The sequence below is a fragment of the Abramis brama genome, assembly GCF_963993115.1.
Source record: "Abramis brama genome assembly, chromosome: 22".
NCBI lineage: Eukaryota > Metazoa > Chordata > Actinopteri > Cypriniformes > Leuciscidae > Abramis > Abramis brama.
Window position 1 is genome coordinate 2,274,225 of NC_139984.1, and position 72,089 is coordinate 2,346,313.

Genomic DNA, 72,089 nt, shown 5'->3' on the forward strand with positions numbered 1-72,089 from the left:
GGCACTGCATTGTAGTCTCCCTGAGGAAAAATTCCATTCATTCGTTGCAATAGGAGAGGAAAAATTGTCTAAACTTCTAATCATCTGAACCGACAACGTGTATGTTAGACCCTATACCGACTAAGCTACTGAAATAAATGCTTCCAGAGGTCATAGATCATCTTCTTAATATCATTAATTAATCTTTGTCACTAGGATATGTACTAAAAACTTTCAAGCTGGCTATTATTAAACCTCTTATTAAAAAAACGCTACCTGATCCTAGAGAATATTAGTCAATTACAGGCCGATCTCAAATCTACCCTTTTTGTCAAAGATAATAGAAAAAGCAGTATCCTCACAACTACAGTATGTTCCTTTTTAGAAAGAAATTATATCTGCAAGGATTTTCAGTCAGGATTTAGACCGTATATAGTACCGAGACAGCTCTCATTAGAGTCACAAATGATTTGCTCTTATCAATCCGATCATGGTTGTATCTCTCTATTAGTGTTACTCGATCTCAGTGCTGCATTTGATACCATTGACCACAACATTCTTTAAAATAGACTTGAAAATTATGTTTAAATCATGACCTCAAGGCTAGATTATTGTAATGCTCTACTGGGTGGTTGCCCTGCATGCATAATAAACAAACTACAGCTGGTCCAAAACGCAACAGCTCGAGTTCTTTCAAGAACCAGAAAGTATGACCATATTAGCCCGGTTCTGTCAACACTGCATTGACTCCCTATTAAACATTTTATAGGCTAAATTGTAAAATATTGCTGATTACTTACAAAGCACTAAATGGTTTAGCTCCGCGGTACTTGAGCGAGCTCTTAACGCATTATAGTCCTTCATGTCTATTGCGATCTCAAAACTCTGGCCAGTTGATAATACCTAGAATATCAAAATCGGCTGCTGGCTGTAGATCCTTCTCCTATTTAACACCCAAACTCTGGAACAGTCTTCCTAAAATTGTCCAGGAAGCAGACACACTCTGTCTGTTTAAAAATAGACTAATAACACATCTCTTTAACCTGGCATACACATAGAAAATTATACATTCCTATTATTCAAATCAGTTAAATGATTATTAGGTTGCATAAATTAGGTCAGCCAGAATCTGACTTCTGATCTATAATGCTGCCTGAATATATAAAAAATGAACTAAATTGCTAACTTTTTTTTTTTACAAAAATGAAACATCACTGAACTTACTTAAACTGGACTGTATTATATACATAACATTTTTTTCTGGAAACAAACATTTTTGCATTATTTCCCTGTTATCTCTGTAAAGCAGCTTTGAAACAATCTGTATTGTAAAAAGCGCTATATAAGTAAATGTGACTTGACTTGACTTGTGAATCAGTTCAGCCACTTGGGCCATGGGGTAGCTGTCGAACAAGGAGACGTCATTCAGAAATCATTACGGAAGTGGAATGTGCCATCAGGTTTTGGGACTAATACAATCAGACTGGACCACAGGCTTTTGGAAAGTTCTATGATCCCAGGCTGGAGCATCTTCTGGACCTCTTCCTTAATGGCTTGTTGATGGGCTGCCGGAACTCTATAGGACCGCTGCCGGACAATGACACTGGGTGGGGTCCAGATCTCATGGGAGACAACTGTGGCATGACCTGAAAGATTCAAGAACACATCTCTGAAGCTGTGAACCAGGGACTCAAAGCTCCTTTTGCTGATTGGCCGCAAGCTGGTTTCCAAGCTCCACCACGGGTTCGTCCTTCTCTGCTAACAGGGCCATGTCTGTGGGGGCTGCGACCCACTGCTTCAAGAGGTTAACATGATGTTCCTTTACCAGAAGCAGATGTTCCTTTACCAGAGGCATTACTTTTTTGATTCTCTCCCTCATGTTGTGGACATGCTTAATAACGGTTTGAGTCCAAAGAGCAATTCAAAGGGTGTGAAACCAGTGGAAGCCTGGGGTGCTTCCCTTATTCCAAAGAGCACATAGAGCTGCATCCGCCCGTCTTCAGTGACCACCCTCTTCAGCATCTGCTTTAACATTCTATTAAACCACTCCACTAAACCATCAGTTTTGGGGGAGTTCGCCCATTATTTGGGAGATCAAGTGGGTCCCTTGGTCAGTTAGGAGACTTAAAGGTGTATACTGCCACACACTGACAGCTGACGTAAAATGAAGGATTGGGCTTTGGATAGCCGATACCAATCAGTTAAAAAAAAAAAAAATCATGATGCCAGCACCAGACCTGATGCCTGAGCCCAAGATTGTCCCTGAGCCTGACAAAAGTCTGACTAGCTGTGTAAGCCGGCAACATTGTTAGAATATAAGGCAATGGAGTGGAGGTCCAGCCTCTAGTGCCAAGGCTGACGTGAGTGTACGGACTTTGAACCCCATGAGTGCATAGGCATGGTTCAACACCATGCCTTCATCACCCAGCACTATGCCTATTTCATCGACCAGCATCATGCCTGTTTTATAGCCGAGCATCATGCCTTATGTTCGCCAGCTCCGCCAAACCTCCAAGCCTTCACCTCAGCCCGTCGAGCAGTCGGCTCAGCCTTGGCTGCTTTCTTCCTCAGCTCCACCTGGGGCCGTCATTCTTTCAACTTCTCCAGGACCTTCAGTGTCACCCGTTCTCATCGATTCTATGGCTCCGCTAGGGTCTCCACCGCCATCAGCTCCGCCTCAGTCAGTTGTCCCCCCCTCCAGCACCCTGGCTCTAGTTCCGGTTTCTGTCTATCTCGCTGCTGAGTGGTTCGCATTTGTAGCTCTATATAGTTTTGTTTCAAATCTCAATTTACTATCATTCTTTATTTATATTGCTAAATTGAACTTAATCATCACCATATATCTGATATTATCTAATATCAAGTTGAACTTTAGCTATAGTGTGTGCCCTTTTATTACTATTTAATAATTTTAATATGAGGTGGTGGGTAATAATTAAAAAAAAAAAAAATCACTCAGTATTCCATGATTCCTAATTCACTACTATCTAAATTACAGTTAAGTACAAATTAACTTTATTCAGTTGTGTAGGCACTAAAACAGTCCAATACATTATAGTCAAATTATTTTTTATGATAAAATAATTAAGATTTCTGTGCCACCCCAGACTGGTAGCTGGCCCTTGCCTGGCCACCCCTATGAAAAAATCCTGGCTCCGCCACTGTCAATAGATATCATCATATTTTTTTGTATTAGTAAATACCAAAAACTCTCAAACCTATTTAAGGGTATACATTTTATTGATGTTTAAATAAAAAACAGACATAATACAGATGAACAAATGATAAAAATGAATATTATGGTTTGCTGAATATTAGAAACATGAGCCTCGTCTGATAAGCAAAGAGAGAGGTGTTGCTGTAATTTATAGTAATATTTTTTTTTATTTTCAAGAGGTCAAGTTTCAAGTGTAAGACTGTTTTTTCTGCTAAGACAGAACATGAGATCAAACACCCTGCAATAAAACAATAAAACTCACCAATCAGGGGAGAAGATCTCAAAGAAAGAGCATAGGACACCGCCTTCCTATCTATGCATCCCCCCTCTTCCTACACTCCTTTCACCCTGGCTCAAGTCACTAAAAAGTTCACTTACAAATGTCTATATACCACATAGGATGTATATTATGAATCTATTGTTTTTTCCCTTTCATCTTTGGTATCATTTTAACAAAATTAATGCAGCATCCGTTTTTTCCGTCATCCTTTGACTAACGTTATATGATCACGCTCTTATTCATCCACATGCTTTTAAACCAGTGGTTCTTAATCCTGGTCCTGGGGAACCCGCTCTGCACATTTTGTATGTCTCCTTTATCTGACACACTCAGTTCAGTTCTTGGAGCTCTTGCCTAATGAGCTTAAGATGTGAATCTTAATCTATATTTAATTCATATGCAGTGAAGACTGTGAAGTGTTTGATAACTTTATTTAATTTCTCTATATATCCTACCATTATCCATTAGACCTACCTGAAAATCTTAAAGCACTGTTTACAAGGTTACATGGGTCAAAAACAACGAAAACAAAAATGTTTTGTGTATTTTGACTGGGCATTGTGGGTAAATAAAAATCTGAACTGGTCTGACTGGGCCAATAGATTTTCTTTTAACCCTGATATATTGAAGGGCAGGTAAATATGACATTTATGTGAAGATTGGTTTAAGTTCACTTTTTGTGTTATATTTTTTAAAGCCTAATACATGTTAAAATTGATAGCTTTTAATTGTACTGTAATGCTGAATGGCTATAATGGCTAAAATTAAGAAAATAAATATATTAAAAACTTGAATATTAGGTGTGATTAATCGTAATTACAGAAAAATGTGCACATAAATGTGGCTTATAATTTAATTGTGTAACTGGCACGATACATTTTTACCTAACAAATCAAATGTTATATTTGATTGTTTCTGTATTCTTCTGAAATAATTTATTTCTAGTAGATTCTGTGGAGTCTGGTGTTACCGCAAATTTTGTGTCCAGGTGTTACGTTCCTCCAGATGGTAAATCCAGGGGGAGGAGGAGGAGCAACAATATTTGCAATAAAACCAGGGCAAAAGAGGACAGGAAGTCAGGTTAATGTGCAAACTGAAAGTGTATTTATTGCAATATTGGCAAAAGAAAACCAATAAAAAAACTACTCTCTCAGAAGAAGACAGCAAGCAAGCAAAGTAAGACCAGTCCTCTCTCCACTGAGGAGGTTAAAAGCCAAACACTGTTCTGAAGTCATAACAGATCTAAGTCGGTATTCAACCCACTGGTTGACTGGACTGTCTCTGTTCTGCTGGGCTGACTGGTTGGCAGTGGTCTGCTCACGGATGTTCTGTTACTGCAGTGTGAAAATCAAGCCTTCTTATCCTCCAGGCACTGAGTGTTGATTAGGCACACCTGCGGCCACTCACTCAATCAGTTGATCAGGCACACCTGCGGCCACTCACTCATGCAACTGAGGCTACGTTTACACGTGGATGGCTATTTTCATAAACGGACATTTCTCCCCTCTTCGTTTTCAAAAATAACATCGTGCACACAAACCTGTGTATATGCTGTCAAGAGCATGCCAAACCTGTAGGTGGCAGTGTAACGAGAAGCTCAAGCCCACCTTAGCCAATCAGAATCCCGAAAATGGTCACATTCCGTGACGTCGCTGCCTAAAACTCCGTTTTTCTCTGTTTACATGCAAACGTGCAAACGAAGATTTTCAAAATCTCCACTCTGGCCGGAGTTTTTAGAAAGAATCGGTTTCATTGGCGAATCCTCCGTTTGCGTGTAAACGAAGGGTGCAAACGAAGGGAAATGTCTCCGTTTTTCAAAATAACCATGTACGTGTAAACGGGGCCTGAGACACGGGCTACTACCTGAGAGAGAAAAAGAACAAAAACACACCCCAAACCAAACACATGTCGTAACACCAGGATAGATCAAACTGAATTAATGAAGCACGGCACATCATCTGAGACCATCAACTGTTTGGTTTCCCATATTCTTCAAAACATCTTCTTTTGTGTTCAACAGAAGAAAGAAATTCATACAGGTTTGGAAAAACTTGAAAGGTAACTTGAGTAAACGATTATAGAATTTTCAATTTTGGGTGAACTATCCCGTTAAAGGACTGTTTGGCTTCATAAATTGGGTCAACTGGAACCAGGAACACTTCCTTTAACACCCATTGTACTTGTTACATCTTATTAAGAAGAATGCTAATATTAGTCTCTCTGTTAATCCAGGGGTTACCGTATAGTCAGCCGTATCCGGTCCGTATCCAGATCAGATGGTGGACCTGCAATGTCAGCAGAGATTGTGTCAACTAGACTTTTTTCTACATTTTGACAAAAACTATTGTGAAATGACGGCGTTTCCATTAACTGACGTACGGCAACGGACATTGGTAGGTTTATATACTATATCCCAGCCACTCCACTGGCCATTATTATTAATCGAAGGAGATTTATGTGTGTTTTCCAAGCATTAATGGTAAGGAATGACCCTTATAATACTTGTGAGCGGCTCATATGAGGAGTTTCTGTGTGTTTCTCCCTCAGATCTGCTCTGAGGTCTTGATTGTGGCATTTATTTGAGGTTTAGAATCCAGTATTCCTGTAATTCTTTTGTCTTTTATGAATTTAATAAAGAACTGTCTCATTTTCTGTCCAAACACACCGCGTCATCTACGTCAGGTGACTGTAAATGCGCGAAAACTGTTTCCATTGCAGTTTTGCAAAATATTTATTTTTCGAATTGCCTGAAAAACCTCCTCATGCGAGCGGAAAAACTTTTTTGCGATAAATGGGAGTTTTTGCGAAATTGACGTGTTTCCATTGGGCGTATTTTCAATTCGCAATTTCGATTTGCGCAATTTGAAGGATAATGGAAACGTGGCTGCTGATGGAGTTTGGGTTCCTTGCCATTATCGCACTTGAGAACACTTAATATTCATGTTGTGTATTCCCATAATGTTTAAATATGGGATGATAGCTTAACTGAGCTGGCTGAGTGATGAAATTAACAGTGATGAAAGTGTTCGTTCAAACAAACCTGTGTATATATATGCCGTCAAAAGCCAAACCTGTAGGTGGCAGTGTGACGAGAAGCTCAAGCCCACGTTAGCCAATCAGAATCCCGAAAATAGCAACAACAGCAACGAATCACTTCCTCTTTATGGTCGCACTTTTGACGCAGGTGCAAGTTCTGTCGCATACTGTGACGCCGGCTGCCTAAAAGTTTTCCAAATCTCCACTCTGGCCGGAGTTTTTTAGAGAGAATCATTTTCAGAGGCGAATTCTCCGTTTGCGTGTAAACGAAGGGCACAAACGAAGGGAAATGTCTCCGTTTTTCAGAATAACCATGTACGTGTAAACGGGGCTTCAGTGTATATCTCCAAAATCGCAGGCAACAGGAACAGAACAACTGATAAAATGTGCAGGAACAGACAACTGACAGATATTTTTGTTTTCTTTGTTATTTTTATTTATTTATTATTAAAGGCCAGCTGCTGCATTTAGACCCGATCTTTTTCATTTCAAATAGTTATTTATCAGTTTTTAACTACAAGTGTAATGCTAAAGTCCTATATTGTTGCATGGTTGAAATAATATGTTTGTAATTCATGTCACTTGTATAAATTGTCGATCATTTTTATGTGCCTTTAAATCACACATTATAATTCAAATGTCAATGGACACCCACCAACACCACATTATTCACACTCAACGATTTAGTGTGCAATAAAAAAAATCTACAAGATAACAAAAATAAAGCCAAAAATAAAAAAAATAAAAAAAGTTTTATCCATGTGGTCAAAAGGACTTTCCAGGCATTCTCAAATATTATCTCAGAAAGATCAAACCATTTTTAAAAGGGGAAAATGTCACAGCATACTAGGGGACAAAGGAAAATAACATTTTGTAGACGTCTAAAAGAGTTTAATTAGAATTCAAGTTATTCAAACACAACACATTATGAAGTTGATATATTTCACAAAGCTTCTGGTGAAATTTCATTATTTACATGAACACAAGCACAGTTCTGTGATAGTTCTGCTTCCAGGAGAGGATCTGTTTTCTGGCGGTCTCGGAGTCACACAAAAGAAGGGTTTGTCGACTGATGCGCTGGACTGGAAGAGTCGAGCCCCGGGTGGAGGTGCTCAGACTGGAGGTAATAACGGCTACAGTCTCATTATAGGTCCAGGGCAGCATTATAAATGTGAGCCGGAGCTGCGGCTAGAGTGCATGCGCTGTGAGTGATAATTGCAGAGCACAGCGACTGTGTGGAGAGATAGAAGTGCCTTGAGCTACTCTTCTTCTCTTCCTGTAATCCCTCATTCAAACAGGCTGACGGACCACACACATATACTCACACTCGCACTATATAACCTGGCATTGGCACTGGACTCATTAAGTTACTATCTAAGGTCTATTCCTTAAGGGAGGGAAAAATCTAAATTTCATTGGAGTAAAATGTATCTTTACACTGAAAACAATACCTTTGAAAGAAACTGAATTCAGCTGTGAACAAAAAAAATGCTGGGTTGTTAAATTTAACCCAACGGTTGGGTCTGTCCATGCAGAAGCATCAGACCAGCATTGCTCTGACTTCCATCATTGGGGGGTTAGTGTAAACAAGCAGTCCATTAATTCCTCTTTGAAAGCATTTTATTTTTCTTCTTTGTTTTGTACGGCACACACACAGCTGCACAAATGTTGATACGAACCCCCCAATGGTGGAAGTCAGAGCAATGCTGGTCTGATGCTTCTACATGGACAGACCCAACAGTTGGGTTACATTTAACAACCCAGCATTATTTTTAGAGTGAAGTGTTCACAGCTGAATTCAGTTTTCTTCAAAGGTTTTGTATTGCCATTGAAAACTGGTTCGCTCCCCCAGTGCCTTTTCCTGTTATTATGTAAATATGTCACCACAAGGGGGCGCCTATATTACAATATTACAATTCAAATAGAAATAAGCCAATATATACATTTAATACAAAAGTAAGTAATACAAAAAAGAATACAAATAAATGGATATTATTCATAATTATTTTATAAATGAATCCGTTAATTCAAAGGCAGAAAATAAAGAATTCAAAAATACTAATGAAACATTAAAGTGGCCATAACAGTACATTTATTTGACCCAAACGTGGGATGAATTTGTTAAGTTAGATTTTATGTTTTGAGTAAAGACTACCTATAAGTAATGACACAAAAGAAATTAGGTAAAGTCTACCCAACTTTTCTCAATACATTACAAAACTTAGCACTTTTATGAACATAAAAGAAAACTGGAACAAAATCCCTTTCAAAGGGGTGTATATTGGGGTGACCTATGCAGACTGCGGGATGTGTGTATGCCCCACACCCCAAAACCAGAAGTCGCTTATTTTGAGCATGTTTTTCCATTTTTAAATGTATAATAAATACCAACTGTTTCTAGTCCCTTTCAAAAGAAAAAAAAGTCCTCCAACTCCCTCATCATCTCATCACAGCATAAATGCACTGCAGTAAAAATGGTGTTTTTATTGTCCTTAAGCTTAAGACACAAAATCTCCAATCACTTTATTTTCCCTGGCTATCTGAAACATATATTTATTTTACTAACATAATTTATGTGCATTGGTGGCTATGACTTTATTATTTAAGAAATTTCTTACGATTGCATCAGAAGCAGCTTGTAATGACATAAAGATGCTGAATCAAATTACAATTACAAATTACAAAACAGACACACAAAGTTACAGTCAGTTTGTGGGTTCAGTAACACATATTAAACGCATACAGCTCTAGTGCGAATTATAGCACAATCTCCAACCAATAACATGAAACGTCAAACATTAAACACTAGCAGATCTTTCACTTCACTTAAAACGCATAAAATAACACTTCATTTCAACAATTACTCTCTCAAAAAAAGCCTGCCAGGGACTGTAAATCACAAGCCTGTGTTGGTATTGTAATGTTGATTAATCCCAATGCAAATGGATTTATTAAACTTCTGTTTTAACAAACTTAAATTGTGCACAACAAAATGAAGTTGTTTATTTTAAAAGTAAAATTATAGCAAATTTAGTCATTTTTTGTGAAGTCTTATCTATTTAACTTGGACTTTACACAATGTAATTATATTGTCATTTTAAACATAAATTAAGTTGAGTAAGTGTTTAGCAGCATTTTTCAGAATCAGTACACTGAACACCATTAGTAATGTTCTTCATCAACATGTTGATCATTTCACTCTCTCACACACACACACACACACACACACACACACACACACACATTTCTCCTCTTCTGTATATTATCTTCTTTGGTAAGTCACTTTGGATAGAAACATCCATATTATATATAAAATTTAACAAATTAATAAAAGTAAATGAGTATGTGTGTGTGAGGACATAAAAAGATAGTGTTTTGATGCTGGAGTTTGGGCCATTAAAAAAAACCCTTCCCAAATTATTTATTATTAATTCAAAAACAGAAATATCGAATGCTAAGAGAGGGTAAAACGTGTGTGCATGTGTGTTTTCCTCACTGTCTTAGGTCGTCTCTTTGCTTTCATTTGAGTGCGAGAGGAAATTGCTGTGCTCATCTGAGCTCTGCTACTATATGGTTTCTATGGCAACCTCTCCAAAATGATGTGCTGTGAATGAGATGTGTTGGTGATTACAGTCTAGGAAGGAAGGCTGATGTTTCTGTTAGTCATCGCCTGTAAAGGGAAGTGTGCAGTGCTCTAATAAAAGCATGCTTCCGGTCTTCATACCACGGTTCCCTTTCAGTCAGTCGCATTCGACGTTACGTCGGAATGACTGACGTAATGGGATCTCGCCTGAGAGCCCAATCCCCTTTCGAGTGTAAACTAATCGAGCCAATGCACATTGGTGTGTGAGATTTGCATCTGGGTATAAATACGGAAGCGGATGCCTCACAGCTTCAGCTTTACCCTTCGGAGCCGAGCGGTTTATCTAGTCACCTGAAGGAAGAGTGAAGACTTCGAGTGTCTGCACTGCTGTTGGAGAAGAGGACTTTGGCTTCCAGTGTTGGTGTGTTACTCTGCAGCAGTGGTGGCTGTTATCATACCCTGCACTATAACCCTGCATCTCCCCTGTGCGCTCCAGCAATGTAGAAGAGCTATTTCCCTGAAAGAGCAACGGGTGTGACACTGCGTCTTTTTAAAGATGTCATTAAACCCGTGTGTTTCTGGATGCGGTCGCTACCTGGCCCGGCTGACAGTCACGATCGCTGCCTCACGTGTCTTGGCTTAAAGTCATGTATAGTCATGTTCCCACAGGGGCGTAGCACAAGATCCTGGGCCCTATGCATTGGCAGTCCTGATGGGCCCTAATAACTATTAACTGTAATGCCTTAGAGTACCCTGATAAGTTGTCATGTGTGCATATGTCTACACACATTTCAAACCTCCTTTCCCAACATTCTCTAGCCTACTTTACTGTGGTTACTAAGTTTCAGGTAAATGATATTACAATATTTTTTGTATATATAACACCCAATGTAGGCTATAAAATTGCTAATTTTAGAAATGATAGCCTATTAATTTAAAATGAAACAGGTTTCAATTTAGGCTATTATAATGGTGTGTTGTATGTAAACAGCATTGTTACTGTACAGTTTATTTATTTTAGCCTTTACCTCAGATTATATGCATAACCATATTATCATCTGAAAGTGTATGTTCTGCTCTTTCGACGGGTTGTCTCAGTTCATTTTTAGCACTAACGATCGCGGAGATATTCAAGCAGTTTAGCACTATAGATTTCGTGTTCTAGTTGTCCTCACCTTGAAAAGAAGTCAGTTACCAATTGTTTCCCCTCATTTTGTTTTCTTTCCTTCTCCTGTCTTTCCTTTCTTTTTTGGTGGCCTGATATGGCTTTCTTTGAGAAAGACGTTTCTACAGCAGAAGTTTGCGCTCCTCCAGATGCTCCGCCAACTAACATAAACTAAATGCGTGCAGATGGACTAAACCATTAGGCGCATTAGCAAGGGGTGGGACCACTCAGTCAATCAACCAAGATTGTCAGTTATTCAGCCAATACACTAACTTTACATTTTATCTGACATTCATTTTGAAATTTAATTAGAAAAATGAAAGTATCCAGGTAAAATCAAATATATTCCAGACTTTTCAAGGGCCCTCTCTCCCCTTGGGGCCCTGGTAATCAGCACTGGTTTACCCCCAGTCCGACGCCCCTGTGTACCCACTGCGGGAGGATGCCCATCTCGGTGTTGCGGTCGAGACTTGGGCTGCGTTCAGCCCCGACAAAACGTTGCACAACGTTTTTTAAACAGAAACGGTGATGCGTTGAACACACTGTTCTGATGACGCAAGAGTTGCAACTATGGCAGCTGAGAAGGCCATTCTTTGTGTTCTTTGTGAAGAATTTTCGGAGCCTGATGAAGTCGGTATAAATATGTGTTTAATACTACAAAATATGCCCGATGTTACAGTTACTGCACTTGCGCCCAGAACAAAAGAGAACATCCCAATCGAGTGAAGGGATTGCTGAAACTGAAATGGAAGCACACATCTTACCTAATTCAGACTAAAACACATTTAGCCTCACATACTGACTTTGTAGTTCATACTGTTTTAATACCCTGTATTTTCTTTCTCATTTTTAGGAAAAGCACTTAATTACCATTGTTTATTTTTATACCAAATGTCATACACTTGCAATGAAGCTAAAAATATAAACAACTACATCATTATGTTGATATCCTATATTTTTACAATAAAACTTACGACAAACATGTCTGTTGTTGCGTATACCGAGCTGCATCGAACACATTTGTAAATTACTTTCCTTGAACCCATTGTGCGAGTTCACTTTAATACCACGTGCTTTATATACATGTTGCTGCTGATTGGACTGCAGTTCTGACACACCCACCAAACAAGAGAAAACGTATCTCAAACCCCGTTGCACACCGGTGCACGCCGTTTCCAGGAAACATGACGTTCAACCCGGAAACCGTAGCAAAACGTTGCGCACCGTTTTGAACTTGAACGTGCCCCTGGTTACGTGCAACAGAAGGAAGAAGTGGTGGGCACAGGTGCAGCTAATAAAGCCTGGTAGAGTCCTGATTGGCTTGAACGGGTGGGTGGAGCTAGAGGTTAACAGGGAAATGAACAGGCTATGAGAGGGTTGGCTCTTGCTTTGCACCCTACAGATTAGGGACACAAAAACTTCTCAACAATCACAAATTATGTCCATCCGCCAATGCTGCTCATGACCTAGATGTGCTGTGTTTGACAGAAACCTGGCTAAAACCAGACGATTATATTACTTTAAAAGAGTCCACCCCGCAAGATTACTGTTATAAACACGGGCCTCGTCTAAAAGGGAAAGGGTAATGCTATCATTTATAGTAATATTTCAGTATTACTCAGAGGTCTAGTTTCAAATATAATTCTTTTGAAATGATGGTGCTTTATGTAACGTTTTCTAGTAGTGTAAACGATAAATCACGTTTGAGATGTGTGCTGGCTACTGTATACAGGCCACCAGGGCACCATACAGACTTTATCAAAGAATTTGCTGACTTTCTATCAGAGTTAGTACTGGCTGCAGATAAAGTACTAATTGTTGGTGATTTTAGATGTAGATCATAAAAAAAGTTTTGGGATTGGCATTTAGAGACATTCTCAACTCTATTGGAGTTAGAGAACACGTGTCAGGACCTACTCATCGTCGTAATCATACTCTAGATCTAATATTATCACATGGAATCAATGTTGATGGCATTGAAATTCTGCAGCAGAGCGATGACATCTCAGATCATTATCTAGTCTTGTGTAAACTTCATTTAGCCAAGATTGCAAAACGTAGAGGTATTTCGCATTTTGTGGAAGGAAAGTGATATTGCAGACCTCTTAGAAGAGAACAAACACAATTCCTCAAGGCACAGATCCTCAGCAAATACCACAAGAACCAGACAATGCTTGTACTCGAACTGTGCCGCAATTTTCATGAATGTGAAAGCAACATGGACTCGGGTGGGCACTTGTTCAGGAAGTAAAGTAAACTGTGCATGCGTTTTAGATGATTACGATGTATTTAGTGTTGATGATTTTCCTTGGATACGAGCGAGAGTGAGTGTATCTCACAGTGTATTCGCACATAACCAGTGCAATCAGGGCAGCAAATCAATGCCAATCCAGTGTCTCCTCAAAAGAGTCCTCAGAAGAAAGCTGCCTTCATGCGACACACAGTAAAGCCAAGTGTCATTTACTCAGCTGTGCAAAAATAGCACCAAATTAATCAAAAACAATATATTGACCCACATTCTGTTTTCTATCATGTGCCGTGCATATTTGTGATGATGTAAGATGCATGCAAACAGAATCAAGTTAAGTGTGAAACCAGTCCGACGCTGCTGGGTACAGTCGCACAGCAAACATTCCCAGTGTAAATGTGACTTGACTTGACTAAGAGCAAAAAATGAATTAAAAATGGGGAAAAAAAGACGTTTCACATGTCTCAATAATTAATTATTATTAAAGTAACACACACACACACACACACACACTCTCTCTCTTTCTCTCTCTCTCTCTCTCTCTGAGTCCAGAGCTGCTACTGCTGCAACATGGCCATCTTCTAATAAGAAAATTACTAAAATACAATAGTAATGTGTGAATCCATTTTCTGAAAGATTTTCAATTTTAGACATTAAACTAACAACATTTGTAAATGTAACATTGTTTTACACTGAACTAGTCTTCAACTAGTTTACTAGAATTTCATACAAATTCGCTTTCTTAATTACCTTTCTAGCAGGGATTCTTTTCTATTCTGTAAAATAAAAATATGACAGGCTAGTAAAAAAAACAAAACAATTAACAACATTGTCATTTGTTTGTACATTTAATTTGACCTGATTATTTCGTTTTAGACATGAGTCAGATGTTATGTTCCTCCAGCAGTGTGTTGGCTGGTCATCCCAGCTCTGATGGTTGTGCCATTGCTCTCCTGATGAGGTGAGATATATCAAAGTGTCACCAACATACGAGTGTTAACTCAGAACATAATCTTTCTTTAGGTTTTTTCCCCATGCTAGATAAACAACTTCCTCTTAGCCTGGGAAAATATTGATTTTAGATACCTTTTAAATATACCTTGTAAACACAGTGAAATATAGCACAACATCTCAGTGCATGCCACTTCCTCAGCAGGATCACTCAACCATAAAGTCTAAGGCTGTGCCCGAAATCACTCTTGAATAGGTACTTATTCTGAATAAATAATTACTTCACAACCACTATAAAAGTGCGATCTGTATAAGATGAGTGTGTGTAGTATGAATGTAATTCAGACATACTACATTTGCCATGTTGTCATTATCATGTGACCTACAGCATCAGTTGCGTCACTTCACTGCCATCCTCAAATCCTCTCCCGTGGCCTCATGGGATAGTAAAGTGTCCATGGAATGCACAGAATCCAGTTGTAGGTCATCTAGGTACTTTTTGCCTCCTATTTAATGAGTACTGTGAATTCAGACCTACTTATTTTGTCACATACTGTTTTTCACCTACTATATAGTAGGGAAGTATGCCATTTCGGATCCAGCCTTAATCTCTGGCAGTCTGATTTGTCTCTGTGGTCACATTTAAGGATTGAGGAACAACCCCGCCACCTAGTGGCTCACTCTGGGTTGGCATTTTATCAGAAATGATCTGCTGTGTTCTCTGTTCCTGATTTGACTGGTTCTGTCTCTGATTGGTTTTGCTGTTCAGCTGGATCATCATTTGCTTTCTCACTGAAGACTTTATTCACAAACCTGGGGCCCGTTCTTCGTACGTCGCTAACTCAGTTAGCTGGATTTGATTGTTGAAGATTTGGCATGATCTTGGATTGTTTGGTTCTTCGAAGCTCATCCTGGACTTGCTGTCATAGCAACAGGTGCGCAATCTTAAACCTGCTCGCGAGCAGTTTATTTCATGTTAACAGGATTAGATCCCGGCTTCATAAGCGGAGCTGATACGGGAAGTCCAGCGCAGCGCGATAGTGCACTTTCTGAGAGATATATTTTTTCTCGTCACTCGTGAGATTGTCGTTTACATTATTAATTTGTTGGAAACGCACATTTATTTTCGACTTGTCAGAGTCGGGCTTTAACTACAGCACACACTGTGCCCTAAGATTATTTGCAAGTGGCTCTTTCCTTTACACTATTGGAGATGCGGAGAACTTGATGGAAAGTGCTGTCTGTCGTTTTTAGGTTTACAAAACAGTTTTATGTTTTTTTTGTGGCATTTCCAAGCCACTTAAGACCCAATGTTGTAAAGCAGTTTTTTTAAGCAGTTTTTTTTATTTTATTTTTTTATTATTAGGCTATCATATTTTTTTTATGAAGATCATGCAATCATGACCATGCTGATTACAGTATATGTCACTCAGGTTTATAGACCATAGACTGCCATCAAGGCCTCAATGAAGGGGATTATGTGAACAGAAAGGGGGTTCACAATGTAAATGTGCAGCCCAGTTACTATTGTGATTCTTAATCTTAATATTCCAGATTAATAATATTATATCAAATAAAAAAGGCAGTTGACAAATCTTCCATATCACAAATGTGAAAGTAAAATGGCCAGGATCTCTGCATGACTTAAGAATTTTCAGAAATTCACATTTATGCACATTATTTAAAAGTGGTAAGGAAAGTTCCACAATTAAATATCAAGCTCACTGTATTACATACACTTATGCTGATCCTAACAGAACTGCATTTTTTCATAGGTGATTATGACATGTTCCTGCCTGCAGACAGGTGTTTTATGACCCCATTCCCTGACCCAAACCAGTTACAATGCAGCTCTAGCCAGGACAAGGGCACACAATGAAATGAACTTTGGCTAACTAAAGGGAAGATTTCAGTGTCTGAAAAGTCTGAGGGTTGCACACCTGACAGGGCCTGTGACATTGTTGCATGTGCCATATTACACAACACTGCCAAAAAAACACTTTTCATTAAATGTTTAATAAAAGACAAATATGCTTAGTTCCTTGAGTTTTATTTCAATTGTTCTTTGTAAAGAAAAGCCAGTGGTCAAGTGCCTGCAAAAAGAGATATTAGACACATGCCTCATGCAACAAATAAAAAGGAGAAGTTGTCTATTCACTGCCCACCTGTAGGCCTATGTCTCCTCTGTCTGTGCAGACTCTTCTGTAGGCCTTTCTGTAGATGTGGAATCCTGCAGCTTATATTACAGCCATAAAGCATTCAAGTGTAAATTAAGTAAAGTTATTTATGCACTTGCAGGTAGGCTAGTTCCTCCATATGACAGTTATCTGAGAGGCTTTATTCACTGTCCAGTGCAATGGAAACAAATGGACATTACAAAGTCTTATACTTTCTTTCCTTTGGAAAGTTAGAAAATGTCCACTTACTGCACATATTTCAGCCACCACCTTCTTGGGCACAGATACAAGTGTTGGTGTATTTTGTAAAAGTGCACAAAAGAGGAAAACACAATGTCATTACAATGAACTACACTGGGGAAAAATGTGATCAATAACTCATATTTTTACATTAACATAAGTTTATCAGTTTTCACTTTCACAAGTCAAAGCAATTCATACTCAAGATTTAACAGTTGAAATGACTATACGGCCTTAATTTAATGCAGCAAAAATTATTTTACAGTGTAGGCTACTAAGATATTTTTTCTCAGCCTTTTTCTTGGTTGCTTTTATAAACAGAACACCATTTATTTAACAGTGCCTTTTATAAAAGAGACTATAATATAACTAAAAATTACCATAATGTAGAATATTTTTGTACTTCACTTTTATTTGCTCCCATGTTCTAGTGTGGTGACTCTGACATTACAATGAACAAAGTAATTATGCAATTATTAAAATACAAAAATATAGGTGATATTAAGTAATAAAAACATCTAACATGGCCACTTCTAACGGATTTAAATTGTCTACTACTTTTTGCCAGCCCTCTATCCTGGCCTTTGCAGACTTTGAGGTGTTCCCTGGCGTTTTGATTAAACATTAAAATTCCGAATAAACTTTTAGTTCTTGCTCGGCTGAGGAGAAAAACTGAGCGCGCTCTTTGGCCACGCTGAGCAGCCAATAGCAGCGTTGCTGATCAATGTTTCTACTATCGATACATATCCCCTTTTAAGCCAGCGCATGAACGCGCAATTATCTCAGATAACTCAATCCACCTATACTAATCATAAACAACAGGTGAGTTCGAAGAACCCAATTAGCCGGATCATGATTAGCACGATGATATCATCTTGGATGTGTCATTTGATCTCGGATGTAATAAGCAACGTACGAAGAACGAGCCCCTGGTGTTTCTTTTATATTGTGTTCCACCTGAATCTTCAATGGTCACAGAATTTCCCATGCCATGAAATGACCAGGAGATAAGGGATCATGATGCTGAGAGCAAAGCTTTACGAAAATCACCACGAAAATGTACGAAAATCAACCACCGTAATGTGGACTCATGCATTTTCTGTAAAGCTGCTTTGAAATGATGTGTATTGTGAAAAGCGCTATACAAATAAATCTGAATTGAATTGAACAACAGTAGTATTGTAAAATGATGGTGGGTTTGCTCCACTACCATGACCCTCGCTGTGAGAAATGCTGCAAGCGGAGTGATACAAATGGTCAAATGGTTCCGGTGTTGATACTACCTCTCAGCCAATAAACTCAACGAGGCCGGGAAAATGGACTATAGTAGATGAGTTTTCCTGTTCCCCTTACAGAACGAAAATAAATCTCGAAGTATTTACGGTCAATATATTATATGATGTAAATATACTGAAAAACAAATGAAATAATATACTATGTTAACATTGTTATATATTGAAATATATTGAATAACACAAAAGGAATTGCAGCTTTTCATTTATTGAAAAATGTATTTACACTGTAAAAATGTAATTATTTGAGTGTATTTTTAATATTGTATAATAAACATTGTGCAACTATGAAGAGAGATCTAGCAGTTATGGTAAACAGATAAGCTTTTGAACTATTATTAACTATTATCTCAACAACGGTGACACGCTTCACGCTGCAATGCATTCTGGTCACCACCGTAGTATAAATCTCCATGGTTCACCAAAATGCATCGCAGCATGAAGCATGTCACCACTGTTGAGATTCATCTGCTGATTCTTGATGTCTGTGTAATAAGTGAAGCTGGTAATGCTGTTTGAGTTGATCCTCCTCTGCTGAGATCTTCACAGATTTAATGTCCTCTTTTCTCTTCAGTGGATTTCATCGTAGGCTGTGACTGAAGTCAGTTGTTTACTGTAAAATCTCACAGTAAAATTTACTAAACAAAAAAAAGATTATAAAATTATGTGAATTACTTTATGTGATTTTTACGTGCACTTAATGATATAGTGGAGATCTGTTAGTGTTTAATGTTCTGATGGGACGTAAAGTGTTTCTGTATGGTGTGTTTGTGGGTCATCATTGAGCTGGAGAGTAGAGCCTGAGCTTCAGTCCAGGATGAGCAGAGAAACACTGATGATATGCTGTGTGTTGCTTTATTTAAAATACAATAACTGTGCAGTTGCTGATGCAATGAAGTTCTTCAACTCATTCATGTGCACTGTTGTTATCTAGTTATATCTATTTTTAGTGGACTCAAATGTAATAAGCTCACAGTATAAATATGTAAGGGCAATTGACCGATCAATTATGTTAGGTTTTAATTCAGTGCATTATTACATTTGTTTTTCAACTGCTTCCTCACAAAATCCTCACTTGTCACACAATTTCTGAAACCTGACACTCAAACACCAGAACCACACACCAAATCTGCAAAACCATACACCAATTCATGGCCTTCGACTCAGTTTTCAGTTTCATAAAACACTTTTTGCAAACCACAACACACAATTCTCGATGTAACACACACAAATCTAATAGGAAGTATCTTGATTTCCTTTTTCAAACACAACCTCTCAAAATGCCACAGTAATTCATCAGAGCCTCACACACACTCCTCACACACACACTCACACACACTCCTCACATGTGTAAACACTCATTGCTTTACTTACAGTTTTTTTACGATTGCTATGACAGATTTTTCAATACTTTTAACAATTTTGCAAAACTCTTAACACAGTTAGCACTACATCCGTCTGTGTAAGCTATACTATTAACACATTTCTTGTTGCTTTAACACAAAATGCATACAATTAACACAAATTTAAAATGCTTGAACTTCTTTTACACACAAGCTCAAACAAGAACAAAACAATGGATTTTTACTGCCAAATTTACCAATGCTTTAACCCTGTATGTCAGAACAGATAACACCATGTTCTAAACCTAACCTTACAGTAAAGTCAAGGTAAACAGCTGCTTATATTGTGAACTGAAACACAAATATATCCCCTGTAAATTCTATTCTTACTGAGAAACAGCTGATTGAATTATGCAAATAATTAGAAGATGACTTTAAAAAAAAATATATATATATATATTCTTCTGGTGCTTTTTCTGTTCGTATATTTTGTATTTTCACATTATTCCATTGCTAGTGAGAAACAGCTGACTGAAGTTATGCAAATATGGGACAATGTGGCATTCCACCATTCCCGTCTATAGTCACAGCCTTGATGCCCATCAGAGGATGATGTCCGTTTTCCTTGCCCCTTACTTCCCTTTCCTCAACCCCCATTGAGGAGTTTCCTCCGCCTGGAGATGAAAGGTTTTTGACCATAGTCCACAGGACCAAATGTCCCTCCTGTATGCAAAAGATGCTGCATACCGAGACATCACAGCTGAACACTGCCAGGGGTGGATAAGGCATGTTACTGTAAAAGATTCTTCCCAAGATGCCTTGCCAGGGAAGATATCAGGTGTGATGTGGATGAGAACATGTGGACAAATGCAGAAGACCGCGAAGATTAGAAGATGGCCTTTTCTGTTTGTATATTTTGTATTTTCACATACAGTAATACTGTAAATGGCAGCTATATTGCATATTTTTGTTATCTTGCAGAAATGTCCTGTTGCAAATAAAGCCGTTACTGCAGCAATTCTGTCTCTGTCTTCTTTTTTTCCACAAACCATACATTCTATAAAGCCACTCTAAAAAGGGTCATTTACAGTATTTTGTTGTATTGAATTTCTGCTGCAAAAAAAACAACAACAAAATGCATGCATTTACATTACAAACAAAACAAAAATATAGAGACTTCAAAAAAAAAAAGAAAAAAAAACACAAAACACAATCTATGATCAATACAATATACTGTCTGTTGTATAAGGGCAGACCTGACACATAAAATAATGCAGTTTCTGTAATTTCAGCTGATGATAGTGTTTTTTTTGTCATTGTGTTATGATTGATTAAATGTTCCTGTTGGAAGAGAACATATGTTAGTGTTTTGAATAATTATTTGATTTTGAAACAAGTTTGCAGTGTTTTGTTAGACATTGTGTATTGTGTTAGTGTATTACAGTTTTTCTCAATTGTTTACACACAAATACTGGTACTTGAGACACAATGACCACAACATGTAACTCATTCACCAACCCCCTGAACCAATTCTGCTAAACTACAAGCACAATTCCTGCTTTACACTCAGATTGCACTTCTAAAACACACTTTTTTCAAAACTCTACACACAATTCTCTACTTTTGGCACAATTTTCATGCAGAAAATCTCTTGTTTTCACAAGGAACACACTGCCATTCAGATATGCACACTGACTCATCACATGGGCAAACACCCGTCACACAGTTTACAATTAGCAATCAGAGCTTTAGCATAAAAGGGCAACAGGTCAGCTCTTCAATGGAGCAATGGATGCCAACATTGGATTTTTTTTTAAATTTTTTTTTACTGTAACTGTATACAGTCAATTCTTCTGTTGTTTTGTATGTAGACCACTGTATGTACAACTTTGTGTTGGTTGGGATGTACACTGTGTACATAGTGGGAAAAATAAAATATATTTGTTACCGTGTATTTGTGTGTTCTGAGTATAAAAACAATATTCTCAAATATTTTACAACACACTTATGTATGTAATGTCTGTAGTAAGTGTAACACTGAACAAAAAAATGCCTAAGTCATTATGATGAATGGAGAAGAAGTGTTTTACATTGAGCACATCAGTGTTCAACTGGTTCTTATAAATGTCTATTCATATGATGGTTTGTGTGTGTCATTTGAAAACAAAATACCATTTTGAGAAGAAATAACATTGTTTTGAATGTAAAGTTTCATTTTGCAGGAGAATTGAGGGGTTTTGCCCATTGTGTGTGTGTTTTTTGATTTGTGTTGTGATGATGAGGCATACTTTCAGAAAATGTGTGTAAACAATCGAGAAAAACTGTATTGTATTTTGAAAATTAGTTTTGGAGTTTAGTTTACAATGTGTGATTTTGAGCATGAAATGAACCGTTTTGCCAATTGTGTGTTTTAGGTGTGTTGGTGCGTTAAGAGTTTAGGAAATTTGTTAAAAGTATTGAAAAAATTGTCATAGCGATTGTAAAAAACTGTAACACCAACCAATCATGGCTTTAGAATAGGCCTTTAAACAGGCCAAAGGTCGAGTTATAGGTTTTTATGACTGTGTAATACTGTAATTCACAACCACAAATGCTTACAGTAAAACAATCAATAGTTTGGTTTAAATATTGCTTTGTGTTTACCGTAAATTTTTCAACATCTCTCCCAATTACTTTCAGTCTTGTACAAAAATTTACATTGAGGCTCATGAAAGAAGAGCTTTAGGTTTTGAATAACTGTGTGTATATGATATGTCCAAAATATAATACCATTGCAAAGGTGTTTGCAATGTAAGACAAATGTTTGCTTTTGAGATGTGTTTGTGATATTTTGAATGCTGTGCTTCATTTTGCAAGAGATGTGAGATGTTTTGCATTTTGAGTGTGCAATTCTTGGATTTGTGTGTAAAGTTTTGGAAAAAAGAGGCAAAGTTTTGAAAATGTGTGTAAGCAGTTGAAAAAACCCCCCTGTAATAACAGTAACATACTGTAAAGATTACAGTAAAGAACTGTAAATTCACAGCTGCTCTTGTTTTGCTGCTTTTACAGGTGTGCTGTATAATTTTACAGTATAATTGTAGTTTATGATTTGTTCCCCCTTTGTTTAAATCCCTGGGATCGATGCAGAAACGACCTTGTGTGGAGACCATTGAGGACACACACTCTGTGTTATGACTTCCAGTCCTGTCATGTTTTTCAGCCTCTACTTTATCACGCATTGCCACAGGTATTCGACGAGGGAGCCGGACACCTGGAGTGACGTCTGGGTTGATCTTCATTGGGTATGTCACAGGTAGGATGCCCAGCTCATCATCAAACAGGTCAACATATTCTGTGTTGTGGCAAGCTTACATTTTCATTGAAATCAATTCCATGCACTTCTTTTTTGAGGGGTATCAAGTTTATTTTTAGACAGGCTGGCAGGCCCAGCAATGATTTTACATTTGTATCAAACACATGAATTTGCAACAGGTTCGTTTGCTGTTCAGACGCTGCAGCATCACAGTTCCCTTTGTTTCAATCACTGTGCCTCCATGAGCCACTAATGTTGCTTTTGACTTCTCATGAATTCTCACTTCTCTCCAAACTGCTTGATACAGTTGATACTTGATAATGTTACAAAAGCAACATTAGTGGCTCATGGAGGCACAGTGATTGAAACAAAGGGAACTGTGATGCTGCAGCGTCTGACCAGCAAATGAGCCTGTTGCAAATTCATGTGGTTGATGACATTGCATTTTGCTCCTGTATCAATTCTAGAATCGAGGGGATTGCCATCTTCTGTTAGGCTACAGTGAATTTCCTGCTTGTGGTGACTGACTGCATCAATTTCATTGGCACCAAGATACAGCCCGTCGACGTGACATGATTCTTCACTGCTGTCTTTGTTTGTGTCAGTGATCTGATAGACGGATTTGAAATTGTCTTTTGATGCAGATCTGCACTGGGACTTTTTACAACTTTTACAAACCTTTTACAACAATGACATTAGCCGCGTTTCCATTACCCTTCAAATTGCGCAAATTGAAATTGCAAATTGGAAATACGCCCAATGGAAACACGTCAATTTAGCAAAAACTCCCATTTATCGCAAAAAAGTTTTACGCTTGCATGAGGTGGTTTTTCAGGCAATTCGAAAAAGGAATATTTCACAAAACTGCAATGGAAACAGTTTTTGCACATTTACAGTCACCTGACGTAGATGACGCGGTGTGTTTGGACAGAATACCAGACAGAGCTCTTTATTAAAATCATAAAAGACAAACGAATGACAGAAATACTGGAATCTAAACCTCAAAGAAATGGCACAATCAAGACCGCAAAGCAGAAATGAGGGAGAAAAACCCAGAAACACCTCATATGTGCCGCTCACAGTATAAGAGTCTTTCCTTGCCATTAATGCTTGGATAACACACCTACGTCTCCTTCCATTAATAATAATAATGTCTAGTGCGGTACGTGGCTGTGATACATATAAACCTACCAGCGTCCGTCGCCATGTTTTTTGGAATGACTTCTCGCAAGAGGAAAAATTACATTTAGTCGCATAACATCAGTTAATGGAAACGCCGTCATTTTGCAATAGATTTTTATCGATATTTAGAAAAAAAATAAAAATAAATCGCAAAAGTTTTGTGCAAAAGTTGTCCTACTGTTGTCCAAAAGCGTTGCATAGATCACGCTTTGCTGAATGATTTCCACCACAATTTTTACAGTTAGTGTCGTAAAGAAGAGATAGGATCCAAATGCGAACGATTGACAGAGTTTATTGAGAGAGCAAAATAAATAGTTTCTTCAGACAGGAACACAGGAAGCTTGCAGATTATGCAGTAAAGTCTTTAGAAAGGTAAACAGAACAGACTCAGTAGAAGGTTCCTTTAAACGGGTCAGCAGCTCTCTCTCAACTCTCGCTCGTAGGCTGAAGTGCAGCAGAAAGTCAGGGAGATCGGCCGGTGGACTTCAGACCTCTCGTCTCCATGTACAGAGCGGCAGCAATGCAATGAATACAGCACAGGGCGTTCGTCGACAGCGGGAGGGCTGGACACAGTGTAGAAGAGATGATTAATAGAGAGTGGAATTAATTACCTGACCTGAACTAGACTGTAGACAGGACTTGGACACGACAAGACAAGACGGATACAGCAGGGTTTGAGAAATGCCACTAGCATGATACTCTCACAAAATAATCTGGCAAAGGGAACAGAGAACATTAAATAGCTAGCGGGCTAGAGGAAAGAACAGGTGAAAGGAATAAGCGTGATAACAGCTAATGAGAATCAGCTGAAGAGGGAAGAAGGGAAAACGAGAGAAGGTGACCAGCAGAGGGGGGAAAAGGAAAGGAAAAGCCCGAGAAAAGAACCCGACTCATGACAGTTAGCAATGATCTTTGTCCCGCCGGCTCACAGGCCCACTTCATGTGTTGCTAGGTTATTTTACTGATGCTATTTGTCAGATTTTGAATGCTTTCACAAGAGTTAAATCACTTTCTCTGAGCAACACTCTTCTCACGCTATCATCTTCTATGCCACACACCAGCCTGTCTCTGATTAATTCGTCTGTGTGGCTCCAAAGTTACACGTTTTCTCTTTATTTCTCAGCGTACTCAGGTAAGCCTTGAAGGTTTCTCATGGTTTTTAATTTCTGGTGTTAAACGAATGTCTCTCCATTGTCATGTTTGTCTCCAGGTAGCATCCTTCTCTGAATCTGGTGTAATCACATCTTGCCCATTAGCACCCAGTATCGCTGGAGCATATGTGAATGAACACTCTCTTTCAATCTCCAATGGTCCTGTAAGATTGAAGAGTATGTAGGCTTCAGTTTTATCTGGCTTTTCGCTGTGAAATTTGTTCAAATTGTTCGCCAGTTTTCTGCCATGTTGCCTTTGAAGATCAGCGGGTCTGGCCGGCGAAATCCTTCGGCCATTGTGTCCTCTCCTATTCTCTTCCTTTATTGATTGTTTTAACTTCTGACACCATGTAGTTCCTTAAACACATCTCAAGTAGAAGTGTGTCTAAACTAACTGGATGGCACATCATCAGTTATCTACACTGATAGTTTGCCCTTCCATTCTTGCCTGAACCCCCATCATGACTATATCTGTTTTATCAGGGCTGTGACTGTGATGGGCCATCCCGCACTCAGAGGGGCCGGAGGGAACAGGCTGTCCCGTTCTCCTGCTATAAAGCTCCGTGTCCTGCACTAGCGCCACTTCATCTGCTCATCTGATCTCCTCACAATGAACGATATCTACAAAGCAGCGGTGAGTCTGTGCAGTTTTTCATAGAACTTTCTTGGATTGAGTAAAGCAATGCATTCAATCTAGACGTCCTAGTGTTAATGTTGAAATACTTTAAGCATTCAAAATACTTATACTTTTTAATGAATAGTTGTAACTACAGTTATATAATACATTGTAATACTTGGTTGCACCTCTAAAGAGTGTGGTATTTCATTTGTTGTCTTGACACTTTCAGACATCTGTGCTAGTCATTAAACCCTATAGGCTAATTGAGTGAAATCAACTGAATTGCCATATAATGAATTTACTATTTTACATTAAAATAGTAAATGAATTTTAGTATTTTACATTAATGACACATAACAAGTATATAATCATCCTAAACATGCTAAATTTAAATCTAAATATGTTACAATTTAAAAGTAAAGGCACACTGATGGACGTAAGAGGGACATCTTCCCATCTTACCCTACTGTAACACATGACATTTGGTGTTGATCATGTGTTGTAACGCACTCTACCATCTAAATGTAGACTTAGCTAAATGTTTATTACAGCTGTGGTTAAAAATATTCATGAAAACATACTCATCATAAGGAGTATTATAAGGCTTCATAAACACATTCATAGAAAAAAGTGACTCAGTAATATCTTTGGCTATTACCGTATATGAGGATTTATACAACTACATATTAATGTTCAAAATAAAATACAACATTAATTTTTTTTATTGCAGCAACAATGACTAGGAATCATATTATAATGTGCATGAATTAGGCATTACTCAAGCAGCCAACATACTGTCGTAAGCTAAAAAAGACAGCTCAAAATACCTTGACTCTTGAGCATTATCAGAGTTAGATAGGAGCCACTCGAGAGGCCAGAGACACTATCGTTCATGACTACACATGGAGCACCGCCTCACTCCCACGGCTAATTCTGGCATGCTTTGCTCAGCCGTGCATGTGTGTCTGCGAGCTGGAAGAGCAAGCGCTTAAGATAAAACACTCAGTCAGATTCCAGAACTGTGTGTGTGTGTGAGAGAGAGAGAGAGAGAGAGAGAGAGAGAAAGAGAGAGAGAGTGAGTGAGTGAGTGAGTGAGTGAGTGAGTGAGTGAGTGAGTGAGTGAGTGAGTGAGTGAGTGAGTGTGTGAGTGTGTGTGTGTGTGTGTGTGTGTGTTCCGGTAAACCCTATGTCCCCACAAGGATAGCAATATCTGAAATCCATTTTGGACATTTTTGGTCCCCATGAGGAAAACAGCTTATAAATCATTCTCAGTGATGTCTTTTAAAGATGTCAAAATGTTTTCTGTGATGGGTAGGTTTAGGTGTAGGGTTATGGAATAGAAAATACAGTTTGTACAGTATAAAAAGCATTATGTCTATGGAATGTCCTTATAAAACCTGAAAAACACACTTTGTGTGTGTGGTTGTGTCTGTGAGTGTGTGTGAGAGGGGCTCTAGGTTATCTCCACTGATCTCTGTCTGAGATATACATGAGACTGTGAGTCTGGGAAGAACATCCTGACACAGGTTTATGTGTCTCTTCAGTCCGGTGGGTTGTGTTGGGTCCAGCATGGAACTATAGACAGTAACTCTTACTAAAGCAGCTGTCTCATGAGTTAGCTTTGCTGGATTACCCATCCATTGTTGGGCCACCTCATATCATGTCCTTTATATGCGGTTTGTTATTTTTAACTCTGATATACCTTTATCTGTACACTGTAAAATCCAACAGTTGTTCTAACTAACTTGTACTTAAAGGGATAGTTCACCAAAAAATGAAAGTTCTGTCATCATTTACTCGCCCTCAAGTTGTTCCAAACCTGTATAAATGTCTATGTTCTGCTGGACACAAAGGAAGATATTTGGAAGAATGTTTGTAACCAAGCAGATCTCACAACAACTTGAGGGTAAGTAAATTATGACAGAATTTTCATTTTTGGGTGTACTATCCCTTTAATGTCTTAACTTAATAGTAAAAATCTAGTAATTTATACTATTCACATACTATGCCTTAGTTACTCAGAAAACCTAAGGTAAAAGTAACTGGTTTGAGAGACATTTTATCTGTTCTGATTAATTCGGTTCGGGAGTATAGATAAAAGCCCGCCCGCACTGATAATTGATTTGTTGGGTCCTTACATGCGCTTCGTGAGGCACACACGCACACTAGCACACACACGCAAGGTCTCTCGCTCCCTCTCTCTGCCGTGCTACGCATGCGCGCTCTTGCTCGCTCGCTCTACATTCCGGGAGATTTTAACTAATTTGCGGGCATCAGGGAGCCACTATAAACATGCGGGAGACTCCCGGAACTTCCGGGAGACTTGGGATGTCTGGGCAATAGACTTTTCTCTCATTCAGTTATCTGTCTCTAGTTGCATTCACTCATTTCCCAAAGTCATCTTGAATGTTGAATTGTCAATACAACTGAAACATTTGAGAGAACATCACATATACTGACTTCATACATTAAATGTTGATTTTCCTAAAATGTTTTTGTTTGAACTCGCCATTATGGTGATCAGTGTTCACTTTTGTTGGGCACTTGAAACTTAATTTATATTATTGTAATTCTCTTTCTATTGATGCAATAAGAAATCACAGTTATGTTTTCAAAGAAAGGGAAATAATAAATAGGTTGCTTTTAAAAGGTGGTCTTACTTCTGACTGAATCATTAACTTGTCTTAACGTTTAATTGCGTTGATATAATCCATTTATATTTGTGGCAATATATCACAATTAACCATGTTTGAGTCACTCAGAGACTTCAACATTCAGCATGCAAAACACAACAATGGTAACAATTAAATGTTATTTATTATATATTAATTGTAACAATTACAATTTGATTTGATGTTTCTTGTTGTGCTACTGCTGACACAAGACAGCAACTAAAATTCCCAAATAAAACAAACAAACAAACAAAAAAATAGTACAACAAACAATTGCATAATTTATTCATGCCGCAATGCACTCTGGGAGTCAGTAATTCTGAGTAGCTATGCTACGTTAAGAGTAAATCTAAAGTAAATTATTAAGTAATCTCTACAGTTCTTTCTTAGTTACTAGAACTCTCCTGTTAATGAACTATACTAACTAAGCATTTGTCAGTACAACATACTATTCCTATTTCATGTTACTTAGTTTGTTTAAGGTAATAGATTTGCATGCTTTTTTTAAGTTAGACTAACTAATTCGATTTTTTCAGTGTAGTGTGTAATCAAAATAACTCGGATCAAACCTAAGTCTTTGAATTTTAATAAAATATGAGTTTGGACTAAAGGAAACCTGTTTTTAATGGGAACACAACTTTGAAATATGTTTTGGCAATTTACACGAACAGGGTTCACATTTAACCCATACATTTTGCTGGTTGAAACATTGAAGTGTGAAGCATTTGAGCAGAGTCCTACTTATTAATTTCATCGATTCATTTATTTATTTTATTTTTTTTTGGTAGATTACTTATTGCCCAGACATGCAAAGTTGATTACAGCATTAATTAATAATTGACATAATTCCTTGTTTGCATAGGAAATACAGGTATAAAGTATTTTATATTATTTAAGCATCTGGAACCTTTTGATGATAACTGAGTTGAGTTCAACCAACCTGAAAAACTGGTTTTATTGAAGTGAAACAAATGAAAAACTACTTATGTTTGATATAATCTTTTTCATCTAACAGAGTTGTTCATTATTACACACAATGTATATATTGAACTACTAAAAACAAAGAGACAATTATCAAACATTGAGTGCCCACAGCCTGAGCACAAGCGCTACTCTTCAGCACAATGGTAACCACAACATTCAGTAACAGAAACTCCTCTAAATATCTAACATAACTGAACATTTAACATTAACATAAACTACAACATCTTTCCCTTTACTGAAAAACACATAAAATAACACTTAATCCATAAATTTACTCCACTAATGCAGTCCCTTGCAAAGCATGCTGGGAACTACAGATCCACTGCCCAGGGCTGCGTTTCCCAAATGCATCGTAAGCCTAAGTTGATCATAAAACAATTGCCACCAATGGTCTCTACGATCAACTTAGCTCACAATGCTTTTGAGAAATGTGGACCGTCTGGACGCAGTGCGTTTTGAAACGATGCACTTTTATGGACTTCAAAACAGAAACATCCATTCACTGCCATTATAAATCTTGGAAGAGCCAGGACATTTTTTAATATAACTTCGATTTGGTGCCACTATGCTTTCGAAATAATTAGTATTTAAAAAATAATATCTTTAACACACATATAAAATATAAAAATATTCCAGGCTACAACACAAGCATAAATGCATTAACACCAGATATGAGGTCAAGGCAAACAGCTTTCAAACAGCAACAACGTTTGTGCATGAGTTTGCTTTAAGAAGTTTACTTTAAATAGTTTCATCATTAACAATTCTTTCTGAGGAGAATCATCAGGGCTGGATTGGGCTTAAAATTCAGCCAATGTTTCCCCATTAATATTTTGCTGGGGTAAGGGCCTTTAATTTAGATAGATAGATAGATAGATAGATAAATAAATAAAATACTGAATACATAAAGGACAGAAAGAAATAATAATAAGATATTTTTGAACAAACTGAATAATTAGCAGTTACAGTTTATTAGAAATGATGATATCGACACAGAAGAAAAAAGCTCCGTCCTGAAAATTGACCAATGTTTTTGCATAGAGTTTAACAGTAAGATCATGACACAGGCAAAAAAAACAAGCTCCTCATTACCATGTTTTTTTTTTTTTTTAGGTTTCTATAACAAGAAAAACATCAATAATACTATTACTTATAATAAACTATGGTATTTGTCTTGAACACTATAAAACAACCTCTAAAAGTGACTTGTTTGACCTTATACTGCCCAATATTTAATGTAGCCTAAAGCTAATAATAGTAACATTACAATAAATACCACAATGTCATATTTCTACAGCTTTAGTAACTGCATGGTAATTTTTATAGTGGTGGTTTATAGTATACATAATTACTGTTGTCTGCAGTTTACCTCGGTAATTCAGTTTACATGGAGCTATTTGATCTAGTTTCAGCTAGGTTCCCAACAGAGCCTTTAATGATCACATAATGTTGTGCTTGTATCTAATTCAAATGAGAACAGCGACTTGCGCTGGTTATTATAGGCCATAAGGTGAACTAGGAAAAAGTGTCTAGAAAGTGATTTTCGTTCCCACACCTGGGCACTACTTTTTAAAATCATTTTTGCATTAACAACACCTTTTTGGACTTTACGTTAAAAGTTCTCCGCAAAATATTCTGCAATTTTTTGTCACAATCCATAAATGTATACAATTGTGAATAAAAAAAAACGAAAATTGTATGCTGTTGTTTTTGCTTGTAACTTTATTTATTATAATTTTATCAACACAAAATATGTCTCAAACTGACATTTATACATGTACCTAAACATTTAAGACAGGTATCGGTGCATTAGTATACTAAAGTGTGAATGTAGACCATGAAATATAACACATTTGAAGAAAGTGCACTTGTACTTCAAAATTTGCACCAATCAAAATTAAACATACACACTGTAAATTTTGCAAAACTGTGATGTTTTATACATCACATTTTTCAATAGGTCTTGTGTAATCACAGAAAGATAAAAACAAAGTAAACTTTGGCCCAAGTTGGCTAAAATTACTCAAAATGATACCCCTTAATTTTGAATAATGTAAAAAAAAAAAAAATCTATTTTACAATAGTTTCATTACAGCTCAAAATCAGCCTAAAATATGACACAGTGCCCTCATATTTGACACAGTGCCCACAGTGTCCTCCGGCCCTTAGATGCGAGATACACAATGTCTCTTGACAAATAGATATGACTTTTAAGTTCATATCATCTGGAATCTCAACATAATGGGCCAGTGTTGGTTCCTCAGTTGCACCGATAATCCAGGAAATCAAATTGTACAGTTCGAGTGGTACAACAGATTTTGCTTCGCTCACATTTAAATCGTCTGACGTGGGTGGCCACGGGCATTTCATACCGGGAGAGTCACATAGAAGCATCTTTAATATCAATGCCGCACTATAAATTGTCCTTGTGTCCTCTGTAGTATTGATAGAGGCCATTGAACTTGGTCTTTGCGGACCAGCTGTTGTACTTGCCGTGTTTTCACCATCACTTTGGCTAGTTACCTCAGTTGACTCGGTTGTTTCTGTACCTGATGGATGAGGTAGCCTGTCTATCAGCTTATCAGCAGACAGTGTCTCAACAAAGACCAGCTCACTGATGTTGCGCTTGTTGGGGCAGTGAAACACCAGCTGGGGGAAATCACGGGTCAACCTCCTCTTCAATTTATCCTGCCTGAAACAAAGATACAGTGAAAGATAATCACAACAGTATATAAAAAAAAGATATATTCACACTGAAAACTATTTAGTTGTGTATCAGCTTCTACACATTATAAAATATAATTAAGATTTCATTATAATGAATTCCATTTTTGTGAGAAAAAATAAAAATGTTGCACAAATGTTTTTTACAATGCTGCAAAAGAAACTCATTGTATTTAAATTACCTGTAGTTTGAAGCATCAAGATCTTCATGTTTTTTCACAAGATTTAAAAAGTTTCTTCTGAGCTGCGTCATTGTCAGCACCTCTTGGTTAACAATTATTCTATGGCGGATTATCCGCTCACAGAAGATCTTGTAACTGGCATCGAAGGTTGGCTCATTTCTGAAAAGAAAACACATTAAAAAAAGCAAAGTAAATATTTTATGTGCCATAACTATTTCACAATTGCTTCCATTTTAAATATAGTATAAATAGTAGCATAATTGAAAGCAATTGATCAACCGATTTGAGACGGGTTTTTTTTTTTTTTTCAGAAAGAAAATACACGTGTATATATTTAAATTATATATAATATATAATTTCCTTCACAAACCACTACACATTTTATCATATTGAATTACTGTGCAGAGATTATGCAGTCAAAACTGTGTTTACAGACAAAATGGCAATATACAGTCTAAGGTGGTCAATGCTTTACTTTAGAAATATGCAATAGTGTGAGGGAATTATTCATTATTATTTGATAATACAATATAATAACTTACTGTTCTTCTGAGGTCCCAGTAACTGTTGCAGTAGACTTTGTCAGGAATCTTGTGTACTGTCTGTAACAGGACTTGTGGTATCGCACCTCCAGAGACACACAGTCTTTGTCTCGAATATGCAAAAGAATGCTAGTGTCTTCCTTCATCTCAGCAGCTTTCAGTAACTGGCCTGTAAATAAAGCAAACTATAATTAAATTATTTGTAAATTAAAACATTAGGTAAAAACTGTGTTATAACAGTTAAACAATATTGAGTGTTCCGACTGTAGCTGTATGCAAAAAAATGCAAATCTATGTAATTGAAAGTTAATCATGGTACCCAGCATACGACACAAAACTTCAAACGTGTGTGTGTACTTTTTACCTACCTGCTGACAACGTTTCTGCCTGTGAAAGATGGTGCTTCTGTCGTTTGCCTGCAACCGTAATGTACTTGTCCGTTTTCTTACAAATTATGCACAAGGCAGGAAGCACAAGGACCTGCACAAGCTACTGGCAGGCCCGTCCTGGATCAAAGTTTCTTTGTCGGACATTCAATTGTTGAGGTACTACTACCCGATGGCACAGACTGAGCATCTGTAGCTTCAGGATGCTGTGTGACCCGTTTCTCGGCCGCATCCAAGCGCTTTTTGTCAATGAAACGCCTGTAGCAAGTGGGGTGAAACCCAGCGTCTTCGGGAACATTTTCATACTCAATATCTAGACAATGTTTGTAAGTTTCTGCTATTCTTTGACTCTCACCCTGCAAGCCAAGCCACTGTTTGGCGCTGTTTTTAAATGTATCCCACCGTGTGCGTGAAAAATCCTTTGTTTCTTCTTTATGTATGGACGTGAGATGCATATAGCATTGTTTAGAATACTTTTTGCGGAGTTTTGAAGGAGGTCTGGCCGTAATTTCTTCGTCTTCGCTACTCGATATTGACGACAAAGGCGCAGACATCTTGGATTCATGTTTACATGTCGTTCCAAAAAGCAGCCACCTTATTGGTCTAGCGGGAAGCACGTGATGATTGCCTCATCACTCCTGATAAAAATATGATTACGCGAGGAAAGAACTATTGCCGACTTTAAACGCTAATAAAAAATAAACTGCAGGATAACTCATGGAGAACTTTTATTTTCGTGCTCAATACAAATAGGTGTTTTTTTTTGGGACGAAAATAATTTAGTGCCCTATATATGGGAACGGGAAAACGGCTTCACCTTATGGCCTATTACTTCAATAGAGCAGCGAAAGGGTCAAGAGAGTTCATCAGCATGCATTTGTTCTTGAGGGGAAATAATTGAGGCTGAATCATAAAACGCTGTCAAAGGTTGTACATTTACAATTGTATTTCTGATGCTTTTGATGTTTCAATTTCTCATTGAAGAAATCCATAAAGGCATTACTAAACTCCTCTATGACATCGCAAGCTGTGGAGCTTCCGAATGCTGGTGCTGGTCCTTCTCATGGAGGACTCAGTATCTCATTCAGGGCTCCTCCGGAGATGGGCATGGCACCATGGCACGCTCCGAGTGACCATAACTCCGACCTGCCACCAAGCTTTCAGCCCGTGGTCAGGCCTTGCATTTCTAAGGGCCAGATTTCCCCTAGAACAAGTGTCCAGGCATGTTGTTGTCTCAACAGATGCCTCCACCACTGGCTGGGGTGCCGTCTGCAATGAGCATGCTGCCTCGGGCTCCTGAACAGGACCTTGACTGCAGTGGCATATCAATTGTCTCAAGTTGCTAGCAGTATTCCTTGCTCTTCGCTGGTTTCTGCCGTTGCTGCAAGACAAAAATATACTGGTCCGGAAAGACAACACATCGACCATTGCGTACATCAACTGTCAAGGTGGTCTACTCTCCAATCGCATGTCGCAACTCACCCGCCATCGCCTCCTCTGGAGTCAGGTCACTTCGTGCCATTCATATTCCAGGCGAGCTCAATCATGCAGCCGACGAGCTCTCACAACAGCTCACACTCCTGGGAGGCGCTCAACCTTTTTGCTGCTCCGGACACGTACCACTGCCAGTTTTTCTATTTCCTGCAGGAGACCCTCAGCACGGATGCACTGGCAAACAGCTGGCCCCGGGGCCTATGCAAGTATGCGTTTCTCCCAGTGAGCCTACTCGCACAGACCCTGTGCAGGGTCTGGGAGGTGACCTACCCTCAGTGATAGTAGACACTATGACTTCAGCCAAGCCACCTCTACGAGGCGTGCTTATGCTTGGAAGTGGAACTTGTTCATTGAATGGTGCTCTTCACACCAAGAAGACCCCCGTAATGCCTGATCAGAGTCATCCTTTCCTTTCTACAAAGATGGGTTGGAGTGAAGGCTGTCTCCCTCCACCCTAAAAGTATATGTTGTTGCTATCGCCACACATCACGACGCAATAGAAGGTTAGTCAGTAGGAAAGCACGATCTGGTCATCAGGTTCCTGAGAGGTGCGAGGAGGTTGAACCCTCCCTGACCTCACTTCAGGATGTCAACCTCCCTCTTGGGATCTCTCTCTGGTCTTAACGGCCCTGCAGAGAGCTCCCTTTAAGCCCCGCACTCAATTTTCTAAAGAGAAGCAGTTTTTTGGGTCACAAGCATTTTGGGTCAACGAAACGTGCCTGGAATTCGGGCCAGCCTGCTCTCACATCATCCTGAGACCCCGGCCTGGATATGTGCCCAAAGTTCCCACCACTCCTTTCCATAGACAGTATATAAACTGGACACAGCGACCCCATAGGTTTCAAAGGAGAAAAGTGAAGCAAATTAGAAGCACTCACTTCCTGATGGCTGAGCGACTGCACAGACTCAAACGGAGCTTGACGACGTGGATGTGACGTGAGCAGCCTGTCTGACAGTTGTAAGTCTTCTAGTAGCTGTGCCAAGCGAAATCTGAATCATTCCCTTCCGAATCTTGCAGAGACGGAGAGTGTGAGTAGGAGCTGTCCATGAGCTAGGAGCAGGAGAAACTTTATGACTCTCTATGGGCTTCTCCCTTAACTTTATCAGACTTTATGCCTCTACGTCCCCCCGATTGACTTCGAGCTTCTCCTCCTGTCTATACGGTAATTTCCAGAGAGTCGCGTGGTTATGATGCAATCGTTAGCCTATTTTTACAAAAACTGCTTCTACGGGGCCATAACGTAAGATACAAGGTAATGGAGCCTTTTATACATTGTCGTGTTTCTTTAGAAATAAATAATGGACAAATGGAGTCTTTAAACGCCTCAGATGTAAAGTTATTCGCTGTCAAAGTGACGCCAAAATAAATGGGAGTCAATGGAATGCTAACAGCAGGTGATGGCTTGTTAGCCAATGGCAGCCCCCGGGGGTGGTATGGAATTCGAGAGCTCGATTACCCCCCTGCTCCTTTCAGGGACCAAGTGGTGAACTTGCAAGCACCCAGCCCTAGCGTCTCTGTGCCCTGTGCACGCTATATGTCAAGTCAAGTCACTTTCATTTATATAGCACTTTTAACAATATAGATTGTTTCAAAGCAGCTTAACAGTGATAATCGGAGATTACAGTAGCAGAGGTTGTTTTGGCTTTACAGCAGCTCTAGAATAAAGCTATTATCCAGATAAAGTTAGTTAGATTGACTGATTCACTTCCGTTGCAAAGATCGTTAGTTATTAACTTAGGGGCTGCTAACACGACACCATTCTAACAGAAAACCCTTAATGCGCTCCGGCCGCTCATCCGCACAAAACAGTGCCTGGTGGCTCGAGAACGCAAACCCTGAAATAAATTCCCAAGGTGCAAGCCTTGAAAATTTTTGCAAAAAAGGTCATCTCTGCGCAAACCTCAAAAACGCAAACCGATGAAAACACAGACGCCGTGCATATGCACATCACGTGTTTAGTCTATAGGTATGGCCATTTGAATATATGTGCGCAGGCGTGTAGTCCTTCTTTACAAACCAACCCTCAACAAACTACTTGTCTGGCCTTAAAAATTTATAATAAAAAAATATTTATCGCTTCCGCATAGCAACGTGAACCAGAATTATCCCGACAACATTTTATCTGTACAGAGGTAAAGGGAAGGGAAGGAGGCCTTCACAGGGGAGAGACTAGATGACACTTCAGGACTGCGTTGTCGTCGTGTCCAGGCACAGGTCCTTCATCAGATCTGGATACGGCCTGGATCCGGCGGACTGCGGTAAACCTCGGGATAAACAGAGAGACTAATATTAGCGTAGATGCCATCCTTCTTATGATGTAACAAGTACATCAGGATTTATGGGAAGTTTTCCCTGTTCCGGCTGACCTAATCTATGCAGCCTAACATTGAATTATAGAAGTCTATAATGTGTTATGTGTATGCTAGGTCAAAGAGATGTGTTTTTAGTTTAGATTTGAACTGACAGAGTGTGTCTGCTTCCCGGATAATGTTTGGAAGACTCTTCTATATGTAGACCGCACACAGAGCTTCAGGACCTCAGATCAGCTCTTTGTATGTTATGGAGGCCAGCAGAGGTCTCTAAGCAGAGGTTGAGCCACAGGATTGTGAATGGCATTGTCTTGGCGTATCATTCCCAAGGCGAGCTGTGCCCCCTTAGGGTGAGAAAATGTGGTCTCTATAGCGCCCCTTTCAGCTTGGATTAGGCTCGCATTCTCAGTGTTATCCAATATTCTTACTGTGTGGGAACAAGTAGGAACAGCAGTGATTGAATTCTCTGTGTAAGCTCTGTCCTTCTCTAGACACTGTACTAAAAAACAAAACATTGTTTTGGTTATTTTCTATGAGTTTGCAGAGATGGTCCGTTGTTCTTTGTGAAGCATAAATTGTAAAATAAAAATAAAAAATATTTTCAGAGGACACAGCCTTATATTAGAAGAGGGCAGGAAGCTATGTCTGTTGTTGTGGTATCTTTTTTTTTATTTGATTAGAAACCTTTTAATTAATATTTTTAATATTTACTGTTTGTTACAAAAACACCAAAATCACACAAATCCACTTACCAAAGTCCACTGACCGAAACGTAATATCTGTGTGAATGCATGTTTGTGTTTATTTGTGTAGTGTACATTATGTTTTGACTTTGTCATAATTATTGATCCATTGATGTCTTCAACAGGTAGAGCAGCTCACTGATGAGCAGAAAAATGGTATGGCATAGTAATACTATACGGGTGTGAATGTAAAATGTTATGTTATATGTTTTAAAATGCCTCTAGATTATATATATTTTTTACTACCTACAGTGCTGTAAAAAAAAGTACAATAGTGTAAAATAACAATGAAAATAGAAACTTAAAGTCCGCTTAAAGTCCCCCCACACTATTTAAATTGGATTTGAGATTTGGACATTAATTTGGCCCCCCAAGTCATTCCTTTGTAGTTTTGATTGTTTTGGGTCAATATGTCAAAAGGCCCACTTACGCTTGAGATTTAATTTTAACAAATGGCCTCATGGTGTCCTCAAGCACTCTTTGGTATCTACATTATTTTTAACATAAGAACGGACCATTTGTAACTTGAATGTGCGAGGCTTCCGGTGTTTTCCTCTTTCACTTATTTTACCTGTACACAAACACTGTTATGCTGCATGATATTGCAAACTGATAATTGTTATCAAATTGTTTTAATTATCATTTTTAATAAAAACACTGGTTTGTAGCACAAATAGTTTTGCTCTATACTGCATTTCTGTCAGGACCACTACCGTCAAATATGATTGACAATTAGCATACAGTTTGGATTGGCGGTATGGTTCTGTTCTGGGCGAGAACTCCCTGCGCTCCCATGCAGCCTAGCATGGATAAGAGCAGGGAGAACAGCAATAATCCCCCTTGGGGTAAACAGAACAGAACCAACATGAAAATTTGCAAATATATTTAATTCAAGATTTTAAAGTACAACATTATTCGATAATTATTCTGATTCAAGGGGAATCAGAATGTCAAATCCTGACTGGGCGAGAGGTGGAGCTGGGGATGGAGGAGGGTAATTAGCTCCTGAGAAACGCGATAGCTGCTGATAATACTGATGGAGCTTATATATGTATATGGTGATAGGCGTCATATTCCTATAGGTAGATGTGGATCAGCTGAGGGTCAGCTGATGCGAGCTTGACTCACGTGACCTGCCAGAACTAACGCTACGCTTGATTTTGTTATTCTTCTAGTTATTTACCTATAGCGGCTTATGAATTGGAAGTTGCCCACATTCACAGAAAATAGCTTACTTCCACATTGTAAAATTAGATGAATAATGTGGAATTCATAGTTTACATTATGATAGCAAGTTTGCCTGGCCCTATGACAGCAAAATACCCACAAATAATTATAATATACTGGGGGTGATTCAAAGTTGGTATGAGGTTCTTGAAATGCATGTCACCAGATTCAAATGGTCTGATCGAAGACATTTTCAGGCATTGCATGAAGTATGGCAAAGTGACGCAACCGGGTTACATACGTAACCTCAGACATTCCCTTTCAAATGGAACTCAACGCTGCATCACGATGTTGATGCTATGGGAACGTTAATACCCACGTCGCCATACTGAAGGCATGCCTGACCAATCAGGTTGTGAAGTATGCAAAAGCACAAACCCTATGGTCCAAGAATGATTACCCAAAAGAGACGAACCTGGGGAAAACCAACTCCATAATAAATATAAGTGAACGTGTATGGAAAGGGCTAGCCTGCCACAGCACAAACATATAAAAATATAATAATTCTCCAAGAAGGTAGAAGTGAAGCATACTGCACGCCTCAAAGGAATGAGAACTGATACAGCAAAATTAACCCAAAAGGACATGAGTTCCTGGGGTTGAATCCATATTCAGACTGTAAAACCTTATAAACGTGTGCAGAGAGGACCAGCTGCCACAGCACACTTTAGCTAGTTCCTTAGAACAGGGGTGCCCAATCCTGCTCCTGCCGATCGGCTGTCCTGCACAGTTCATCTCCAACCCTAATCAAACACACCTGCCTTTAATTTTCAAGTGATCCTGAAGACCTTAATTGGTTGCTTCAGGTGTGTTTGATTAGGAGATGAAGATGGAGATGAACTGTGCAGGACAGTCGATCGGCAGGAGCAGGATTGGGCAAGAGTGAGCCCTGATACCTCAAATCAGCTGGACCGCCTGGGGGTGGAGTCTCCACTCTCCCGGGAGTGTGAGCTGTCGTGAGAGCGTTAGCTGCACAATTGAGATCACCCGGAATATGAATGGCACAAAGCAACTGGAGTCATTTCTGACTCCAGAAGAAGAGATGGCGGGCAAGTTGCGACATGCATCGGGAACGTGGACCACCTTGGCAGTTGATTTACGCAATGGTCGATTTGTTGTCCGTCCAGACCGGTATATGCTTGTCACACAGCAATGGCAGAAACTGAACCGCAACTGCACGCTTCACCTGAGAGATGTCCACGTACCCTTTGGCCGCCCTGCCATCGAGGGTAGTGAGAGTGGAGGAGGCTCCAGAGTGGCTTTGGGCAGAAAAAGGTGCCTTCCACGACTTTGTTACCTTCTCGTGCACTTCTGGGAAGAAGGGCACCAGAGAGGGGCGCTGTTGCTCTGTGGACCCCACCCCTGGGTACCAATCATCCAGCCTTGAGGGTGGAGCAGCAAAGTTTCTCAGGAAGATGATCACCGCTGACGCACCGTCACACCAACACAGGAACACTTCCGGGTTCTGAAGTCCACACGATGAAAGCAGAGCTGAATCAACGAAGAAACGTTTGGCTCCGAAGCAAATTTTTGCTTTATGTTCAACCTCATCTCGATGCCGAATCACCAGGTCCTTTGACTTGGTGAGTATGAGCCAATCGTCGATATAACTGAGAACATGGTCGCTGAGGAGCCAGAGCTGCATCCATGCACTTTGTGAATGCGCGAGGTGATAAAGCTAGGATGATACTGGTACACATTAGGGATGTAACGATTCACTCAACTCACGATGCAATGCGATTCACAATACTGGTTTTGCAATGCGATTTTCTCACTTTATTTTTACAAATTAAGATTTAAGACAAAAAGTGTCCTTTTATTTCTCAGACAAAATGCTGCACATTTCTTTATAAAATGTTTTATATATTTTATGTAATAATAACACTAAATTGACATTTTAAAACAATTCCCAAAAAAGTCTAGGGAATTGCAGAAATAAAAAGACTATAAAATTTAAGTACAACAGTGACAGGGGTTTCACATTGTTATAAAGGCAAGATTTTAATATTATTTTATTAATTATTTTAATTTGCATCATTACACTTGCAAGAGTTAGAAAAACAGAACACATTTAGAAAAATATGCCATAATAATCAACCAATTATTGAACAAATCCATGTAGACATTTAGAGAAAGAGATACAACACCTGGTTCTGCAACAGCACAGCTTTCTCTGTGGAATACATCCTTGTGCTGGTCTTTATCTTGGTGAACACTGGAGCTTCTCAGTCTCACTGTTCACTGTGGTGATTATTAGTCTTCAGAAAGTCAAAATGCCGCCACACCTCCGATTTGAATGAGTCAATGTCAACATCTACGTGCTTGCCGTCGCCATGTTTGCTTCTGTTTGAAGGTGCGTGCACACTGACGCAGAGCAGAGAGAGCATTTCAATTAATTCCTATGGAAGTTGAGCTTCCAGCCAGTGGCGGATTTAGCAAATTGGGGGCCCAAGGCGAAGGTATGTTTTTCAATTCAATTCTTGTGATTTGATTCAATATTGACTCATTTGGATAAATATTAGGTACTCAAGACAAGCGTTAATTTTTCTCAAGAAAAAAACAAAAACAAAAACTCACATAATCCTGTAAACATACAAACAGCCCTATCAGCTGGTAGTATTATTTAAGGTTAAAAATAACTCAAATTAAACATAATGCGTTTTTATTATAATAACAACAACTTTATTTAATGATATAAGTAAAAATATACTAAATATGTAATATAGTACACATATTTAGCAAAATACTCTCTATAGCTCTTTTTTTCTAGCCAACAAACATGCTATAGTACGGTGGCCGAGAGAGCTCAACACGCTGCAACTGAAGAAAACACATGCAAATAGAAAAACACCTGCAAATTAAGAAAACATCTTCATCAGTTTCACAACACATGTGTGCTCCAAATACTCACAACACAACCAAATACAGAAACGCGCTGCAAAAGTTCACAACACAAACAAATACAGAAACATGCTGCAAATAGGACAGAACACAACGGAAATGTTTCCGGGGAACCCAATAAGTGACGGACCCGGCTGGGCTTTTTTAATAACAAAATATACAGAGATGACACGTTTATGACATACAACTTTGTATACAATATTATTCAATGTCATAAGAATACTAAAAAGAACAATGAGCTGAAGACTAAAATAAATAAATAAATAAAGATAGAGAAAAAGAACATGAGGGAAAGACATTAATCTATACATCAGTTACATTGTACACATTTTGTCATGTTATGTTAAAATAAGTTTCATAAGAAATGTTAGAATGCAGCTAGGGTCCAAATATGAGACGGCAAGTTTTAAAGTTGAGACACTCACACACAGATATAACGCATATTTTAAAAACTTTGTTGTATAAAATGTATATTTATTTGCAACAGTTATGTTAACAGCAATAATACTATATTTCTGGTAAGAACAGCTATTCAGCTGATGGACACGCGCTGCGTTGTCATGGGAACATCCCAGGTGAAAATAATGAGGAAATTACGTTGTCTTTCGTTGCTCCCTTCATCAACATAATGGCACACAAGTGCCCCGCTCCCTCCAAAGTGCCCACATCAAGGGCTCTGTCGTCTGCCCTTTTAAGAGAGTAGGGCATAGGTAAAGCTCACAAGCAATAACCACGTCCCAGCCGGGTCCATCACTTATTGGGTTCCCCGGAAACATTTCCGTTGTGTTCTGTCCTATTTGCAGCATGTTTCTGTATTTGTTTGTGTTGTGAACTTTTGCAGCGCGTTTCTGTATTTGGTTGTGTTGTGAGTATTTGGAGCACACATGTGTTGTGAAACCGATGAAGATGTTTTCTTAATTTGCGGGTGTTTTTTCTGTTTGCATGTGTTTTCTTCAGATGCAGCGCGTTGAGCTCTCTCGGCCACCGTACTATAGCCTATATATTATGGTCATTCATTGGCTTTCCTGAGGTAAATGTTACGTGACAATTGTTCTCCAGCTGTTTTATTGACCCCTTTCCACGGTTGAAAAACACTGATTGATCTATATTATGTATGAGGAATATACATTTCGGTAAGTTGTACTGTATCTTTCAACATTGTTCATTCGTGTTTATTTACTATCAGCTAGTAGAGATGATCGGTTCACGTGCTGCTAGGGATCTGTCACGTCACATTTACAAGCGCCAAAACGGTATTTATAGTAACTTAAGTGAGTGAGAGGGGGTAAGAGGGGCGAACTGGGGAGAGGTGAGGTTGCATTTGGCTCTAAGCAAATCCACGTATATCCATGTGAGTGTGTTAACGTTATCCTCACCTAGCGCCACTTCACAGCTAGCTGCTGCTGCTGTAGCGGCATGTTCAACGCTTTGGATGTTGTTGGTCCTGTCTGTATCCCCAACAGTAGCCGTAAAAAAGTTTGTAATCTTTGGCAGCGTTGCCAAATACTTATCGGCGTCTTTTCGCTTTTTTCTTTTATTTGAGCCGCTTGGGTAACTTCGTTTCATTTTCGTGTTTAGACTCATCTTGCTTCATCTCTGTTTGTGTAATGTTACTTCCCAGTCCTCCTGTCACTGCGTGTTTATCTTTCGCGCCGTGCACCATTACGGACTAGTCCATTTCATTGTGAATGTAGGGGGTGTATGTGTAGGGACAGATAACCATGAACTGGACATTTTAACTACTACTTCAACGTTCCAACGTATTTCTTAAGAATATTAATACAATTTACCATGCTTTTGAAGCGTTCATGGTGATGAGGGGCTTTTTCTTTTCTTTTTTCTTTTCTTTTTTTTTGAGGTTGGTTGGGGGCCCCCCTACTTTGACCGCTGGTAGGGTGCCCCCAAGCAGCCGCTTACCTATGCCTCTATGTTAAGACCGCCACTGGTTCCAGCTCACGCACGCTCACAAACTCAACTTCCTTAGGAATGAACTGAAAACACTTGCTGCTTTCGTTCCTGTAAAGCAAGTAAACAGTAAACGCCTCTGCTGTTTAAAATGTGTATTGCGATTAATTTAACATCTCTACCGACTTGAATCGTCACATATTTGTATCGATTTTCAACCGGCTCGGAATGAATCGTTACATCCCTAGTACACTTCGCCCCGAAAGCGAACCTGAGATACCAGTCTGAACACCGGCGATTGCTTTTTGGCCGCCTGGAACCTGTCGACAACAGCATTGACTGCGTCACTGAACAGGCCTGATAGCTAAACCGTTTTACGCTGATGCCAAACAGGTGCTGCTATGTCGCAACCATAGCAGCCATTGCACAGTCAATAGAGCAACCGTCTGCTTAGGGGCACGGAGGACATGGTCTGTGTCCTGGCGGTGTTCCCTGACTGACTTAAAGTCAGTAGCCTCACCGGAGTCCAGGTCGTTGTCACGCTTTAGGCTGCATGAGGCACGTCGAGGCAGATTCAGAAGACAGGATGAAGTGACAACAGGAATTTAATATAAACAGAAACATACCAAAACTACAACACAGTGTTGACGAGAACCGACAGAGAACAGAGAACAATGAGGAACTTAAATACACAGATGAAAATGGGAAGACAAGGTGACAACAGCTGAACATGGTGAGTAATGATGATGATCGCTGGCAGGTGTGGGTAATGGTGAAGTGAGTGCAGGTATGTGCCGGAGAGGATGATGGGACATGTAGTGAAGACGGTGACTAACAGGTGACCGTAACAGTCGTTAAGCAGGTCGGCCTGGTACACCTGCAGAATAGACATAGTTTGCAGGAATGCACCGCCCTGACCCTCTTTACCCACAATGCTGGATGTAATTCTGCAAGGGCTCATTTAATTCTGCAAGGCCTCGTGAGTAGTGTGGGTTTCTTTAGGGTTGAGGCCAAGAGAGTAGACAAACTTCTTTTTGTTTCTTTTTTTGAACTCCTAACACAGAGAACAAGACTTCTCACACACATGCAAACAGTGGCTTGCTGAAGACAAAGAAGCTGGTGACGTGCATTTCAGGCATCTATTTATGGTCTCAGCTGATGCTACATCACCTGACCACACTTTTGACCAATCAAGATCGGTGTTTCCCACCGAAAACTGAATTTAACACCCATGCCCAACTAATAAAAAACAATAACAGCATTATTTATAGCCTCCCTGCTAAAAAAAATCAGCAATGCTGGTCACCAGAATGAGTTATGTTTTGCATGCTGGGACCAGCATGGGATGCTGTTTGCTGGTCCCCATGGGAAGCAGGAGCGCCAGCTACACCAGTTTGAGAACAGCTTGACTATGCTGGTCCACCAGCTAGACCAGCACTATTCCAGGTCTAGCCAGAATAAACCAGCCTGGACCAACGTGGAATTAATGCTGGTTTATGCTAGGTTTTTCAGCAGGGCTATATGAAAAAAGATTTACTAAACTGACATTAATTAACAATATCATTAAGTTGTTCATGACAGAGACACTATAATGTACACACAACCTTAAATGACTGCTTAAGTTCTGTGGTTGTGTTTTGTAGAGTTCCGCGCAGCATTTGATATTTTCATTCAGGATGCTGAAGATGGCTGTATTAGCACTAAGGAGCTCGGAAAGGTAATGAGGATGCTGGGCCAGAACCCCACGCCGGAAGAACTCCAGGAGATGATTGACGAGGTGGATGAGGATGGTAAAGTCTAGAACAATCCAGAATAAGTAACATTCCAGAACCCTAACCTGTAATGTCAACAAGTGTTTTAGTCAAGTCCACCTAGACCAAGACCAAGTTAAGACCAAGACCAGTGTGTGTTGTGACCAAGAAAAGACCAAGACATTGTGGGGTTGAGACCAAGGCAGGGCAAGACCGAGTCAAGACTAAGACCAGACCAGGTCTCCTCAAATTCCTCTAAAAAAATCCCCATTTACTGCTTGAGAAATGTCTTAATCAATAAATACAATTAGAAAAATAAGACAATCTATAGAGCTGTTACCAATCAAATGAAATCACTAACAACAAAATTCATCAATCTTGCACTGCAGAGATGGCAGAGAAGCTACAATTCCAACTATGATAAATAATGTTGAGATTAATGTTTTAAAAATAAAATTTTGTTTATTGAACGTTTGTATAAAATCAATATCACGTTTGCAATTGTGCTCTTGTTCTCTTGTTCATGTGATATATGTTATAATATAAAAAAACAAGATCTCATACAAGTCATTTTTGCAATCATATCTTGAATTTGACTTAATATGATATGGCCACAGTCATATCAGCTTGTACTCCAAGACTGGTTGCCCACTGAAGCTAAGCAGGGTTGAGTCTGGTCAGTACCTGGATGGGAGGCTCCTGGGAAAAATAGGTTGCTGCTGGAAGAGGGGTTATTGAGGCCAGCAGTTGGCAATGCTCGCCCTGTGGTTTGTGTAGGTCCTAATGCCCCAGTAAAGTGACAGGGACACTATACTGTAACAAGCACCATCCTTCAGATGAGACGTTAAACCGAGGTCCTGACTCTCTGTGGTCACTAAAAATTCCATGGCACTTCTCGTAAAAAGTAGTGTGTCCTGTCCAAATTCCTTCCATTGCCCTTATCAATCATGGCCTCCTAATAATACCCATCCACTGAATTGGCTCAATCACTCTCTCTCTCCTCTCCACCTATAGCTGGCGTGTGGTGAGCGCACTGGCGCCATTGCTCTGTGGCTGTTGTTGCATTATCCAAGTGGATGCTGGTTGAGGAGAGACCTCCTGATATGATTGTATAGTGCTTTGGATGTAAAGTAGTGCATAAGAAAAGCACTATATAAATATATATACACACCTACTCTACGTGATGTAACTTCGACTAGTGCACTTGCGCTAGTGCACATTTTCACTGTGTGATTTAGTTAAATTTAAATTGCATTTATAATGCCCTCAATATTCAAGAGAATGGGAAAAACTACCTCTGTATGTGTCATGTACTGCTCCAAGACAAGGAGGTTGAGGATCCAAATGCAGTACTTATTTTGAAAGGGTAATCCAAAGACGTAATCCAAATCCAGGCAAGGGTCATACACAAACAAGCAATCCAAACAATAACAGAAAAGGGCTGAGGCAAGGAGAGAAATCCGAGGGAACAGGCAGAGAATCAAGGTGACCAGGACACAAGAGAAACAGGATACAAACACGCTCAGAATTGCAGTACAAACACTAAACAAGACTTCGCAGGGAATGAATGTGAAAATCAGGCTTATATGGGGTGAGCTAAACAAGGTAATGACATACTGGTGAATGTGATCATGGCTGATTAGTCTGGGCAAAGGATTATGGGAAATGTAGTTTGTGGATGTGTGGTAATAGTCCGGGTTGGAGTGCCCTCTGATGGTTATCCCGGGCACTCTCACTGGTGATCGTTACAGTATGTCTTTTATATTTATATCATTTAGTATAGTAGTTAATCAATATCACACAAATTTGTAATCAGCACGATTACAAATGTGGTATTGATTTTATACAAGAGTTCAATAAACAATAAGGTAATATTAAGTGACTTACATTTTAGACTCAGTATTGCCTGTTTTTGCTCCATTTCGCCAACGAAAATAGTTCCAAACAAAGACACAGGACTGTTTTGCGTTTTGTTTTTAAACAAATTATTCATTCCTGAATGAATCAGCAGTTTGAATGAATCGTTGAAACTCAATGATTCACTCATTAACCGTGACTTGCTGCCACCTATTGGCGGTTTTACTTTAATAATTAAAGCATCTTTTCATTTTTTAAATCATTTCTAATCTCAATATTCAACGTTTTATGTTTCAAACTTTAAAACATTATTTCTGCGTTTGTAACTGCAGGTTAAATGCATTCATGTCCCTCTGATCTGCATTAAACAAAAAAACAAAAAAGTTGATACTGATTTCATTTGATTGTTAACAGCTCTATTTTTGTCTTATTATTCCAATAGAATTTGATATAATGTAAGAATTTGCCAAAACAAAATGATGCATGCATTTAATTAGGTAAAAAATGGCTTTGTAAAGGGAAAAAAATGCCCATAAAAGGTAAAAATCATTTTAATCTTTATTGGAAAAGTTGATTTCTGTCACTGCTGCAAATTGACCACCATATAGAATATGAAGAATATCAAAAACGTTAGGAGTCAGCTGTCCACGGCAGTCCTAATCCTGCAAAGGTACCAGCACAATAAAATCACTCAGCAAAATATTGTCTAATTGTCGTTATCGATAAAATCAGAGAAAATATCGAGATACTGTATAATTTTTTGCCAATATCGCACACCCCTAATCCCTCGTTGATTCCTGACCTGGCACAATATCTGTTTCTGACCTGGCATCATAATCAGTAACATTTCTAATTTGATTTCTTTTCTCACTGTTTTTGCCAGGTCAGAAATAAAAATATAAAATATTGCATTTGTTGCAGGAAGTTTACCTCCAATCACAGTAAAGATGTTAACAAATAAATCGGACAATACACTAGAAATTGAGTGAGATCCCCACTGTTGTGGTCTTGATCTGTCTTGAAATAAAATCCTGAGTCCTCTTAGTCTGAGACAGAGACAAGAGCAAGTGCAAATGCAGTCGAGAACAAGACAAGACCAAGACCTTCAAGAAATGCTCAAAAATGAGGTACTGCAACACTAATCTCAACTAAAATACACTCAGTTGTAGCAATCTCCTATATCTTACAGGAAATAGCAAGGCAACTCTGACTTTTAACAACGTTACAATGATAAATCTTCATAAAAGCCTATAATCTGTTTGGAGTCTCAGAGGTTTTGATATTATAGTCCAACTTTCTCCATTCAAGGAATAGGTCCCCAAAAATGAAAATTCTGTCTTCATTTACTCAGGACATAAGTGTAAAAGTAATCTACAACTACCAAGTAGGGATGGGCACATCGATACTGCAGTATCGATATAGATACCTTTAAAAATATATATATCAATATTAGAATGATATTAATACAAAATGTGTGTTTTTGCATCTCTTTCAAATGTTTTAAGTACTTTTTTTAATATTTGTGCCAAAACCCAGACATTTTTAGCTGGCCTGTGACACATGACTGTGAGAAGCGAGTGTAGAGCCAATGCAGGATGGCAGAAAGGAAACATACAGTACTGTAGTATGGTGTGGTGCTAAATGTACAGCAAGATGCAATGATATACAGTATGATACATGGTATTTTATTTTATTCATATTTATGTTATAATAAATTACTTTATTATTAATCACAATATTTATATAAAATACAAGATTATTTTTTACACCTATTGGTACACATTTTTATTTAATTGTTCTCATATTTGCTTTTGTGATAAATTTGTTATTAATGGCAAGTATGTGTCATGTAGTAGTGATTTGAAAAATGTGAAAAAACATTAAAATGCTGTACAAAGTGTATAAAAAATAAAATGTCAGTGCATGTACACTGTAAAATGTAATTAGTTGACCTTACTTAAAAAAAGTATGCAAACTCGTTGCCTCAAAAAAATTAAGCAAAGTAAGCTTAAGATTAGTGAGTTAGAAAAGCTTGTTTATTTTAAGTGTGCAGTACTAAATCAAGTAGTACCACTAGCACGTTTTTTTTATGTTCATGTAACTTAATAGTCATGATTAGTGTTAACTTAGTTTTTTCATTTTGTGTGGATTGCTTGATATAAATTTAACCCCACTTAGAATTACTAAATACCTACAACTTAACACTTTTAGTTCTGCTCACTCATTTTTCAAGTTCACTTAAATTAAAGAAACCAATTTCTGAGTTAGGTTTACTTTATTAATTATAGCACTGTCCTTGTACAGCATAATATTTAGAATTTCTTAAAAGTTTCCATTATACAAAAAAAAAATAAAAAATTTTGTTTAATTTAGTTTTTAGACACATTGACATCAAGAATCAGCCTGTGAATCTCAACAATGGTGACAATTATAAAGCATGTTGCAGTGCATTCTGGGTGCAACCAATCAAAACTCATTCATGGCTCCCATCATGCATTGCTGCATGAATAAATAATGAGCTTATGATCAGGGGTGATCTGTTTGTCACCATTGTTGAGATTCATATGCTAATTCTTGATGTCTGTGTGCCTACATAAAAAATGTAGGCACATTTTTTTTACATTTTTTTTTGATTATTTGGATTTCATTGAAATTGCTAAAAAAAATATCCTGTACCAGGACAGTGCTGCTATAATTAATAAAGTAAACCTAACTCAGAAATTAACTCTGAACTATATGAGTTCAGTGAATCAGGTCAAATGATTGTGAAATAACGATTATGTTAAAACACAACCATCAACGTCAGATTACCTTTTCTGTTTGTTCATCTGGCTGTTTTAACTCAGACACAGCAGTCAAACAAAAGGTTAAATTAATGATATAATGGTCAAGAGCCCAACTAAAACAAACACTAATCACCACAATGGTGGCTTAAAATTACGGTTTTCACCTTCAGCCAATAGTAGCTATTCAAGGGCGGGTCTTGGCGTGGCCATATATCGCCGTCTAGCGTAGAGAGGACTGATCTGCGCATGCCCTCAAGTCATAAACTTACTTTTTCTAAATGAATCCAGCTCAAGTAGACTAAGCTGGTACAATTTTTCAACCTCAAAGTACAAGTAACTTACTAAAAGTGAGTGTTAATAGCAGGTTGAAAAAAAATGATTAAGGTCAATTTACTATTTTTAATTAAATACGATGTTTGCATTTACAGTGTACTGTCATTGCAGTTCTGAAATGAGCATGTGCTAAAACGATTGTTTGTGCATGTGTGCAGGCAGTGGTACGGTGGATTTTGAAGAGTTTTTGGTCATGATGGTGAGATGCATGAAAGATGACAGCAAAGGAAAGTCAGAAGAAGAACTGGCCGAACTCTTCCGTATGTTTGATAAGTATGTGTGTCCTTAAACTAAAGTAAGATAACTAATCTGTGGTGGGTTTAGTGGTTTCTGATGGTTTTTGATTGGTTCTGGAATACAGGAATACAGATGGGTATATTGATCTTGATGAACTGAAGCTGATGCTGGAAGGTACAGGTGAAACCATCACTGAAGATGACATTGAGGAACTGATGAGGGACGGAGACAAAAACAATGATGGAAAAATCGATTATGATGGTAAGCATGTGTTATTGTTGTCTTATACTCAAGTTCATGAAGTAAAACTTTAGTATGTTCCCCTCTGAGCAATCCTCTTAAAGGGATAGTTCACTTTGAAATTAAATGTTGGTATGTTTTAGCTTACCTCAAGGGCATCCAAGATGTAGGTGTCTTTTTTTCCGCAGTAGTTTCAATTTTGATATTTTTAGGTCAAACCGTTCTTGTCTGTCAGTCATATAATGCAGGTTTATGGTCACTGTCTCAAAGAGCATGCACAGAGAAGTCCAAATTAAAACAATTCCCCATCGTAAGTACACATTGATGGCCTGAGACACGAAACGAGCGGTTTGTGTGAGAAAACGAACAGTATTTATATCGTTTTTACCTCTTATACACAGCCACGTCCAAGTGATCTGATCTGACGTGTACGCAGACTGGTGCATAGATATATACACTAGATGTCGCCTTGTCTACGGCAGTTCATTGGAACGAATGTCTTTAAGGCGACATCTAGTGTATATATCTACACTGTAAAAAAAAATCCTAATTTTACAGAAAATAACTGTGATTTTTTGACGATCATTTTCTTTAATTTTAAATTGTAGTCAAAACACTGTAAAATTACAAATAATATCTGTAAAATAAAAATTCAGCTGTTATTTTAGGTATTGTGACATTAATGACAAATTCTAGTAATTCACATTTTTTATACAGAAAATTGATCGTATTTTTAACACAGTATTTTTTCTGTTTTCTTAAATTACATAAAAATGTATGTAAAATTACAAATATAATCTGTAATTAAACAGTAACAAAACAGTTAAATGATAAAATGGTCAAATGACTGTCAGCTCCCCAAAAAACTGTAAAACATCCTAAATTAAATAAACTGAAAAGCACTGTTATTTTACAGGTATTTCCTGAATAATCACGATCATAAACCTTCATTGTAAAAAAATCGTAAAAAAAAGGGTCAAATGACTGGCAGCTGCGGCTGCCAAACAAAAACCATAAAATTAAAGTAAAATATGCTAATTTAAATAAAGTGTAAAAAAATGTAAAATAAATTTGATGTCACCATGATTGAGATCAGTGTCTGCTTTAGTTGGGCTCATGACTCTTGAGTTTTTAACTTTTGTTTTTCTCTGGTTGTTTTAACTGTGTATTTGATACACATTTGTTATAGCAATAAATGCTGGAAAAAATATCAGATGATCTTGGTCATTTATTGGTGATGTTATAGTCATCATATGATAATCTGATTCACTGATATGATAGTAAAATCTCTGAATTAGTTTGCTTAAATTAAATAATATGATGGAATTTAGCTTTATACAAAGTCTATAGTTAATGTCATAATTTTTCACATGTCCTTTGTAATATTGTGGCATCAGTATTATAACCATCTGAAATTTACACACAAAAAAAATTTACAAAAAAAGTTTTGAGATGGTTAATTTTTTTTATTTTTTTTATTTTTTTGTAGTAGGCTATAGAGACATCAAGAATCAACATATGAATCTCAACAATGGTGACAACCAACAAAGCCTTTTTGTGACTTTATAGTAGTTCAGATTTTTTTTCATTGTCACCATTGTTGCGATTCATACGCTGATTCTTGATGTCTGAGTGAGTCTATATGATCCTGTCAAAACATTTTCTGTATAATGACTTCATAAAATCTGAATATCACAGCACTGCAGGATCTTCTATAGCAGTTTCATCATGCAAAATTAACAACTAATATTTAATGACTTAATCAGATATTATACTTCAGAAGGTTTCAATGAAGCAAGAAACTACATGATGACTATCATCACTAAGAAGTGACCAACATCATCTGATCTGAGTTTCTCTTGGATTCCTACTATAACAGATATGCATCAGAGACACACAGTTAAAGCAGCCAGAGAAATACTTCTGTTAAACTAAAAGGTCAAGAGCCCAACTAAAGCAAACACTGATCTCCATCATGGTGACATCAAACTTTATTCTTTTCAATAAAACTTCAACTTTTAAACCTCTGTTAATTCTCAATAAGAATGTTAGTATGAAAGAAATAAAGTCTGGATTGTAATAAGTGAAGATGCTGAGATCCTGAGAGATCTGGTAGTGTTTAATGTTCTGTTGGGGTTTAAAGTGTTTCTGTATGGCGTGTTTTGTGTGTCACCATTGTGTTGAAGAGTAGAGCCTGAGCTTCAGTCCAGGATGAGCAGAGAAACTCTGACGATATGCTGCATGTTGCTTTATTTAACTGACAGTAACTGTGTAGTTGCTGATATAGTGATGTATAGTCACAGCAAATCATGCATGTAGTTAACTGCATGTTTTTCAGTAAAAAATTCAGAAAATAAATGTGGAATAACTGTGTTTCTATTAAAAAAGATTAATGAAGATTTCTGTAAAAGTATTTTGCACTTATTTAAATTAGGATATTTTATATTAATTTTACGGTTTTTGTATGGCAGCCATTGCTGACAGTCATTTGACTGTTTTTTTATAGGTTTTTTTTACAGTGAAGGTGTTTGATCGTAATAATTCAGGAAATAGCTGTAAAATAACAGTGTTTTTCTGTAAAACATTTAAGGAAAATTTCTGTAAAATTTTTTTGCACTTCGTTTAAATTAGGATTTTTTACTTTATTTTTACGGTTTTTGTTTGGCAGCCGTAGCTGACAGTCATTGACCGTTTTGTTAAGATTTTTTTTTTAGAGTGTATGCACCAGTCTGTGTACACGTCACACACTAGGAAGTGCGCACGCCCTCAGATCACTTGGACGTGGCTGTGTATAAGAGGTAAAAACGATATAAATACTGTTCGTTTTCTCACACAAACCGCTCGTTTCGTGTCTTAGGCCATCAATGTGTACTTACGATGGGGAATTGTTTTAATTTGGACATAGACCTGCATTATATGACTGACAGACAAGAACGGTTTGACCTAAAATATCAAAATTGAAACTACTGCGGAAAAAAAGACACCTACATCTTGGATGCCCTTGAGGTAAGCTAAAACATACCAAAATTTAATTTCAAAGTGAACTATCCCTTTAAACTCTGCAGAGTTTGATTATGCTGCATTAAAACCACTTACTTAACTCCTTCCTCACCATTAATGGAATTTTCCATCATTTATGACACAATGCTTCCCCGCCATTGACAGAATTTTCCGACAACCCATGTTCCCTTTCGAGGGAACTTCTACACGGTGTCAGCAGCTGACGCTATGGGACGTGCCCTTGTGGAACCCGGTGTCTGTGGCACGTGTACAAGCACATGACTGACGCAGTGTGATGGCGTTGTAAGGTGCGCCCCAGTGTATCAGAAAGATGCCTGAGAACACGTCGTCAGCTTCTTAGTCTTCAGGAAGCCGCTTGTTTGTGTGCTGTGTGAAGATAGCAGTATGTGTAAAAGAAAGGATAGAAGGTCAGCAGAATGTGGCGAGCAGACAGTTCAAACACCGTGTTCCTCTATGCTCTCGTTTTTTAAACGCCTGCCGATGGTCACGAGCTGTGTGTTATCTGTCTGGGATCTCGCATTGAGGATGTGGTGTATATCTGCTAGATCTGTTTCCGGCTCCATGCAGCATCACACTGAATACGATGAGCTAAGGGAGCTCGTGACTCACGCCACAGCACGATTAAGCTTGAATCTAATTAAGCTTGTTTGGTTCATTCGGCTTTGAGTTATTCAAATGTAGAGGGGGTCGGTGAGAAGGGTTATGGGTGAATGCCTCAGGTGAAAATCAATTTAGCGAATTACCTTTCCTTGGGCACATCCTCATTGCTGAAGGCTCCCGTTTTGACCTCTAAACCATATCAGACGACATTGAGGTTGGTGGGCAGAGCGTATGTGGCGGCTGGAGAAACTGGTGGAGCTTTACACACTATGGCAGTACTGCAAGCTTACCAGGATCAAGGGGAGGGCTTATCCCCTAAAACAGTCTCTGAACTCTGATAGTCACCGATCCAGCCAAGCAGGCGGCCTGCTATATTGGCCGGTCCATGGCTGCTATGGTGGCGATGGAGGGGCATCTGTGGCTTAATTTGTCAGGGATCAAGGACTCAGATAAAGCTGTGCTTGTTTGACTCCTGTCTCACCCTCGGGACTGTTTGGCACACACTCTGGACAGGTTTAGAGAGGCGAGTTGGGGCAAAGGCCCCATAACAGGAGAAATTTGCACACAGAGCAGGGAGCTGTGGATGAGACAAAGAAAGAGGAGAGTGATTGAGCAGGGCTGAGGCCCAAGCTCTTACCCCCCTTTTTTAATTTCTTTCAGCTCCTCCTAAATTGTCTGTGCCCTTTCCAGGAGCAAGTTCCTGTGGAGAAGAGCAAAAGGCGAGTCTGGCTAAAGCAAGCTCTTCTTCTGAGGAACTGGGAGCGCAGAGAAACAATAATAGATCTGGGTGCTGGGGGAAAAAGGAGGTCATTGGCTTAACTGAGGCTCTGTCTGTTTTCTGGTAGCTCTGCTCTAAGGGGTCTAGACTCTCCTCGGACTAGTTTAGAGTCCTTTTGAGCATAGAAGCTTCAGGACCTTCCTAACATTGTTATGGGAGCAAGGTGTACTGCTCGCCCGCTGACACTTTAATGGTTCAGAGCTGAGGCCTCCAAGCTTAGTGCTTAGTTTGTTAGTTTGAGATCTACAAGCAGGCATTGGTAAGCATGGCATAGTTGGTATGACGTCCACATAGCATCAGGGGTAGGAGACACATCTTCTGTAAGAGTACAGAAACTCCTGATCAAAAACACAGGTGAAAAAGAAGCAGAAACCAGCAATAGAAGAATTGATTATGCACATGGTGTAGTCTTTGAAAAATAAAACTCGATTTTCTTAACTTTTTGTTAAAAATGTATTTTTATGAAACTTACCCACATTCAAGTGTTTATAAAAAAAGAATGCATGCAGCTTGAAGATTGTTGTTGTTGTCTTTCTTTTGATATATTGCATTTTCAGACATTTTGATGAAATGCTCAATTTGATCAGAAAAGTCAGCAATGGTTTCAGGAGGCAGTGTCCATGCTGTGATGTTTTGGAATGATGAGAGATTGCTTTAAATGTTTTGCAATGTTGCTACAGAGACAGTATTTGTTTCACAACCCTTTAAGACCCAATGTGATGCAAATCTATCCTCGTCTCTGTCCCATGCATCTCCACTATCCTTCTATTGCAGAGTTCCTGGAGTTCATGAAAGGGGTGGAATAAAGGATGAAGGAATGTCTTCCTGGTGTTTCTACCTGGATTGTCAAACAAAAGGATAGTAAATATTCAAGCTTGATGAGAGACAATATAGACTAACAGATCCTCTATTGTTCTATCTTATTAATATGTGTATAATTCTACTCTATTCATTCTACTGCAGTTTGTTTTACACTTAAAGACATAACTATCCTAAAGGGATTCCCATAATCCACATCTTTCAATCTTTTTTTTTTTTAGTAAAGACTGAGTGTACATTTGAGAGTGTATTGTTTTCCAGCCTATGTCAAATTAACAAAATGCTACTTGTCTGCTTGTTCATGAAGACAGAATAAAGCTTTTGAATATTTTGGCCTGTTTTTTCCTTGAGTCATGCATTAAAACATAACAAGGATGCCCTCTTTCACAGACAAGGCTTAAGCCTAGTCCCAGGAGTTTGCATGTTTGAGCTGTTTTAACTGAAAGCAACTTGCATTGAAATATCTTGCAATATTTCAGTGCCATTGTTTTGTCTCAAGATGCACAATAGTAATTTTTCTTTTTCCTGTGGCACATTTTAAAAAGCTACTTAAATGAGAGTATTAGAGAGTTATACTAGCATCACTAGTATTTATGGGATGGCCAAGTCACTTTCATTTATATAGCGCTTTTAACAATATAGATTGTTTCAAATCAGCTTTACAGTGATAATAGGAAATTACAGTAACAGAGATTGTTTTGGCTTTACAGCAGCTCTAGAATAAAGTTATTGTCCAGCTAACCCTTACAAAAAAGTATACTTCAAGTTAATTTAATTAAGTATAGGCTACTTAAGTAATGTTCAAGTATATTTTTAAGTATACTTTATGTAGTAAGTATACTAATGTGGTGAAGTGCTCCTTTAAGCATGACTCCGCCCCATGATTATTTAGCGGGCCTTATAAAGGGCATTTCCAGAGTGGTAGGATATGGCGTCATCCTTGCGTTCATCTGAGTGTCATGGTTGTTGGTGCTCGCTTGCTCTGTGTGAGCTGACTTTTTCGCGCAGCTGGTGTCTGTGTGGAGGTACGGAGCGTACTGCTCGAGGGTTTTTTTGTTCCTCTACATTGCTGCTGTAGTTCCAGTGTAGAAAAGGGAACCGATCGCACGTATAACCCGGCGTGCTGTGAGTGACTGCTACTTTACTGCTCGGTGCGTGAGGTAGGTCCATTGTATTGTGTATATGTGGGCATGGGACTGTATTTATTTTGTAAATGTATGACGCGTGAATTCCTCTGTGTAGTAAATGGGATGAGGGAATGGTCTGCCGGATATTCGAACGGAAGTCCGGCCGATCGGTATGTAAACCCACTCATGTCTTTATGTCCACTTTAAGTAAAAGTATGTTTTTTAATCTTGTTCCTTGTGTATTTTAGGCCATTATTAAAGAGGGCGCTTGATTGCGACGCGGTTTAGCCTCGACGCTGCTGTTTTGTTTCTAGTTGTTTTGTTTCCTTTTGTTTTGTTTCTATTTATTTTGCTCCTAGTTGTTGTTTCTAGTTTTGCTTTCATGTGTTTTGCTTTCATTTGTTTTCATTTTGTTTTGTGTTCTTTGTCTTTACTGTCAGTAGCAACGGTACTTGTTTCTGTGTTTATTTGGCATTAACTGCCTATTGCTGGCAATATCAATACCAATTGATGCTGTTTGTTCATAGGCTGTTATATTCTTTTGTTAATTTGTTTTCTGTTTCTTTCACAGGAGCAGGGGTGACCCAAAAGCGGGCAGGCTAGCCGTCCTGTGCATGGTGAACAGAAGTTCTCCTTTGAGTGTGCGGTAGAGGTTTACTTGTAGTGGATTTCACGAGTGTGTGTGTGCTTTGGAAGTTTTGGGCACGGTGTACTCCTTGCGGGCTGATTCGAGGCCTACTGCTCAGCCTGTCCAGCTAATGGTGCACCCCAGCTCCGTCACGAGAGTCGACATGTCTGTTTACTGATTGAACTTCGTTGCTCATATACAAAGTAGTGGCCTTGCCATCCAGCCCCATTGTTTGACTGACTCTAGTACCCTTTTATTAAACTATTTATGATCATTAAATAAAGAATTATATATATTTTTGTACGTATTCACGTCTCAGTGTCTTGTGATTGTGGGAGGGAGAAACGAACTTGTGTGCCCCTTTTTCTTATGGGTATTTCCCCAGCTGGGTTAATGCTGGGGTGGCGTAGTCGTGATTCATTATAGCTCTGTATTTGAGAGCGTGCCCGTGATCATCCAATGCTCTCGCATATCGCCACACTAATATCAATGTGTACTTGTGAACTTGTACTTGTTTCAATACTGATTGGGACTAAATTGGCCCACTTTTAGTATATAAAAGTATAAGTTTAAGTGTACTATAAGTGTAACAGTAGTAGACTTTAAGTACACAACTAGGTTTCTCATTTGTAATCCATCTGTACTACAAGTGAACTTATAAGTATACTAGTAGTTTAATATTTTAATACAAGTAGTACATTTTTTAGTTTATGAAAGTACACACTGAAGTGTACTCAGTAAACTACAAGTTTAGTAGTTTATACTGCAAGTATACTTGTAAGTTTTCTTTAAGTGAGCATAACATTATACTATATATTTATATATTATTTTTGCACTTGCAGTATACTACTATGTTCAAATGTAGATATTATTTTTTATACTTGAAAAATACCTTTAACTGTACTTTAATTTGAAAAACATTTATTAGCTTCATGCATTACTTTTTCAACACTTGAATGTCGGTAAGTTTCATAAAGAAAGGCAACATTTTAAACAAAAAGCTGAGAAAAATCATGCTTTGATCATATTCAGAACGATGATCAAAACACAGATGGAGTAGATCGAGTCCAACACCCCCAAAGCTTCACAGTCGTTTTCTCTTCATGGGTTCGACATTTCATTTGGTAACATTAAGCAGTTTTGATTTACATGCTGTTTAATGTTTGATGATCACGTTATTTTACATTTGTGTGAGCAATCTTATATCACTTGTTTCAGCTTCTTACAATCTTATGTATTAGCTTCTATCTTTGAATGTCCATGCTTGAACAAGATGACACCTTGAAGCCAGGCATGATCTGAGTGTCGACGGTACCGCACAATGACCTTCTGGCCAACCTCTAAAGATCTGAGCTTCCTGGAAGGTGCATCGTGAGAGTTTGAGAACAACAGCGGATGTATCTGGTTTTAGCAGTGTGAGACGGATACGAGGCTGTTTATTCAGAAACAGTTCAGCAGGTGTTCGCTCTGTTACTGTATGGGGAGTGTCAACAGAAAATGAGCCAGGCGTAGATGAGGTGCTACAGATTGTGCTCGTGATCTTTCCCATGCTTTTTTGAAAATTTGTACCACTCGCTCGGTTTGATCGTCTGTGGCTGGATGATATGGAGGAGACAGAACGTGACGCACATCATTATTCCTTAGGAACTCCTCAAACTCCCTGGAGGTGAATGGTGGGCCATTGACCGATACCAGCTCTTTTGGGAATCCATAGGCAGCCCAGAGATGACGCAAAAGGTTTATAGTCTCCTGCATTGGTCATCTGAGTAGGAAAGATTTCCACCCATTCTGAATGAACATCCACAATGACTAAGAAGTGTTGCTTGTCTATTTCTGCATAGTCTACGTGAATGCGCTCCCAGGGTGTTGTTGTCCATGACCCTGGGTGAAGAGGAGCACAGGGTGGTTGGTTTCACCCCAACTCACATGGAGCGCACTTACTTACAAAGATCTGAATGTCTTGGTTGAGACCCGGCCACCAGAGGTATCCTCTTGCCAATGTTTTCATTCTTATTATGCCTGGGTGACCCTCATGTTTATGATCAATTAGCAGATGGAACTTCTTTAAAAGAGGAAGAATCAGATGATGTTATTACAAACAATGATATTATTAATAAAAGATTTAAGCAATTTTATGAACACTTGTATACATCAGAGGTTAAAGATGATGACCCAGATTCCTTTCTTAAATCGGTCAAATTACAGCGCTTATCAGATCATCAAAAGGAAGATATACGGAAAGTCTTTACAACCTCTGAGATTGAAGCTGCAATTAAGGCATTTCCCGAAAAAAAGGCCCCAGGAATAGATGGTCTCCCTATTGAGTTTTACTCAACATTTTGGCCAAATATTAGATCTTTGTTCCTGGAAGTTGTAAATTCATTTGTTAATCAACAAAAGTTGCCAGAAACTATGCACTGTTAAAAAAAAAACTGTAAAATTTACGGTAAAAAACCGGCAGCTGTGGTTGCCAGTATTTTACCGTAAAAAATAAGGTAGCAACCTTTTATGTTTTACGGGATTTAAATTTACGGGCAAAAAAACACGATGTAAAACAAACCCCTGTGAAATTTACGGTAAAAAAAACGTCAGCTTGGTTGCCAGTATTTTACCGTAAAAAATATGGTAGCAACCTTACTTTGAAAAAAAAAAAAAAAAAAAAAAAAAAAAAACCTTCAGCAGTATTTAAATGTGTGGTAAAAAAAACATCAGCTGTGGTTCCCAGTACTTTACCATAAAAAATACAGTAGGAACCTTTTAGTTTTCACGGGACAACCGTTATATTACATAAACCGATAAATGTTAACATTAAATTTCACTAAAGTATTAAAGTCTGCTTTATATCTTTGTAATATACTGATAACCATCATAATAACACAAGGGGTAAAAAAGAAAAGCACACGATGATTTAAGTATACCATTAGTTTTCCACAAACTGAGGCACATGTTAATATTAAGAAGGTGCACAGTGTCATACACACAAACACAAAACACCATCATGGTGACACACACATGACTCCAAATAATGCCATAAACATTCATTAAACAATATATGATGTAATATAAACCCCAAATGTATAAAACTGATAACAAAAACCAAGAAGAAACATAATTATTTAAATGAAATAGCATCAAATGTGAAGTGTCACACAGGGAATTCTGGGAATGTCCATTTAGAGAAACAACTGGAACAGAAAAAGAGACGAGCAGAAACACAAGAACTACAACTGACTTCAGCCACAGCCTAAGATGAAATCAACTGAAGATAAAAAACATTAAATCTGTGAAGATCTCAGCAGAGGAGGATTAAACAACTCCACAAACAGCATTACCAGCTTCACTTATTACTAACCAGACTGACTTTATTTCTGTCAGACGTCTACAGTTCTGTTTGAGAATTAACAGAGGTTTAGATGTTGATGATTTATTGTTTCATTTGAAGTCACCATGATGGAGATCAGTGACTGCTTTAGTTGGGCTCTTGACCCTTGACTTTCTGACATTTGTAGCTCTGTGTTTATAAGACATGTTGATTATGGCTAGGAAATCAGAGAGAAAATGAATCATGTGATGGCGGTTGTGTATCAGTGATGGCAATCACCATGTTTGATTCAGTGAGCTCTTATCTTTGATTATATGTGTTATTAATTTTACATTATTGATTGTAGTAGCCCTATGATTCTACAGCATGTGATCCATCATTGCTGTGATAATCAGAAGAATTTTTAAAACATTGTGTACAATAAAGGTTTGAACTGCTGTATCTTTCAGTCACACACAGACATCAAGAGTCAGTGTATGAGTCTCAACAATGGTGATGATAAAAGTGCAGTGCACTTGATGGAGCCTCCAATCAAAACTCATCAGTATCTCCCAGCATGCATTGCAGCAGGAATACATTATGCTGAATTGCCTTAGTATTTTCTTTTATTATTATATCTGCTTTTATTTTTGATGTTGTTTTTGTTGCAGCTTTTTAGTAGCTTGTTTTGTGATGTTTTATCTGATTATCGTGTTGATTGTCACCGTTGTTGAGATTCATACGCTGAATCTTGATGTCTGTGTTGGTTTAAATCGAGCAATTGTTCAAAACCTTTTTTCTACACCATGTATTTTTAAAGTTCTTCAGATTATCTGTTGCTCACTTACAGAGATATTATATTCAATAATATGAAATATTTATTTTTAATATTATAATTAACATTATCACTTTGCTCATAAAGTGAGAGATAAGACTCTTTATGAGATCAGTGAATCAGGCCACAATATGACGATTATGTCATCATTAACCTGCCATCATCACCTGGTCACATTTTCTCTCTGATTTTCATGCCATAACATTTGTGTTATTGTTTGTGTAACTATTACCACACAGTTAATGCAATCAGAGTAAATTTAAAGTTAAAAAGTCAAGGGTCAAGAGCCCAACTAAAGCAAACACTCATCTCCATAATGGTAACTTCAAACTTTATTATTTTCAATAAAACATCAACGTCTGCACCTCTGGTAATTCTCAATAATTAGATTACAGGAAACCACAGCTGGCAGGTTTTTATTTTTGAGCACTTTAAGGGCCCCAAAAGCCCCCGAAACCTTGAAAAACAATAATTAAAAGCAAATCTCACCCAATAGACAACCCCCCCCCCCACCCACCCACACACACACACACACACACACACACACACACACACACACACACACACACACAGAGAGAGACGCAGAGAGAGAGAAAATGCTACCAAAATATCTGACTTCCTGTTGGTATAAATACATAAATAGAAATGGCCTTGGCTCTGAAAAGTGTATGCAGATGAGCGTGACTTTGCAGAGGCAGAAAATAGATGAGGTTAGGCTGAACAACAGACCTCTGTGTAAAGTCCCTGTTTACTGTATGTGATTATAGTACTATACTGATGTGCATCATTGCGTGTGATTGTATGCATATATTGCTCTGCATGTCTTTCACTCATATCTCAACACTTTCCTGCCCTGTTAGAGATGCAGATGAGTGGAACCGTTATAGAGAACAAGGAAGCAGAAATGAGAGAGACAGATTGAGGATATGCATATGTTTGTTAATCACTGTTATCTGACACGACTGTTTCTTTGAATATCCTTGAGACTGAAGTCAATCTGGAATTAGAGCTGCCATCATCATCATCATCATCATCATCATCACTCTCTGTCTGATCTCAGGTCAGTTCTTTACTGGTCTGTCCAGGTCAAATAACTTATTATTACATTTTATGATCCAGCTTGATCATATTTAATAACCCAGCACAAATGACCTTGTGTTTGGCAGGTCTGGTACTTCGTTTCAAAGTGACTGGATGCTGAGTTTCAATGTTCAAGCGCATGAACCCGAACCAGAAAAAGTCTAATGATTAGAGAATGCCATTCTTGTTTTTTAAAGATATTTAACACTTTAGAATAATGGTCCGTCATTAATAAGTAAATTAACTATTAACTAATATAGAAACAAGCTTAACTAATCAGTAAGTAATATCAAATTTAGGAGACAATTCCCTATTAGGTAATCAATAATTACTGAATGAGATTAGCCTCATTAAGAACTAATAGGTGATTATGACAAATTATAAAGAATTACTAATTAATTACTAATCACAATTTTAACGTGTGTAGCAACTCATAATGTAATAACTGCACATAATGTAATAAGTATTACGTTATTATTGTAATAAAATGCTCATAATGTAATAATTTTCTCAAAACTTAATAAAATCGTGAGCTCATAACGTAATAATAATTATTATATGATTTACAATTATAACAAATATTATAATTAATAACAATTATTATATTATTGTCATACTGTCATAATTGTAATAGGTTTTTTAAGCATAAAACATTAGATTTTAAAAATAAACTGTAAGGGAAAACCAAGTCTTAAACTACCTACAAAATTCACCAGATTTAAATCTTCATGCAATTATTATTATTATTATTTGCTATTACTATTATAATTATTATTATTATTATTGATGTTGATATTATTATTATCATGGTACTTTACTTCTTATATGAATATCATTTTTTTTAATCCGACAACAAAAAAATACTGTTAAAAGACAAACAGTGTACAACAATAACAACACAGTCTACAAAGTATAACCAATGTTGTAAAAAATAGCTCACAGTATCAATATAGCAAAAAAAAAAAAGTTAAATAATTCTTACAAAATCACTAAATAAATAACACTGGAACAGTTAAAGCAGCCACATCTATGGTTTAAGAACACAGGCTACACACATTTCTGGGAGTCCTGAAGAAAAGCAGGAAAATGTTTTCAGAACTACATCTTCAGACAAACACTACAACAGTCCAACCTTATATTCAAAGTAAAAGAATGTTAAACATGTATATGTTGAAATGCAACATTGAATAGTGTGATGTTCTTCCAGTAGATGTTCTTTATGGTAAACCATCCAAAGAACACACGTCTCATTACAATCCATGCTTCTTCAGTTTTAGAGCAAGGCCCCTTTTTACAACTTTATCATGCTAATGCAACAGTCCTCGTCCATCTCAAGTTGCAAAAGATCTACTAAAGCTTCTCTGATATATATACCAGAAAAATGTCTGGGGAAGCTCTCTGAAAGTGGCTTAGACTTTATTAAAAGTGTGAAGCATACAGTAGACATGTCCATGGACAGACAAATCTTAATAATTGATGAAAGTAGAGGCAAATATGGGCTAACAGCCAGAGAGTCAAGACTAAGATTAGCATTGACACAAGGATATCTGTTAGTGTCATTGCTAGGATTATGACCAGGTCCATATCTGAATCAGGAATACGGCCAGGATGAAAGCCATGGTCCATGTTTGAGTGAAAAATAGGGCAGTTAGTGTTGGAGACGAGACAAGTTGTGACTCCTTAATAGACTGAATAAATGGAGATATGGTCCCAAAAAAGTACATAATTAGAGAGTGAAATCTTTTTTCCTTTTTTTTTAATGCATAAAACTTAAAATGTGTTTTTGGGTCAAAGTAACTCAGAGTGATGGAGCATGTCATAATCACAAAATTAGTAAGATTTTTATAAAAATAAAAGTTCACAATGTAGCCTATAATAAGCCTAATTTTCCTTTAATGTAATATCTTATTTTACATAAACTTCTTATTTTACTTAAACTATTATTATGTTCTGAGCTTAAATGTATTATATTGAAAGATAATTATTATATTGTAAACACTGTTTTACATTGTATGCGCTTATTACTGTATAAACTGTGATTACATTATAACTTGCCACAGTGTGTTCATAATGTAATACATTTCTCATGCAATAACCTATTACATTATGTGAAAAACTGTTATTACATTGAAAATGTATTATTACATTATGAGCTCAAGATTTTATTACATTTTGATAATAATACTTATTACATTATGTGCAGTTTTTACATTATGAGTTGCAACAACGTGTGTCTGAGACGTTAGCGATTGTCTTTTTTTACTCTCATCGTGGTCATAAACTGCATCACTAATTACTCAAGTGTTACTTAAGCCCTATTCGGACGGGACTAGTTTCACAGGGGGACGTTAGAGAAATTTCTGTTTCACAGACTTTAGTCTGTAGTAGTACAGTGACAGTATCTGACAGTACTTTGAGATTTAGTCACTACTATGCAGGAATTACTAGTGATCTGGACCTGTATTTTAAAGTGAAATACATCTTTATCACTTAAAAATTATGGTCGAGATCACTAGTAGTTCCTGCATAGTGAAAAGTATTTGCGATTTTATTTTTATTTTTTATGTGGCCTACTGAGAAACGGGTAGTTATTGTAAAAAAGAAAAAAGAAATGAAAAACTGTAATACAGAAACAGGGCCACAAGCAAAAAACTGTTGTAAATACAAAAAAGCTGGTAAATACAAAACGTATGCTCATTTAATTGAATAAATAAATAAACATAATGTATCCAAATGTTCCACAATAGTTTGACCCTGTTAATTAATATAATATAACTGTGATAAAAATGCAGATACAGTTGAAGACCTCCGATGCAAAAGCCTCTAAAAGCCACCAAAATATTCACCGCACAGAGTATACGTTCATCAAATACTTTCACTTCAAACTCACTAAATCCAGCCTCAGCCTGTTCAGAAATGCTGGTACTTGGCTAGAAATCTATACATAGGAGCCTGATAAAAATGTTCATATTAAACAAAAACTTTAGACGGACTTATGGGCTTTTGCATGTGAAGTCTTCAACAGTTGTTTTTACAATCGCTACACATTTCTCAATATTTAGGTCACTTTTTCAAAACTCTTCACACGGTTCCCCGAAACAACTTTAAGCTTCACACAGCGGTTCATTTCACTTTCAAAATGCTCTAAAACTGACAAAATAATTAAAAAGTGCCTCAAATCAAGTCATTCTTCCATAACACTGGCAAAAGTTGTGACCCAACAAACACACTTTGTCATTCATAACTGACCTAAACCCCTAAAAACAGGAAGAGTTTCATGATGTGTGGAATAGAGGAATGGATGTAGCCTACAGTAACTGATAGGTTCTAGTTCTCCCTCTCTCTTCTTTGCTCATGTGTTTTCCTTGATCCATGTTCATGCATGTGAAACAAACATTTTGTTTATAATTATTATTATTTTATTTCATTGTAACGTTAAATATTCTTCTAAAATTTTATATGTAAGTTAAGGGATAATGTAGAGCGAGGCGGTTGTATTCGCTATAATAACCGCCTCGCTCTACATTATCCCGCTTATTACATGACTACCTACCAAATAAATCAATAATTTGACACAAAATACTGATTTAAAAAGGAGTTTATTGATTTAAAAACTATTGTATTGCTTCCGCTAAAGAAAATAGTCCGTTCTGTCTCTACAGTTAGAATCCTGCGTGCAAGAAATAACACACCGCATTCTACATTAGAGTTCAACCAAGCCATGTAATAATTTAATATAATTACTGCAGAAATGTGTAAAAGTTTGCCATCATTCTGATTTGAATTTGCTTTTATTAGTTTGTTAGCATTCAAAGAATGTGCTGCAAATATATAGTGTTTTGCAGATGGTGAAGAATGAATGACAAAAGTGTTCATGAATTTGAGAAAATGTGGTCATTGAATGCATTTTGTGTGAAAGCAATGAAAAAGGATTCACAGTTTGTTCTGCATATAGACTTCTGTTTCACTGAATGTATGAAGAGTTTCGACGATTTTTGACCGATGCATGTGAGCAATCGAAAAAAAAAAAAAAAGAAATAAAGAGAAACTGAAAGTTTCTCAGGTTTAATTTTCCACACCACAACTATTTTTAGCCAGTAACAGCTTTTTTTCTTCTTCCTTTTCCAGTAATGATAGAGCAGTATATCCGCTCAAACTAGATAATCTGCAAACATTTAGTATTTTTGAGATTGGCAGCTTATAACTGTGTCTGCTTAGCTGATTAACAGAAGTCAATCGGGCTAGTTTCTGCTTTCAGATTGTTATTATTTCAATATTTTGTGATAATTAAAATTTGCTATCGTTTAATTGTATTTAATTTGACTATAAACTATTCTTGGAGCTCAATAGCAGCTGGACAGAACTGCCAGGAGCCAAACATTCAGATGTGGATGAAAATAAATAAATATATTCATTTATTCAAAGTATTTTTAAACAATTTACAGAAAATGGAAAATGATTGTAACTTATTTAATTTAATGAGCCTAAATGAATAAATCTGTATTCTTTCAGTAGTTGTCTTAATTGGGGCGGAAGGTCATGTGACCTGTTATTGACATCTCCTGCAGCCAGTCTACAGAGTGTGTGTTTGTCCTCGGGGTTCACCTCACACAACAGGATTTTATGATTCTAAATATTCAGCATGTTGGATATTTTACAATTTTAGATCGTTGTGGCCCCGACTTTCTTCCAAGCAGATTCAGTCTTAACACAATCTGATAAGATAATCTGTACCACCATCAAGATAATTGGGACTTTACTATAGGACAGTTTTCAGTTGCTATAGTAAACTGGTTTAGCTGGTCTCTCAACCCAACCCACTCTAAAACCATCTTAAGGTGTTTTTCTTAAAAGTTGTTTCTCTCTTTTCTTTCAGAAAGTGCAGCAGTAAACTTAGACCATGAAGGACAACGACAGTTATTTCATCAACTCTACCGCAGCTTCTGATGATCATGATATCTATCCTAGCTATTATAATTCTTCTGAAATCAGACTGTCCATCTTCTTCATCACTGCTCTGTGTGTGGGGGTGCCGTGTCTGATTTGGGCTTTTTATTTAGTGCATCTTCAGAGAAAGACCAGAGTCCGGATCTCAGCCTTCATCATCCTCCTCCTCCTCTGTGACCTGTTGCAACTGCTCCTGTATATATATACAGTGCCAAAACTTCTTTCTTTCAGTCTTTTCCATGACTTTGACTCAGTCATTATAAGCTATGGATATTTTTGTCTGAAATTGTGTGGCGTTCACCTGCAACAGCTGGTGTCTCTGGAGGGGGTTCTGACACTGAAATATCCACTGATCTCTGCTCAGATTTTCTCAACCCCCTGTTACATCATAATCTCCATCATTATACTTATTTTTCTTGTAATGTGTGTATTATTGGTGGCTTTTGGTGACCGTGGTAATGGTTTGTATCTCGGTGTTGGCTCAATTCTGGCACCTGTGTGTTTATTGGTTGTCACAGGCATAATCACATGCAAAGCCCCGCCCACTCCTGCCAGAACACCTGTCAGTGACAACAGACCAGGCGCATTGTTGTTTCTTGTTACCATGGTTACCTTAGTTGTGCTCTATTTACCATTTGTGTTGGTTTACTGTGTGCAAATTCTCGTCTTTCACATGCCAGAGTCTTGGTCCGTGATGTCTCACTGCTTGTCGATTTTGACCGTGATTTCAGAGCCTCTCCAGTGTGTGCTGATCTGTAGAGAGAATCTCAGCACTCAGACCAAACAAACACACATAGAGCTCAACTCTGAACAGACATCAGTCTGAACTGAATATCCAGATGAGGCTAATGTCTATAAAAAAAAAGAAAATTGATTAAACTTTATTTTGATGGTCCCTTTAACACAATCTGTTGACTACAAGTAATGTTGCACCTACAGTGAGGAAAATAAGTATTTGAACACCCTGCTATTTTGCAAGTTCTCCCACTTGGAAATCATGGAGGGGTCTGAAATTGTCATCGTAGGTGCATGTCCACTGTGAGAGACATAATCTAAAAAAAAAAATCCAGAAATCACAATATATGATTTTTTAACTATTTATTTGTATGATACAGCTGCAAATAAGTATTTGAACACCTGTCTATCAGCTAGAATTCTGACCCTCAAAGACCTGTTAGTCTGCCTTTAAAATGTCCACCTCCACTCCATTTATTATCCTAAATTAGATGCACCTGTTTGAGGTCGTTAGCTGCATAAAGACACCTGTCCACCCCATACAATCAGTAAGAATCCAACTACTAACATGGCCAAGACCAAAGAGCTGTCCAAAGACACTAGAGACAAAATTGTACACCTCCACAAGGCTGGAAAGGGCTATGGGGAAATTGCCAAGCAGCTTGGTGAAAAAAGGTCCACTGTTGGAGCAATCATTAGAAAATGGAAGAAGCTAAACATGACTGTCAATCTCCCTTGGACTGGGGCTCCATGCAAGATCTCACCTCGTGGGGTCTCAATGATCCTAAGAAAGGTGAGAAATCAGCCCAGAACTACACGGGAGGAGCTGGTCAATGACCTGAAAAGAGCTGGGACCACCGTTTCCAAGGTTACTGTTGGTAATACACTAAGACGTCATGGTTTGAAATCATGCATGGCACGGAAGGTTCCCCTGCTTAAACCAGCACATGTCAAGGCCCGTCTTAAGTTTGCCAATGACCATTTGGATGATCCAGAGGAGTCATGGGAGAAAGTCATGTGGTCAGATGAGACCAAAACAGAACTTTTTGGTCATAATTCCACTAAACGTGTTTGGAGGAAGAAGAATGATGAGTACCATCCCAAGAACACCATCCCTACTGTGAAGCATGGGGGTGGTAGCATCATGCTTTGGGGGTGTTTTTCTGCACATGGGACAGGGCGACTGCACTGTATTAAGGAGAGGATGACCGGGGCCATGTATTGCGAGATTTTGGGGAACAACCTCCTTCCCTCAGTTAGAGCATTGAAGATGGATCGAGGCTGGGTCTTCCAACATGACAATGACCCGAAGCACACAGCCAGGATAACCAAGTAGTGGCTCTGTAAGAAGCATATCAAGGTTCTGCCGTGGCCTATCCAGTCTCCAGACCTAAACCCAATAGAGAATCTTTGGAGGGAGCTCAAACTCCGTGTTTCTCAGCGACAGCCCAGAAACCTGACTGATCTAGAGAAGATCTGTGTGGAGGAGTGGGCCAAAATCCCTCCTGCAGTGTGTGCAAACCTGGTGAAAAACTACAGGAAACGTTTGACCTCTGTAATTGCAAACTAAGGCTACTGTACCAAATATTAAGTGTTCAGGTGTTCAAATACTTATTTGCAGCTGTATCATACAAATAAATAGTTAAAAAATCATACATTGTGATTTCTGGATTTTTTTTTTTTTAGATTATGTCTCTCACAGTGGACATGCACCTACGATGACAATTTCAGATCCCTCCATGATTTCTAAGTGGGAGAACTTGCAAAATAGCAGGGTGTTCAAATACTTATTTTCCTCACTGTACATGTCAACTAACTCTCATTAGAGTGTTAGTAGAGTATTAGTAGACTGGTAGGGTCATGGTTAGAATAAGTTGACATGTAGTTGCAAAGTTACTTATAGTCAGAAGAATGTTCAAAAGGAACCATCAAAATAAAGTGTTACCAAAAGTTGTAAAGAAATATAATCACAAATGCTTAATACATTTTTCGGTAACACTTTAGAATAATGGTCCGTAGTTAACAAGTAACTATGCAGGAAGTAATAGGTAGTACTGCATTAACACCGAACTTAATACTATTAACTAATATGGAAGCAATATTAACTAAGCAGTAAGTAATATCTAATTTAGTACAAAGGTAGTTCCTTGGTAGGTATTTGATTATTACTAAAGAAATGTATCCTCACTGAGAACTACTTGTGAACTAAGAAAGAATAACCAATTAATTACTAATCACAAAAGTAACATGTCTAAAAAGTGAACAATTGTGGGGGTTTTTTTAACTCTTAACATGGTCATAATATTTCAGAAGCTTGTGCCTCTAATGGGTTCTTAGTGGAAACCAGTTTATGAATATTATATTCCCCCAAATACATTAGCTACAGGTTGAGATTGTGACTACTACTCTTGCCAAAGGATGGACGCATGTTCTCTGTTTATTTCAAACTTAAACATATACTAATAATGATAATTTGTTTAAAATTTTAAACAATTAGGAAGTGATGCTGACACTCATGATTGGATTAGTTCACTATTATGAGCTCTATTGAGTGTCAGTTCAATATGTCTCAGACTCCAAAGACCTACCTTTATGTTACAGTAGCCGCCAGAGGAGGACTTCTCTTTAGGATATGAATATAAACATTGATGTTCTCTTGTCAAAAACAATTTGCATCCTTAATAAAGAAATTGGCTGCATTTATGTTGCGATAATGTGCAAAACCACATCTTCCAGATTACAATGTTTGTTAGAATATTACTAGTGCCTGTACAGTATGTGTTAAATATAAAATTAAATAACTTGTATTACTTGTGAAAAACATGCTAACTCCTCACTAATTACTCAAGCGTTACCTTGTTATCCCGCAGGAACTACTAGTGATGTGGCCCATTATTTTAAAGTGAAAAACATGCTAACTCCTCACTAATTACTCAAGCGTTACCTTGTTATCCCGCAGGAACTACTAGTGATGTGGCCCATTATTTTAAAGTGAAAAACATGCTAACTCCTCACTAATTACTCAAGCGTTACCTTGATATCCCGCAGGAACTACTAGTGATGTGGCCCATTATTTTAAAGTGAAAAACATGCCAACTCCTCACTAATTACTCAAGCGTTACCTTGTTATCCCGCAGGAACTACTAGTGATGTGGCCCATTATTTTAAAGTGAAAAATATGCCAACTCC

The 72,089-nt window shown here is 38.0% G+C and overlaps 2 protein-coding genes across 2 annotated transcripts; one reads left to right on the forward strand and one right to left on the reverse strand.

The window, feature by feature from the left end:
• The first annotated feature begins 22,697 nt into the window (after positions 1–22,697).
• Positions 22,698–58,308, forward strand: tnnc1a (troponin C type 1a (slow)). Its single transcript, XM_084098146.1, has 7 exons — positions 22,698–22,803; positions 25,620–25,770; positions 37,918–37,948; positions 45,469–45,615; positions 50,711–50,825; positions 50,914–51,050; positions 56,203–58,308. The coding sequence occupies exons 2-7, from the start codon at positions 25,747–25,749 to the stop codon at positions 56,232–56,234; spliced, it is 486 nt and encodes a 161-aa protein (XP_083954272.1). The 5' UTR covers positions 22,698–22,803; positions 25,620–25,746; the 3' UTR covers positions 56,235–58,308.
• Positions 26,729–33,840, reverse strand: LOC311072842 (uncharacterized protein). Its single transcript, XM_084098145.1, has 4 exons — positions 33,228–33,840; positions 32,860–33,028; positions 32,318–32,476; positions 26,729–32,103 (listed from the first exon to the last, which is right to left on the reverse strand). Exons 2-4 carry the CDS (start codon positions 33,003–33,005, stop codon positions 31,482–31,484), a joined length of 927 nt encoding a protein of 308 aa, XP_083954271.1. The 5' UTR covers positions 33,006–33,028; positions 33,228–33,840; the 3' UTR covers positions 26,729–31,481.
• Positions 58,309–72,089: the final 13,781 nt, after the last annotated feature.

Excerpts from the sequence above, each read along its gene's own strand:
- tnnc1a (XM_084098146.1), top strand. The coding sequence starts at position 25,747 with ATGAACGATATCTACAAAGCAGCG. Across the intron at positions 37,949-45,468 it reads CACTGATGAGCAGAAAAATG|AGTTCCGCGCAGCATTTGAT; the intron begins GTATGGCATAGT and ends TGTGTTTTGTAG. Across the intron at positions 50,826-50,913 it reads CTCTTCCGTATGTTTGATAA|GAATACAGATGGGTATATTG; the intron begins GTATGTGTGTCC and ends TCTGGAATACAG.
- LOC311072842 (XM_084098145.1), bottom strand. The coding sequence starts at position 33,005 with ATGAAGGAAGACACTAGCATTCTTTTGCATATTCGAGACAAAGACTGT. Across the intron at positions 32,477-32,859 it reads ACTGGGACCTCAGAAGAACA|AAATGAGCCAACCTTCGATG; the intron begins GTAAGTTATTAT and ends TTTTCTTTTCAG. Across the intron at positions 32,104-32,317 it reads CTTGATGCTTCAAACTACAG|GCAGGATAAATTGAAGAGGA; the intron begins GTAATTTAAATA and ends TCTTTGTTTCAG.